At 39.0% G+C, this 72,089-nt stretch overlaps 1 protein-coding gene and 1 long non-coding RNA gene across 2 annotated transcripts; both read left to right on the forward strand.

Annotated features, from left to right (window-relative positions):
- The first annotated feature begins 1,179 nt into the window (after positions 1-1,179).
- LOC139743711 (uncharacterized) lies at positions 1,180-15,703 on the forward strand. The gene is made up of 6 exons (XM_071654169.1): positions 1,180-1,325; positions 10,761-11,090; positions 12,290-12,534; positions 13,236-13,338; positions 14,509-14,622; positions 15,620-15,703. The coding sequence occupies exons 1-4, from the start codon at positions 1,265-1,267 to the stop codon at positions 13,293-13,295; spliced, it is 696 nt and encodes a 231-aa protein (XP_071510270.1). The 5' UTR covers positions 1,180-1,264; the 3' UTR covers positions 13,296-13,338; positions 14,509-14,622; positions 15,620-15,703.
- Positions 15,704-18,486: 2,783 nt separating this feature from the next.
- LOC139743712 (uncharacterized) lies at positions 18,487-20,800 on the forward strand. Its single transcript, XR_011711775.1, has 3 exons — positions 18,487-18,599; positions 19,394-19,464; positions 20,770-20,800. It is a non-coding gene; the product is annotated as an uncharacterized lncRNA (long non-coding RNA).
- Positions 20,801-72,089: the final 51,289 nt, after the last annotated feature.

A 72,089-nucleotide genomic window follows, 5' to 3' on the forward strand; every position in this document is an offset into this window, starting at 1 on the left:
TTGGAAATGTGAAGTTGGGAATAATTTGATGTTGCTTAAAAAGATACTGCATTTTATATTCACGCAATGCTTAAAGGCATAATCAATCATCTGCAGATGAAACAAAAACACAGTTTTAGTGCTCAAAATAGTTATAAAATGTGAGTTAAAGATGGAAACAACAAATGTAATAATTTGAATAAATACAATTATTGTTAAATATACAAAATGTGAACAATAATTATAATAAAAATGTTTCTATACCAAACCGTCTACAGTTATGGTTTATTGAGATTTTTTTTAAATTTTTTTCCTTTGTTCTAGATCATCCACTGTATTACTATACCTGCACTTATCCACAACAGCATCACAATAATGTTCTTTTTCGTGCAAAAGTTTTTGACAAATTTTTGACGTAATAATAACTGTGTCTATTCTTCAGCTCAAGTGTTTCAGGAGGATAATGTCACAGCTAGCAAATGAATGAAGATGATTTTGATTTTTTTTTCTTTTTAGAGATGGAGCTTAAAGGGATAGTATAGTTTTGGTTCACATGGAGATTCAGGTTTATTTTTTTTTCTGAGACGATTAGCAACCATGTACATGTATTCTAAAAGGAATTAAAAGTTTATTTGAGGAAAATGGGTTTTGAATTACATGAGATAGCCAAATACAAGAAGGTCCTAATAAAAATTGGGACCCATCTTTTATTAGGCCCATTTTATTTAATTTCCTTTTGGATATCTCAGCCATTTTCAAAACCAATTTTTACCAAAACAACCCAATTAATTCCTCTTAAAATTGTATGCCTTTTAATATTCCATATAAATGGTTTCAAATGATCTTATAAAAACTTACAACCTGTATTCCCATCACAACAGAGACTATACCACCCTTTTAACAAGGTGCAAGAAAAAACAAGGAAGAAAAAAGACAAATAATAATATGATGAATATTTTCATGAAGGTTTTAATGGTCCGGTTATGTACAGACCAAAATGCATCAATAGAGGACTGTGTGGGTTGCAAGGACCCTTTACGGGTAAGACGTTTGCGAGGTTACGAGGTTTTGCACTCCAAAGCAACTGCGCACGCATCGGCATACGTATGCATTGTGAGCAATCGGGGAATCCCCGAAATTTATCCGCGTCTGTTTTATGCCTGCATGCTAACTGGTAAGGTAAAGAGATCACATGAATGACACTGCTGTTGACACTAGTTTATTCACAGTGTGCTTTGAAACGCTTATTACTATCTTCACCGTCTGATATTCTGCATTCAAAGAGATGGAATCTTCCAAGATTTTCCTGCTTTGCGTCCTTGTGATTGTCGCATCGTCTGCACGGGGTGAGTTGTGGACTGATATGTCTTAATCTTAACGGCAAGCAAGTATGACTGCCATGAACAGGAAGCAAATAGGAGTGGCACGTTGTAGTGTAATGCAACATGAGTGTGTGTGCACTTTGCCTTTAGACCCTCGTAGTATCAAAAGCACAGTGATCTAAGCAGGACAAATTGCAACTCCAAAGTCCATTAACAGTGTAGAGGCAGCGGTTCATAGCAGGTGTGTAGTTATTACATTAGCTGATTATGTATTTATTTGATTCCCCCTATTTATGAATAAATCTAGGGCATGATTGTTGTACAGAATTCATACAATGGTGATGTATTATATAGATTCATTTATTTTTCTATGTGGAATTGGTCCATTTTTTAAAATCCTAATGTTTTGTACTAAGTATATCTTTAGAGTATAATTTGGCAGGTTATACGTATATGTATCTTTTTGTCCTGTTAAGTAGAATGATGAAGGATGGTGTGTAATGCTTCTGTATTTTTGGTAAAATTTTGTGCAATTAATTATTCATATTCAATCGTGATTACTGATATGGATATTATGTATGAAAGTTCAATATATTCTATTTAATTTCGAAGTATTTATATGACATTGCAATGTAACTTAGCCTCCGGGCTACGAGTTTGTAAGTTTTTTGTCTTTTGTTTTTACCGAATAAACCATAATAATAATAATAATAATTATAATGATAACAAAAGTAATAATAATGATAACATACGCACTCACATACAATAACAAATCAATTCCTTGTGTGTGTGTGTGTGTGTGTGTGTGTGTGTTGGGGGAGGGGGTGATGGAAGTGTGCTGCCTCTTCGTTCCGTGGTCTTTCTTATGTTTAAACATTACCGAAAAAGCATACGTTATTGATGCTAAGTCCAAGCTATTCACTTGACTATGAAAGTAGATATCATTATGAAATTTACTAGCACACTGAAAAGACCGAAAAATTAATAAAGGAATAAAGTAAGGAAAATTTGAAATCAGATTTGTCTTATGCAGAAATAGCTGCCTCGTAACTTTGTATAGATGGTGCCTAAAGGGTGTGTATAAAAGAGGCGTTGTTAGTCATATAGACAGTTCAATATCATATAACCTGCCTCCATGTCAGTATTGCCCATAAATAACTGTCTTTTTGAATGACGGTTAAATCTTGATCAATGTTGATTAAAGAGGATCGTTAACAGACTTCTGATTTTTGAAATCTGCAGTCATATTCAAGAGCCTTGCTAACAAGGCTCACGTCGTTAGAGTATTCTTCATTACTAGCTGCACCCGTGGAAATCCACGGGTCTGAGGGGTTTTATTTTTTTTTTCTCATAATACGATTTTGCACATTTTTATTGAAGAAATAAAAAGAAAAGTCTTCTCATTCTTTCGTTAATTGTGCTGTCTTCTAAATGACCACCCTTCCCAGAAATTTTATAATACATTTTTGTAGTATATGCCAGGCGATCCGGTCCATTAATTGGTAGGGATCATTCCCGCCACTACTTGCTTTTATTATAGAACTTGAGTTTCGAGGGGTTATTTGCACCCGTTGAAGTCCAACAGTTGTCTTGTTGCCCCTCACCCCTCCCCCCCCCTCACGCACACACACATTTCCACCTCCGCAGGGCAAAAAACAAAAACATTCAGGGAAAAATTACCAAAAACGCAAATGAGATTCCCCGAAAGTTCTGCCCACAGGTTGTTCCCGTCGAAACGGGAAGATATTAACACTATGACTTTGATTACCCCCTGCTCTTGCATCCACGCGGGCACCCGCGGGAATCCACGGCTGGTCTCAAGGCCTCGGTTTGTTTTGTGTTTTTTTTTTCATGTTTCTTTTCCCCACGTTATGAGAGAAAAATAAGATATTTTCGTCTTCATAATTTTGCTCCCTCCTTGTTGTTTTTAATCACCAAAACTTGGCTTGATATATCATATTAATATAGAACTACATCTGCTTCAGATTGTACATTATCATAATTAATATTAGGCCTACAATTATTGCTCCTATTATTGTTATTATTATATCATTATTATCATTATCCCTATCATTATTATTATTATTATTATTATCATCATTGTTATCATTTGGGGAGGGGGAGATCATAGTCATCAGGTTTAATATGCACCCGTGGGTAGGTTCTCACGACCTCGTATTTTTTTTTCTTTAATATTTTTCCCATGTTATGGAAGAAAGAAGAATATATACATCACTGCATTCGTCTTCATTTGCTCCCTCTTTTTTTTTGTCACCAAAACTTGGTTTGATAGACCATAGAACCACACATTCTATTTCCACTTGCAATTTTAAAAATAGGCGGTCGGCAAAGCGAGGTTTTCCTCTACGTCCGCTCATCTTATGAATATGTATGATTACAGCAGCTCTGCAGTAAACGAATGGACACAGCTGCGCGTGTAATCTGATATGTAAGGGTACGATCGGCAATTAGCCGCGTCCTAAACAGTCTGCGTACAATGACACCGGACTTGAGAGCAAACGGCGAGCAAACTAAATGACGTACCTGAGCTGCATATAGTATTCTGCAGTTGTGCAAAATACAATTACATAACCAACGTTCGTTGTTTTCATTTGGGGACGCCAATAATGGCGAACTGTACGTAAATGCCCTTGTAGTCCATATCACGCACACACAGATTCGTGTAACCGTCGTCAATACATTCAGTACACGTAACAGGCGGAGGCAAAGGTACATCACATACCTATATACACACAGTGTAGAGTGTGTATAGAGTTCTGCGAGGTACATTGTGTGTGTGCGTGCGCGTCCGCCGGAAGATGTCAGAGATTTCGCTGCACCATCATCTTTAGTATCCCCCAGTGTCTCTGCAAGCTAAAAGATGGAAGATCGAGAAAGCAGGAGGCCAGCGCAGGTTCCGTGAATATTGAAACGCTCGGCTCTTTCGTCACGCACAAAAATGCATTATGCATGTAGCTAATTAATTTTTCTTTTTCGTCCTCGACGTCGACACGGAGGCGGAGAGGGGACGAAACCCACGCCATTCGATGTAGGATACTCTCCTGCGGCCGACGGCACCGGTCGCAGCTGCCCGGAGCCGACGGCTCGGGAGGAGATAGAGAAACCAGCAACGCCGAAATAAAACAGGAAATACATAAGGCCGCGACAACAACAACAACTTCGAGTATTATAGTATAGGATAACTGATGTTAAGCGTTTGATACTCAGTATTTCCATGTAAGTTAGCACATGTACAATATGCATAAAAAGGTAGGCCTACACCAACTATGGTACAATGTTTCTCTATTATTTACCTCAAGCCTTTTGCTCTCATTTGGTAAGAAATTTATATCTCAATCTTCATTATGTGTAATCAACACCTTTAAATGACCTGTTGGTCCTTGTATACGAATATCAATTTATAAAACAGCAAAAAGCTATACAGACTACTCCCGTTAAAACGAAGTCCTCGGGACCAGTAATTTCTTTAGATATGTCGAAAATTCGTTATATCCGGACAACGGAAGCGTATGAAGATATCTAGATAATAATTTTGGGCAATGTCTTTCACTTCGTTGTACCCTAAATTTCGTTATAGCCGCGTATGTTATAACGGGAGTGCACTGTATTCATAAAATCATCTACTTCCTCCTCTTCATTGGGCTTTAATAAAAGTGCAACTTGAATATTGATTTTTAGGGCCTACATGAAAATTAGAAACCCATTGGAGTAACAAGAAGACATAAATTATTCCAAAATCTTCTAAAACAAGATTAAGTTTTTGGACTTGATGAATATTAAGTCCAAAGGGCATGTCTCATACCCTCATCTGTTTGACAAACATCACTCTTAGAATTAGCCTATATTCTCACTAAGATAATTCCATCTTTACCGGTAATTAATTATACTGTAGCACTAAATTTCCTTCAAGCTGTTATCTCTTACTTTAACCAATTAGCTTACAAAACAACGATTTCACATTATCTTCATCCCAGATACACTTTTCAAGTAAAGATAACACCGGGCATATACTCCTTCCTGCTTGATCAATTAGCTATTAAATCAATTGGATGTTACATAATACAAATTCTCTTTACATTTTCCTATTTCTAAATATGGAGCAGTTATCGATAAAACATTCTGTTCTCTGTCAATTGCTATTCGTGTGAACCAGATTTTCATCACTTTATTCATTATCTACCATTCATGATCACTTGATTCATTATTATATCCATTGTTTCACATCATGTTTTTCACTACTCACTATCATTTGTATTTATGTAATTAACAAAAATAATAATGAATGGTGAAAAAGAATGGTCGTTCCGCGACTGGATGAATACAGTCCATGCTTACCCCACAAGCAATCATGACAAAGACAACAGTCATTTCACCTTCCACGTACTCGAACACTCCAAGGTCAGAAAACAATTTTTTTAACCTTTAAATTTAATTTTGGAATCTAGTTCCCGGAGATTTAAAAGGATTGTATAGTTTTTGCTGAGACGTAACTTCACGTTTCTTACATTTTTTTTTGTGAGATTATGAGAAACCTCTTATGAAATATTAAAGGGCGTGTAATTCCAAGAGAGATTCAACGTGTCTTTGATGAGAATTGGTTTTGAAATGGCTGAGATTTGCAAAACAGAGCAATCCTAATAAAAGGTGGGATCCACCTTTTATTTATCAGGATCGCTTTGTTATTTTTTTTGATGTCTCAGCCATTGTAAAACTGATTTTTATCTAATAATCTTAGAATTCCTCTTAAAATGGTATTATCTATATCATTTCAAGTTCAAGTTCAAGTTGATTTATTTCATTTCCAACAAAGAAATATTTAGGCATACAATGAAACGTTTAATCAAAATGATCTTCTCTGTTAATTTGCAAACAAAATTCAAAGGCAATGCCATTCAAAAATTAAAACTGATTAGAACCCTTTAAAGGGGATGGCTAGTAACTGATCAGTGGGAATCAGTGTGAATACTGGGGGATGATTGTTCCAATCCTTGTGGGATTCATTTAAGTGTACATTATATATCTATTGTTGTGTGAAAAATCATTTGCTTCAGAATGGTCTCATAGTCGAGTAATGTGCGGTTTAATGGTTCCAGGATATCATGCCTGCACAGTGACAGGGCGTTAAACTGCAGTCTTGAATACGAGACCATTCTGAAGCAAATAATTTTCACACATTAATAGGTATATAATGTACTCTTAAGTGAATCCCACAAGAATCAGAACAATCATCCCCCAGCATTCCCGCTGATCAGTAAGCCCCCTAGCCATCCCCTTTAACCTGTTATCTCAAATTTATTGTCCTGTCTCAACGCATGGCACTACATGGCAGATCAATTTAAAAGGTTCGCTTGCTTTGCCTCTTGTTTCAGCGTTTAGCTTCCAATATCATCATTACACTAATTCATTGTCATACTTTGAATTCGTTATGAACTGGATAGCAGATATAGTTGTTTGCTTTATGTCAGGTTTTTTTTTTTGTTCCACTAGTTCTTATAATTGTTTTTTCATCTTCCTAACTACCTTCTTTTTTTTTCAATTTCCTTTACTTCTTTTTCACTTTGTAAACAGCCGTGCTATTTTAGCTTTCATATAAAATGTAATCAGTACTTTTTGATTTGATTTGATTTGATTTTATTATTGGTTCCTGCATTATATCATTGCTCATGCAGATACATACACATAACATTAATGGTACCATACATACAAATGGATATACATAAACATTAAGTGCTAACAAGGTAAGTTTCTTCATTACATTTAGAATGTACAGCAATACAGTTTCTTCATTGCCTTTACAATGTACAACAGAACATATCAGTGATGCAATGAATAACGCAGAAGGGCTACAGCTTAAGCATTGCTTGATTTACATGCAGCCCTCGTACATAACACATAATATATAGGAAAATAAGGGGAGGGATGACTTGCATAGAGATAGGATAGGAGAAAGGAGAGGGGAGGGGTCTGTCTGCTTTCGCTAATACACAAAGTGAGATCACTTTGAGACACTTTGTGTCTTATCTCTCTTGCGAGACGTCTTCACATTGGCATTTGCTTCCTTGAACCCGCATTTACAAGCTATGATTTTGAGGTTCCTTCATATTGCAAATCTTATTGAGAACAAGCTCTGGATTTATGTAGTTCTCGAACCATGACACACCTTCTAGTCATGATCCACTGCACTTCATACTTAATATCTTAGTTGTTTGTTTGTCTTTCGGGGGTGTAGTACATGAATGATACATCAATGTAAAGTGAAATATGAAAATAAATGTGCTGGAACTATGTCCACTGAGTGCAGTGCAATTTCAATAGTTCAGCACTTAAATGTCTGATTTTTATGAATAAAGCCCACTAGACAATGATGCGGCATTTCAATGTCAGAAGGGAATTGTCGTTGGGGAATACCACATTAGCATTGTGGAACGGGCCGCGGCCGGGGTGCGAGCGGGTAAATGAAGGATGATATAGGTTGGGATTCAATATTTCAGCATAGTTTTACAGGACTAGACCGCATCCTGTAAATTCAACTGGCCATGGATTGAGGCGCATTTAGGAATATAAAGGGAAGCAACCAAACAAACAAATTCAGCACCATGCCTTGGCTTAAAGCTACACCTCGAATGTCGTAGAGCTTCCCGACAAGTGTCAGTGGGATGCATGATATTTGAGTCGTGTTTATTTTTCTATATTCGCCTTCTATTGCGATCTCTAAGACGTTTGAGCAAACAAAAATATAAAATCAGGCAGTGTGTAACTACACTCATAGACACAAAAAGAAGCGTAGAACCTATTCTTGCTCTCTGCTCATTGCTTGAAACTCTTGAGAGTGAGAAAAATCGAGGAACTCATTTTTGGGAGATGTCTGAAAATTAACTTTCTCTGCATAAAGCCGCTGCTGCAGGTAGATCAGGTAGATTCCAGTATCTTGAAATTTATTTTGTTTGCTATTAAAGAAGGGAAAAAATGAAATAACTCGAGCGTTGCAATATTTTTCAGTTAATCAATGTTAATTTGACAATAAATGGATAGTCAAGAATCCAAAGCAAAACCATGTGACTGTAATCTTGGTGAAATAGAGCTCTTCCTAATGATAATTGCTATGTGTTTATGATAATTATGAGACGGCAGTAAGCCGGCTCTGTATGATTGGCCTATGTGACCACGTGAGAGACGTGCAATGCGGAGTGACGTTATTGTTGGGAAATGGGAATTCCCGCTCGGAACATTTCCCAATGACTTTCACAACTACCGTGCAAAATGCAAACTACAAACAACAAAACAAAGTTCTAGAGATTACGATTACCGCATTGCCGTTCTGAGTCAAACTGCACAGGAAAAGACCTTTGGTTATCTTAAAGGTCCTGTTTACCTTTGGGAACCGTGATTTAAAAAAATTTCAAGATATCACATTTGTTGCATATGTGTAGGTCTGTTCTATCACATAACTTCCTACCATATAACAGTTTTGTAATAAAGCCTAAAATATAAAGAGACATCAGCATTTTTCTCAATAAACCGTAACTGCAGACGGCTTAGTCTGGAAACATTTTTATTATAACTATTGTTCACATTTTAAGTATTATACGTAACATTTATAATGCGGATTCAAATTTTTACAGTGATTGTTTCTATCATAGTCCACGATTCTGCGCAATCACTGCTTTGAAGACTACTTCAATGTACGTATATGATGTCACATCCGCAGAACGATATAAGGAAAATAAAAAGAGAATTTCACAAAACTTTACTTTTTTAATAAAGTGCACATTTTCTTTGACATGTTACTGACATGTGTTAAGGGGTAATATTATTCCCCTTGCCTTCTGAAAGAGATAAGTCGAGAGTTCTTCTGTTACGCGGGAAAAGTGAAAATATCTTGAATTTTCTTTTTACTTTCTTCATATCGTTGTACAAACGTGAAATATCGAGCTAAGTCTTTACATTCAGCTGTGACTGAGCAGAAACTTCAAAAAATGCATAAAGTTCTTTTGAACGAACAATCCAATTTTTCTCACTCTCATTGATGTGTTCTGTTAATATTGCTAGATTCAATTAACCCACATTTCTCTGAAAGGTTAACATGTCCTTTAAAGGGTATGTCACTGAGGGCGAATGTTTGCGAACATAGCGAATTCTAGGGAATTTTAGGTTTCGCCTGGATTTAACGATTGCTTACGAATTTGATTGCAACTGTTAACGAATTTTAAGTTGATATAAGTTATTTCATGAAATACAAGTATGACTTTACATAGATTCTTCAAGCTTCATTAATGTAGTCACTGCCAATCACCTCCCTGCCGCCAACTGACACATGCTCCACAAAAACTTTGCACAAACATATACACACAAACACATGCGCATTTATACACAGGCATGTGTTGATGTGCAAACATAATTAAAGGCAAAATAGCAGGAAGGAGTGTGGAACAAGGATATGGGATGTATGATCTCATCCTAGACGCATTGTCACTGTACACGATGACTGCATTGTAGACATCAGACACGAGTTAGTCATTGAAGAGATATTTTATGCAAAAACAAATATTCTATATGTATCAATTTGAGATATCTGAGAGTAAAGCCGCTGAAAAAACACAAAGAAAATAAATAGCTAAGATACATGTGATGTTTCAACAAATATTCTTGATGAATATTTGTTATGTAACTAATGTAATATTTGGTGATGATCTTAATCACTTTAACAAATAAATCTGTTTTCCAATTAAGAAGCTCTTCAATACTTACTGCTGTATAATTTGTGCTGCTAGCCGCGTATTAGCAGGAAGGAAAACAGGTGGAAAGAATTCCATAACGAAGGAGACATAGATTTGAAAATAACTGATTTCATCATGTAAACTAAAGAGAAATTACTCAAACTAGAAGTACAACTGAACAAGATGTTGGTAACCCACTAGAGAATCAATTCATTTCTCTCATTTGGATGCATGGGGTTGTATCTTATCACTCTTTTCCCTTCGGATCCTCTGGAAAAAAAAAAAAGACCCCCAAGAAGATAAAGCTTGCGAGAAATTGTTGGACGCTGTATGTAATGATGTGGTAAAAATGACTCCCGCTATTATATAGATATTATTGGTTATTATTATTATTATTAAATGATCATCATCATTAATATCCTTGCAGAATACTTTCGTCATAATTAAACCAACTTTGATATTAGCGTACGAGACTAAGCATACCTACCTTCCTTTTTTTTCAATTCTGATCACAAATTTAAACTTCCCAATTCAAATCCACATAGTCTTCTCATTTCTCGAGTGGTCATCGGTGAAGACTCATTCAGTAAAATCATAATGTTTTGCACTCTCAGTCGGCATGTTGTTAATTCCGAAGTATAAATGACTTTAAAGAATTCACTCTCCGTTCTCTTTCCCCTCCCCCCCCCCCCCCCCCCACCGGCATTAATTCTGTGACCAGTGACAAAAGGACAGGACTCGGTGAGCACGAAACCGTTTGTAACCGCCTACTGGGGTAGATCAGTGGAACTCCCGTGCCAGATTTCAAGACCGCCCTTCGCAGTCTTCTGGTATCAACACAATTTCACCGGAGCCCCGGATAACAATGCAAGAATTGTGGTACAGCACTTCAGTGGAGAAGACATAGCTAGGGCAGGACCAAGGTTCGAAATCACCTCCGAGTTTTCTCTGATGATACACAATGTGTCTGTCCAAGATGAGACAACGTATTCATGTCGTGTGGCATGGAATCCAGATCAGATGACGAACTACACTCACCTCAGAGTCGTGGGTAAGACTACGTCAGTTTGTTCCATGTCCGTTAGCAAGATAACCTTTATTGCAAACTGGACGACATCAACGTAAATAAACAAGATATCATGGCTAATTATCAACACACAGAATAATAAGTGCTTATTTAAGTCGATGTAAGGCAATTTGCCAGTCAGTTGTTGTAAAAAACAATACGACTTAAGAATTTATGAAGTATTGATAATAAGATTATGATAAAATAAGTATTTTCATAAGAATCTCTTGAGTGTTTCAGAATATACAAACATGCTTTTATTGGACCTCTCAATTCATTTCTTTTTTTTAATCAACTGAAGCATATTTTTTAATTTTTGCCGGTATGCATGCATATCTTTATCTGTATCATCTATCATTTGCAAAGTCTAGTGTATATACTTATGATATGATTCCGGATTTATTCTGTGTTATGCTTTGTCGGAAAAAATGAAAATAAATGAATTGAATTGAAAAATAAATAGACAACACCTGCTGTATGTTATAAGAATTTGAAATAGCGTTGTCTGTCAGGCTGAAGTTCGTGGTCCAGTGAATCTCTGGTAATCAGAGTATTGTTGATTCTAATCCAGCCCGACTATGTGTGTACATGATTCTTTTTTTATATAACGGAAACTAACAAGACAATGAATAATCGTTGCTTATTCAAGTCGATGTAGGGCAATTTGTAAGCTACTTGCATTAAATACTCAATTCGATGCAAACATTCATGAATATGAAAAGCATAACCTTAAGTTTTCTTTGACAAGATAGAATGATGTTCTTGTGTTTACAGTGAAATTGTTGATTTAGAGTATTAAGATTGCCTGCGGTCACAAATATATATTTTTTTATTCTCAAGACTTTAAGTGCAGTCATTAATGTTTGACACGTATTTCTGATTATAATGCGAATTTTTGAAAGGGTGGTAATCTATTGCTTTGACATTAGTTTCTATTGATGATGCGTGAACTAAGTTAATCATGAAGACTCTTCCAACTTCAAGCACTTTCATTTGACGCTAAAAATCATCTTTGAATAATGTTATTGAGTGCAAAGGAAGTTTAGGAAGTGAAACAGTAAAAGTACAATAAGCTTTACACTACCGCGTCTTCACAGCTGCTAAGACAAGGACTAGTCAACAGCTTGGGAGAATTGAAGATTATTATAGTAATGTCAATGCCCTTCCCATTCTTGTTACCTAAGCACTTGCCGATGAGCTCACCCCGATTGTAGTCAAAAATTGCCGGAAAAACGGTACCAACAGATGTGTGTACTACATCGACCCGTCAGAATCAACGATTCAGCTAAGATGTGAAGTGGTTGGTGTACGGCCAGCAGTGAACTTAACATGGACCGACGCCCTCACTGGCGAAGTGCTACCAGCGGGGAAACCCGAGGAGAAAGTGGATGAGAAGACGGGACTCGTGACTGTGTCTCGAGTTACACCAGTAAGAAGCAGGCTTGCCACTTGAAATACCCTTAGTCTGTGTGTGTTTAATACAACTCTGGATCCAACTTTAGGAAAATATTGTGTAGCTGATAAGTAATGTCTGCAGTAAAGCATATTGTGATTGAATGGATAATTATACACTTTAATTGACAAAAGTTGTGGAGACATAAATCATAGCATATAACATTGTGCTATATACGCACACACACAGACACACATTCCATACATAATAGCCTACATGTAACTATGGATCTAGCTCTAGCTGGGAGACCTAATATAATCACTATTAGGCCTATATTATGTCTCCCAGCTGGAGCTAGATCCATGTGCGTGCATGTGTCTGGGTCCACGTCTTTTTGTACGACAATTTATTATGATAACACTTTTCTTGCCCTTAATTACATGTAGAACTCTTCAAATCCAACATACCGGATGAAACACGGATGTACTGTTTATATGTACTCTCTAAAAAAAATCGAGAGAAAATTTTCACTCTTGAAGGAGTGAATACAAAAAAGAGTGAATTTAGAGTGAAATTGGAGTGAATTTCGAGTGAAAATGTTCATTTTCACTCATTTTGGAGTGACCTCAGGGATCACTCGAAGATTTTGGAGTGATCAAAGTGGGGATCTCTGTCGGACAATGTCATGTTGAAAATCCATGTATTCTGATCATTTTATTTTTAAACTTATTTTGTAGATTTCTGGATCAGACATCGGTCAAGACCGGATATGCCAAGCGAAAGGAGAATCAGTTTGAGGGACTTCCATTCTAAATGTCTTTTTGCGGAAGGAACCCCAAGGTATTTACCGAGTTGCCTTGCATAACTTTTCTAGCCAAACGTAATGTGGTTTCCAGTCTTTATTTTCAAAGGGGAGTTGTGAGTTGTTGACGTCGAAACTTTTAGGTTCCGTAAGTTTCCCCTTTAATATTTGATTTAAATGAATTAAATGAACTAAATGAAAATTCACCTACAAAACTACACAATGAAAGTATTTCTCTCGATGTTCTGATAATATCTGTATGGGCCAACAATAAATGAAATCTATTCTATACTTCGCAGATGGAATTTCGTGGAAGCTAAAGGGAGACCTGTACGTCAACACGCCATCTAAATAAAATAAAATAAAATAAAATAAAATCCTCTCCAATTTTTCATTCAATTCTATTTTCTATATCAAAGTCATTACAAGTATGGAATGGCATGGCATATATTTTGCAAACACTCTTCTCGAAGCCGACCCATGAATCATCATCAAGATTCGAATCTAAGACCTTCTGTTTGAAGGCTTATTTTAGGAAAAATTCATTAATTCCGTATGATGTTCTACAATCATGTTCAAAAGCATGAAGCCAGGATAACAGAAAATTGCAAGCTTCTGTTGACCCTGAGAAGATATAAAAAAAGAAATAAATATAGAATTTCAACAAGTTATCAATCGAAATCACAACTTCGAAGAAGGCCTATATTATTCCATAATGTCATGTTTTCACACTAACACCAACCGGATTATGAATATTCTAAATAAAAATGTATCTTCTTTTTAAAGAAAATATCCCTGACATCAGAGGATCCTTGACAAGTTTTGATTACTATTTATCAATAAAGGTAATAAGATTTACTTGAAGAATATTGTGTCTACTTGTTTAAAAGACCAAACAACGATTTGCATCCCTGCAAAAGCGATGCAATGTAATGTAAAGCGACGGAATATACAGTTATCCTGTTTGTACATGTGTCTACGAATAACACCAGTGTTTCGATGAAATATAAATCTCTTGGTATATGCTTGCATAACTCTGTCAAAATTTTAATCCCTTTCTGTACAAAAGCATTTTAACTTTGTCACTGTTTCATTTCAGTCTGATATTTACTAAAGTAAACGAACGTAAAAGTAAGCTTGTAATTATGTCCTTGTCAGTTTATTAGTATCGTCTTGTTTTCGTTACCATTACTGCTGCCATATCTTAGAGGATCCGAGTCCGCCACCTGGACGGAGTTCCACGCCGGCTGTCGTGGGAACTTTAGTGACACTCATCTTGGTAGGGCTGACTGTGGCAGTAATCGGCTGGTTCCTTTGGCGAAGTAAGTTTGGCGTGAGAACGGATAACACACGTGAAGTCATAGTGCCTCCCGTGTATGGAGAAATGACATAATCCTGCCGATGTTCTCAGAACAGTAATGAGTATGAAATATCTTAAAGTACAACTAACTCAAGACAAATAACACAGACGCATCAAAATACGCACACACACACACACACACACACACACACACCAACTAACAAGGCATTTCTATCTTATATGTGACCCTGGGTCACAAACCAACAAAAAGTCGCAAGACACTTACTTTTAGTTAAGGAGAGATTCTGAAAGAGCAGACTGTATGATTTAAAATGATGCATAGCTCAATTGAAATGGATTCTCCTACAAATTAACCTATCCAAATATTGGAAAGAAAGCGCACAGTCTAGACAAGTGTGAACTGAGAAAAAAGGGTCTGACTGTCTAAAGTACAAGGTCTATTCAAGCGGTTAATCTTTACCAAACTGTGCTAGCTGTGTGATGAATGTGACAAGGGAAAACAGGATGTAAACCACCGACGCAACAAAAATAAAGAGTTTATCAGATTAAGCTAAAATTGAACATGTTCCATTAACAGATTCTGTCCATGATTAATGTCAACTTGCAAAGCAGTATCCCTTCAAAAGTTACTAGACTTGAAAGTGAAGAGTGCAGTGCAAGAAATGAAAAGGGGCCTCTAAGACATACCTGATCTCACTAACTCTACAAAAAGGGTTGTAGAAAAACTGCTGAAAATGCACAATCCCATTCATTTTATGATCCCAAACTTAAGAATAATGTAGAAGAAGGGTAGTTCTTTCAGAAAATATGAAAATCTCAATAGTGACTTGGTTGACCCGTTTCGCCTTTTGTTTTGAGTCCTCGCGTAAAATCAATTGGTGCAACTTTTTGTTCGTCTTGTGATGCACGGTCACATATTCTGTCAAAGTATCTGATCATAATAAACTATTCAAATATCAAAGATATAATAAAACTTATGAAATGTATCTATATTTCAGGAAAGCAGAAAAATAGGCCGAATGGTGAAGATGACGCGGTTACTGATCAAACACCTCTAAAGCCTACCAAGAAATCAAAAATAGGTAAGTCTTTACAACTTCTATGTTAAATGAACACTTTTTATCCTGTTTTTGTTATTTAATGTAAGTATATAACTATATATATATATATATATATATATATTTTATATATGTAATATATATATATATATATATATATATATATATACTTTTTTTTTTCAATCTAGCCACACAGTCTCTATCACAAGAGAATTGTCCCCAAGATTGTTAGGATATTATCAGATCATTTTCCATTTTTTATATAATTTGATTATTGTATAATAACCTATCATTTCAAATTCCGATAGTTTGCCATCTTCACAGAAAACACAACCAACGAACAGACACATTTCTTATGTACTGTAACAGTGCATACGGCCAAAAGTCGTAGGCTTTTTTTTTTATACATCATCCTCTTTCACCGAAATGATGTATATAATTCTTTATAATCTCAATCTAGCACACGACAATTGTAGATAGAGCATTAAAGATAAAACCTTCCTTCTTTGATTTACATTCTATCTCTTGCTCAGAAAAAAAGAGAAATAAGATCAGAGACTATAGACCAGGGGGGTTTTCCCCACGCTATATAGCTGGTGATGTGCAACTTCCAAGCCAGGTTAAAATCTCTGTCATTGGTCCTACGGGAGCTGGGAAGTCTTCATTCATAAGGTCGGTGTACTACGCCTTCAAAGGTTAGTAAACTGATCTTCGGGCTCTGCTTCAACAATACTCTTGGAACCACAATTTGTCAATCCTGAAGTCCCAGTCGCCATTTTGAAAGTTAGCAACAAACACCGAGTTTCACAGTGTTTTGCCTTTTCGTGGCTCTCATTGGTTGAAATGGAGAAAAGCACAATAGCACTTCAAGAAGCACACAAAAACAAAAACCCAATGATTGGTTCGACGATTAGAATAGGGGCCTATGAATTTAATTTCTTGTATTCCGTAGGATTGTACATTTTCTCAAGAGTTTTGCAATTTGTTTGGTTACAATTTTCGTATGTTTTTCACATCTCTGCTATGGGTTCATACAAACGATAACATAAGGAAACCAAAGTCTTTCTTTAAACAATCCTAAATATATAAACGTAAAGATTAAAACCTGAAAAATGCCAAAATTCAAAGTAGGAAGAAAACTTTCTAAATCAGCAGGATGTAAAAAAAAATAAATCTTAGTTGACTACGACGTTAAACACGCAAGACATTGCTGTTGTTTTTGTTGCTGTTGATGTGATACATCTTTTTAAAGGTTTTATTCTACAACATGTGTCCCATGGGAATGGGTCTACACGTGTCTTTGGAGAATTATATATAAGTGCGAGACCAGTAGGACCTAAGCTTTTTGCTTCTTTAAGAGCTGTTTAGACAACCTTGCTTGTGGATGGTGGAGTGAAATTAATCTTACTGATGGGTAAGTCAGAAACGAGGACAAATTGATGCTATACTGAACAAAGTAGTGCAATAATATGGATCAGCGTATTACTGCTATATGGATCTACTTTGATACCTGAATAATTCATAAGTTCACCAACCTATTCCTTCTGTTGATGTCGCAGGAAATTTTACCGATACTATAGAGGTTGCTGGCGAAATGTCTTCAGGAGGAGTTACTCTGGAGACCACTCCATACAAGCTGACTGACTTTATCATCGTTGAGGACAACCGCGGATTGAAAGATCTTGATGTCAAGCGAATTGATGACCTCTTTAAAGGTCCTGTTAAACTTTGGGAACAGTGATTTTAACGTTTTCAGGATATGACATTTAATGCATTTGTGTAGGCCTGTTGTACCACAAAACATCTTTTCATATAAAATTTTCTCGATAAAGCCTAAAATAAAAGGAGATATCTGTATTTTTCTCAATAAACCGTATCTGTAGATGATTTAGTTTAGAAACAATTTTTATTTTAACTATTGTTCAAATTTTGTATATTCAACAATACTTAACATCGATTTTACCTATTCATATCTGTACAGTGGTTGTTTGTATCCCTAACTCACATTTTTAAATTACATGTACTTTAAAGTACTAATGCTTGGTTTTTTATTTTATCTGCAAATGATTGATTGTGCGTTCAAGTTCTTCCATAAGTCCATGCATAACGCAATGTCATCATTATTGGACCCAAGCAGAAAACTAATGGGGTAATTTCAACAACAATTTGAATCATTGAACCAATATCTATGCTTACTAAAGTCTTCAAAAATAAAGATTTAAGTTCTGTGTATTAAAAATGAAGAAGTTAGGGATGACACTGATTGTGAACGAGGTCAGATATGTGGTAAGAAGGATGAATTTGTTTTTGAAAAAAAAATAGTAACAATAATTGTTCTTATACAATGGTTTATGAGCATATTTCACGCTATTTTAAAATAAACCGTATCATAATTTCATTTTTTAAATTAATTCTATTTCTTTATTCAAATAAGCTATTGTGTCAATATCTCGAGATTTTCGTTTTGATCAAATAGTGCTTTAGATTCTTAGCACTCTGAGGTAAAAGCCAGCGAAAGACCGATATGTGAAATAAGTCATTTTAAAGAATAAGTGTACAAAAAAGTGAAAGTGAACGTTTCAGTTTTTTTTTTTTGGGGGGGGGGGAGGGGGAGAGGTTGGCACCTGACGCACACCCTCAGCTGAGTGTCTTTTGTTCACATCATGTCTTTAGAAATTTCATGTAGCATTACAGGCTGAAGTCTCTGGGGTCTTTTGTGACTTCGTGCTTTCTCTTTACTAAAAAACTCAAAATGTTGCATTCATCATTTTTACACTAAGAAATAATACTAAAACTAATAACTAAATCATAAGACAGCATGAGCCAAATATATTTGAAATGTTATAATCCGCTGAAATTGTCCCCATTTAACAGGCGGTGAAGATGACAGAGGAGTACATTGCCTAATATTAGTGTACAAGTGAGTATTATACTTCTCTATACTCAGTGTTTTTGTTTGTGTTTACGTAATTTTTTATCATTTGTGTCGTCATCGTGTACTCTTTGCTTTAAAAGCGTGCAATGGTGTTAAACCGTTTGTCATTTCAAACAACTTGTCAAATGGCAGATCTAACGCATTTAAAAAGAAACCAATAGGTATTTAATCAAGGAAGTTTGACCTATAGAGTTTTTTGTTTCCTTATTTTTTATTTTTTTTTTGCCGTCTAGTTTGCGATCGAAGTTGGCAAAGTGGGCTGTATTACATTTCGTTAAAAAAGAATGGGGCTTTATTTAAATGTTAACTCAAAGATCAAAACATCGAATAGATTTACGCCAACACAACTGGAGTGCAAAGAAATCAATTTCAAGCACATCAATCAGACTAATTATTGGCAATATCCTGTCTGTATAAGAGTATGCGCAAAGGGCGGTATTCTGTGACATTATATTAAAAAAATACTCCATAAAAAAAAGTTTCCATGACATCAACCTATTTTATGATCACCTTGCCAACAGTTCATTCATTCATTCTTCAAAATCTTTGTTTCTTAAGTCAGTCAAAACAAGTTTCAAGTTTCAAGTAAACTTGAAACTTGAAACTTGAAACTTGTTTTGACTGACTTAAGAAACAAAGATTTTGAAGAATGAATTATAAACCTTTAAAGACTTGTAACGATCCGCATGCCTGTATACCAGCCATACTTTTACATGATTATTATCACTGAGTTGTTAGTCTATAGCCATTTTTTTTATACTACTTGCTTTGAACACTAGCTCTCTTCAGCCAATTGGTTCACTGAACGAGTTTCTATCGGAGCTCACTTCAAGGAATCGTAAGGTGTTTGGTAAGTTTTACCCTCGCACTTTGCTCATACTACTAATCTACATGATTTCATTAATTGCAATTGATAATTCCGCATTTAATTTTAAAGGGGATGGCTAGTAACTGATCAGTGCGAATCAGTGCGAATACTGGGGGATGATTGTTCCAATTTTTGTGGGATTCATTTAAGAGTACATTATATCTTCTGTTTTGTAAATATTATTTGCTTCAAAACGGTCTCATATTCAAGTAATGTGCAGTTAAATGCCCCGTCACTGTACAGGCATGCTAACCTGGAAACATTAAATTGCACATTACTTGAATATTATGACCATTCTGAAGCAAATAATTTTCACAATAGATATATAATGTACTCTTAAATGAATCCCACCAGGATTGGAACAATCATCCCCCAGCATTCCCACTGATTCCTACTCATCAGTTACTAGCCATCCCCTTTAAGTCAAACAACAAGAGCAATAGATACGTCAGTACAGTCTATAAGCAAAACAGCACAGGAGTGCTTGAATATTGGTGCCCATCTATTTTAGCACTTCTTGACTACAAGAATATTCAAAAATACACGGAATGTTTATTTATTTCATTTGTGGTGCTGTCGAAGATTTATAGATAACCTTGGAAATATGCAATATCATATTTCCTTGATATAGATTTGTGTCGTTACATCGCACTTCATGTAACATGTTTCGAAACATTTGTGTATTCAATTTTACATAGGCCCTAGATGGTTTTCATTATGTCACGCTTTCTCCAGTTTATGGGAGAGTCTTAGCTAAAGAAACATTGAATTAAAGTAATAGATAATGCTGCACTTCTTTTCTTTCTTGTTTAATGTCATTTTTCCTTAATGGTGATGGAATTGGCGTCAAAGTCATTGTTACAATCACTCTTTCCTCTGGCTATGCTACTGTATCATGCAAATAATGATCATAATCATGAAAATTAGTTACAGGCGCAGTGATAGGACCAATAGTAGAATAAAAGCTGGAGTATGCATCATATTGACAAAGGTGGTCTTGCATCAATTGCGTATAGCATTGTTGGTAGTGTTAGTGGACATAGAAGCCAGTTGACGTTTAAATCAGTCGTTTTCAATAGGAACATCTGATTCTTCATCTTTATCTTAACAACCATCACTACCATGCAATGCCTAACTGGCCTAATGGGATTATGGTTACTCCATCATTTCCACTGTTAACTGCCTCGTGTACAAATGGTGTAGGACGTCGATGATTATTGTGTATATAGGAGATAAAGACCTGAATAGAATAAAGGGAGTAAGCTCTATATGCCTCATCCATTGTAGGAAGCCACCCCGTCCTAGTGCTAACCCACCGCCACGATGCCGAATCGCAAGGCAAGAAGGATAGCATCATGGATGAGGCCAAAGCAGTCGGTGCCTTGGATGCAAAACTCTTCTTTGTCGAAAACTTCACCGAAAGGCTGGAAGAGGACGATCCAAAACTTGAAGTGAGAACTCTAGAATTCCTCAACGCGTTTCTCCAGCTCCTGGACTTTGCCGACGACAGTCTTGTTCGGCATGCATCAGGGGCTGTATCATCCTCAGAAGCAAACACGGATGGAGGGGATGGAATGCAACAAAACCCTGGTCGATTGAGGGATTTTTTCAAAAAACTAAAATTATAATATATCGCTAGCGAGTTGTGAGCAAGTTTTTTGAATGTATACATGCATTTTGAAAAACAACACCGACAACTGTTTTATTTTTCCTGTATAATTTTGACAGAGATTCTACCATTTTGTTTTGTTTCATTCTACCCTTCCCTATTTAAGTCAACTCAAACATGTATTTGGATAACATTTTACTATTAATGCCAAGATGGTCTTTCCACACTAACTGGTCTGTCGATATTTTGTAAACTACAATAGAGAATTGACTAACCATTGGGGGTCCAATATGGGACTATCAGTGACGTGATATTGATTATTAAGACAGCTATGAAACCTAACTATCTAAGAGTGAGTTTACGTTATTTAGCTTTGCGTTCCGCTACCCGCCGCAAGTGTTTTGCCAGTCTTTTAAAACTGTGTACATGTTGAATTTTGTGCTGTATCCCCAAGCAAATGGGAGGCAAGCAGTGACGGGTGGTGGCAATATCTTATTGGTCTGAAAGGCAATCTTTCATAACTTTGCATCAACATTGTAATCTATGCAATATTTTTGTTTTAATGAGGAAGAGTACTTGGTATCGTGTATCAAAGAGAAGTGTGAACAATATTCCAGTGTGTTGTCATTGTGATGTGAATTGTAAATTGTAAATGGTCGTCATTGCATGTAGTCTGATTTGGCTAGCAATCTTGCCCAGCATAAACGTAACCACATACAATACATGTATATTAATACCATTGCATTCCGATTTTTGTATACTTCTTAGCAACCAAGAATTGTCCGACTAAGAAAACATTCCTATAGGTTTTTGTCAGCATCCAACACCCCGAAAAAAGCAAACAAAAAGCCCTCCCTCTGACATGTAATTCATCGCCATGGTAAACTTAAGGGCCAATATTCTACTGTAAACCAAGGTTTTAACCCACTTTAGACCCACTTTAGACCCGACATTGGTTTAAACTCGGTTTATGTATTTAGCAGAACACGGGACAAGGAATCGAATCAGGTGAACAGAGTCATTTTAGAAGAAGTCAGATGTAGAGTAAGAAAGTAATTAGATTCTACACTTGTTCATTTTATTCCTTAAGCTTTGCCTAGTCCACCTCCCACAAATCAAGAAACTGGCTAAGTAAAAAGGAAATTCAACTCCTGATTGATATAAACAATGATTCTACTAGTTTCACAGTCACAACCCGTGTAGATTGGATGAGACTCGGGTAAGGTTAACTGCACAACACGGATGTACAAACTGTCTCCACATTCTTTTTAGTCTCTGCTAGGTCATCGCCACAAAACAGTAACTTGATCTAATGGATTCTTGTTCTTTTTCTCAGGTCAAAAAAGAAACAATTTTTATGAAATATTGTGTGTTAGTCATTGCGTAGTTTAAGGGGTTGTGATTCCATCACACCATCTTAAAAAAAAATGTAATGGCTCAAGATTAATGTAATTTTCCAGTAGCTGTTACGCTGCACATTACCAATCATGCAACAGGTGATTCCATTTAACCCTCTGAAAACCCATTCTACGAGAGCAGTGAGAGGAATATTGTTGTTTACTGTTCACCGGTGTATACATGGTGTAAGTTGTAAGCTATCGTTGTATTGTAGTTTTCAATCGTGAGTGTTTGAAGTGCGAATTACGCCTTTAAAGCTCAATGGTATGTTTTTTTAATGTGATGTTTAAGAGATTATGTATAACCTTGCAAATGTTATTATCTGTATGTATTGATGAAGTTTGAGCAGCATTGTAAAATGGAAATTGGTATCTTAGATGTGAGGAGTGGAAATGTTTTGCTATTGATTGTATAAATTGAGTAATAACGTAAAGTTCGTATTTACTATTAGTGTATATCATTCGTGAGAGTAGAAATCATTTGTAATTTTGATAAGATAGTGGATATCATTTGTGATTTTGAATGCAGTTAATTCTACTTAATTCAGTTGACCACAAAATGTATGTCGTGGTAATATAGATTCGAAATTCATTTCAAAGTTACACTTTTGTACGCTGGTTGTAGGTTCCACAATATAAATGAACTGTACACTGGATGATGAGTATTCCATTGGTTTCCATATGATATTGTATTCGATTACATGATATGTCAGAAGATAGAGGGGGAGAGAGAGTTAGGGATAAAAGAGATGAAGAGAGAGAGAGAGAGAGAGAGAGACAGACAGACAGACAGAAAAGAGCAAAAAGTCACGTCTTACATCGCTTGTTTATATACACGCTTTCGATGACAACGAATCATTGTTTATTTGTCTGCATTCCATGTACATCAATATACGGAGAAGATAACATTTCTAAAGACCAAAGCATAAATGCTTTGCGTGATCATGTTCGATAAATGATAAATTGATAAATTGCAAATGGTATCTGATATAATCACACTATTTAGTGAGATATATACTCTCAGAATTCTGATTCAACAACTGGTTGGGTATATATATATGTGACACACATCACGCACACATACATACACACACACATACACACACAATACTGATACATTTAAAGGGAGGCAGTCCTGAGATTTTCACTGTAATGATAATTAAGAAGGGTAAAAAACATAACCTTTCACCAGTTTATACGCGTGCAAATGAAAAACTGTCTCCGTACGCGATTTTTGAAAAATAATTCCTGCAAACGATCGTGTAAGAGCCGGCAAAAAGATGCTACGTCATGCATGCCCAACTCACCAAGTTGACAGCCGTGCCTGTAAAAAGCAATTTAAGTGTTCAAATGATTACTTGCAATTTTATCAAAAGATGTGAAAGTATGTGGTTTTATCATTTCAAACAAAATATTTCAAGCTTAGATATATATAATCCATGAAAAATTAATATTGTTAACATAAATTTATGGTGTATTTTTAAACCAAATATACCATGAACTTGACATCAAATAGGCACGGTCATTTTCTAGCTTCCGTCCGTGTTGCATACTTCTTAGCGTAGAAACCACTCTCGGGCGCGAATTCTTACCATACTAATGTACACAGTACTCCGTCTAGTTGATATTGGCGTTCAAACCGAAGATAACCTGTGCATGAGAGAGTCGAATTCTTGAAAGAAAATAATTGTTTGTGTCAGAGGACAGAATTTTGTGATGAGAAAGTGTATTATATTGCACAGGCTCGGTTTGCCTATAGGGTTTATTACAGAGTGCCACACAGGGAAACAAACACTCTGTTGTTTTTGGAGAGAGATAAGGACTAGCCAGTGGCAGCATACAGTTGCCATGGGAATGCCATCCCATGCTACTAATTCCCCAGCTAGTTTCACTTCACCACTTTGGGGCATGTGTACTTGCACGTGTTACAAAATATAGTTCTGTTTGTTGATTAATGTTGAGGGTTAGATATGCTATGGGAGAGAAAAGAATGAGCATGTGCTTTGTAAATTATAGTTAAGGTTATTCAGAATATGAAAATAATAACCAGGAATATGATTTTTACTGGAAGGAGGAGTGATATTTTGGTGAGTGATCAGTCACAGAAAGTGTTGAGCCAAACAGTTCCGGTGGTCTGGGGGATTGCACCTTGCTCTGCAGAGAAGGGGAGAGGCAATCACAGGTCACGTGGAGGAAATCTGCTGATAATTTCCGCTGTGTATCAGCAGTGAGGAGACAGCTTATCGCACGAGGCTGATAGCTGTTGTGACCTGTTCAGAAGACAAGTGACGTTTGACTTTGGGGTTTCTTGTTTGTTTTATTACTTCGGTAATAAACGTGCATATTACTGCAGGTCAACTGGTACGCTCATTTATTTGAGTACTCTCGGGTATCTAAACCAACCCACCCCCCTAGGGCACATAACAGCCCCCATCCCCCGACAAGTGGCGTCACGGACAGGATTTTTGACGTGGAGCAGTGATAGAAACCCCATCGTCGTAGCGGAGGACGAGACCTCAGCCTGATTGGATCCAGGTGTCACGTGCATGACTGACGGCGAGACAGCATCAAGTCTGGGTGAGACGTTCGACTGATCAGGGTGAGGACGTGATCATCGAACACCAGACAGAGCTAGGCTGGTTGGCGGTGCTGATGGAGTGCTGACTGCGTGGCATCGTAGATTGTCACCGTGAGACGTTGACTGATCAGGGCGAGGACGTGATTATCGAACACCAGACAGAGCTAGGCTGGTTGGTGGTGCGGATTGAATGCTGACTGCGTGGCATCATAGACAGAGACTGATCAGAACTGGATGTGGTTCAACCGAGTAGACATCCAAGCTGGATGTCAGAGTGGTTTAGAGTTACTTACGTAGTTAAGTAATTGTCAGTAATTGTGTACTGAGATTTTATGGTGTTTGTATTTGTTTTCTTTCCCACTGTGAGCCTTTTGTTACAGCAATGGCAGAATCCGTAACTCAGATGATTGCAGCGCTCACCGATGTGTTACAGGGATTGAATGTGCAACGCGCTCCACCCCCAGTGAAGATCAGCAAGTTTCGAGGCCCTTCACGAGGAGAGTTATCACTCCAAGAGTGGCTGGATGAGTTTTCTAGTTATGCTAGACACTATAATCTTACAGGAGAAGCCAAGGCCCAAGCGCTGTTGGATAATTTAGCTGGAGTGGCTAAAGAAGAGGTCTTGTGCAGGAGTGATGATGTGCGGAAAGACAGCGACAAAATAATTGACGTCTTAAAGTCTCTCTTCGCGCCGGTTGAGTCTGTCCCTTCTCTCAGCCAAACTTTTCACAACCGAGATCAGCTGGAAGGTGAAACACTCGCTGACTACAGCCGTGTGCTTATGCGGATGTACGACCGGATGGTGAAGGCGGCACCAGCAGAGGATGACCGGAAAGCATTGGAACGCTTGAAAGATGGTTCACTTAAAGAGAGGTTCGTCAGAGGAGCGAAAGAAAAGTGGGTCCAGCGTGAACTCAGAAGGATTGAGATGGCTGCGAAAGAGAAGACATTTCTTGAAATGCGTGAAGAGGTGCTGAGCTTCTTTCGGGATCAGGAGCCAGTGAGGAAGCCCCGAGTTAATGAGATTTTCACGGAGCGAGTGGATATTAGTCCCACCACACAACACCATGGAAAAAGTGGATCCGACTTGCAGGGCGAGCTGTCCGAGCTGAAGAAGGATGTGGCTCAACTCGCAAAAAGTGTGCAAGCACTCGTGCAAGCACAGACCAATCCTCCCAGAGTGCAGCCCAAGAGAGGGAGAGACAAGTTGAAATGTTATAACTGTTTGCAGAAAGGCCACACAAAGCAGGAATGTACGAAGGATATTGTGTGTTTCAACTGTATGAAGGAGGGGCATGCAAGTAAGGACTGCCCAACGAAGAAGCAGGAAGCAAGCTCCGCGCCAGAAGCATCTACCAGTGCACCTGAAACACCAGTGCACCCAGGAGCTAACCGAGGGAGTGTAGTGGCTGGTGAAACTTCATTTCAACCTGATTTGGTGGATCGATTAGTTGCCAGAAGCCCATGCTGTATGATAGCAATTGGAGGTGTGCAAGTGGGATGTGTCGTCGATACAGGTGCCGAGGCATCCATTATTCCTGCTTCGCTCTATCATGAGGAGTTGAAGAGTAAGCTCGGAGAGCTGCAGGATACGGCAGGGCTCTTTTTGAATGTCGTAGGAGTCGGAGGTATCGAGATACCAGTCCAGGGATACGTGGAGGTACCTGTGGAGATCAAAGGACGAGAGCTAACTGGAAGCTTTCTGGTAGTTGCAGACCAGGCGTGTGCAGTGAAGCATACCAAGTACCCAATCCTGCTGGGCTGCAACATCCTGAGACACATCACCGACCCATCCATCTTCGGTGAGATGAAGACGGCAGTTGGTGGTCCTGTAAGAGAGGCAAAGGGTCCTGACGTTCATGTGAGCTCCATTAAGATTCATCCGGTGAGTGACGAAGTTCTTCCTCCCTTCACAGTAAGGCGCGTTATCTGCAACTGGAGTGCAGAGGATCGGAGCATGCTTCCAAGTGATGTTGTGGTGCATCCTACATCAAGTATGGTCAAAGCAGAGGTGAAAGCTTTCGAGGGACTACATCGCCTAGAGTCTGGCTCCCCTCTTGATGTACTGCTGGCGAATGAAACTGGTGAAGAAGTTCAACTCACGCGAAACACTACAGTAGCTGAGGCATCAGTAGGAACGATGAAGCCGGAAGTCGTGCTAGGAGTGCAAGACGAAAAAATTGTGGTGTCACTATGCGAAGTGGTGCAGGAGGATGCCAACTGTGGTGCTGCAAAACGTGAGGATGCTACCAAAATAGCAGTTGAGGTTGCAGAGCTACCCCCAGGCGTGAAGTTAGAAGGGCTGTCAAAGGAGACAGAGGCGAAAGTTGCCAAGCTGCTTGACAAACATGCTGCAGTGTTTTCAGCTGGAACATTTGATCTGGGAGAGTGTAATGTCGTCCCACATGAGATTCAGATGAGGGATGGGCCTGCAATCAGACTCCCATACAGACGCATACCTCCCGCTCTGATGTCTGAAGTCAAGAAGATGCTCCAGGAGATGCTCGAGCAAGGAATTATTCGTCCATCCAAGAGTCCCTATGCAAGTCCTGTTGTACTCGTTAAGAAGAAAGATGGGTCAGTTAGACTGTGCATAGATTACAGGAAAGTCAATGAGCGTACAGTGAAAGATTCGTTTCCCTTGCCCCGTATTGAGGAGACTTTGGAGGCACTGAGAGAGGCGAGATACTTCTCAACAATGGATCTTGCGCACGGATATTTTCAGGTGGTGATGGACCCAGCATCCGTGGATAAGACGGCGTTTCGAGTTCCCTGGGGGCTATACGAGTTCACTCGTATGCCACAAGGACTGACAAACAGTCCCAGCACATTTCAGCGGACGATGGAATATATCCTGGGTGATTTGAATTTGAGTCAGCTCATTCTGTACTTGGATGACATTCTTGTATTTTCCCCCACGGTTGAGGAGCATATTCAGAGGTTGGATGTAGTCTTATCTAGGCTGGCGGCAAATGGACTGAAAGTGAAGGGGAAGAAATGTCAATTCTTCCGTCAACAAGTGGAGTACTTGGGACATGTGGTTTCCAGTAACGGAGTACAGGTGGACCCTGGGAAAGTAGAAAAAGTCAAGACCTGGCCACGACCACAGAATGGGAGAGAAGTCAGCTCGTTCCTCGGATTGGCTTCATACTATCGGCGCTTTATTCGAGGTTTCTCACAGATCGCCGGTCCCTTGCATCAAGTTGCCCTGAAGGGGAAAGGAAACAAAGCAGCATTTCATTGGGGCAAGGAACAAGAGGATGCTTTTGTTGAGTTGAAGTCATTGCTGACCGAGTCACCCGTACTGGCCTATCCCAAGTTTGACCAGGACTTTGTACTTGAAGTGGACGCTTCCATGCGAGGGTTAGGAGCCTGTCTGCTTCAGAGGGGGGATGATGGACAACTTCACCCTATAGCTTACGCTAGCAGATGTCTTCGTGGCTCAGAGAAGAACTACACTGACATAAGCAGCTTCAAGATTGAGCTGTTAGCCCTGAAATGGGCTGTAACGGAGAAGTTTGGACCGTATCTCATGGGTGCCCATTGTGAAGTCCTGACAGATAACAACCCCTTAGCTCACTTATCCACAGCCAAGTTGGGAGCTACAGAGCTCAGGTGGGCTGCTCAGCTAGCACCTTTTGACATTGACATTAAGTACAGGACAGGCAAGAGTAACAGGTGCGCGGATGCCCTCAGCAGGCGACCAGATGACATGACAAGCGAAATGGTAGCTACGATGGTGGATGAGGCAACCAGCTCCTCAGCACTACCCAGAGATGAGTTGCAGTCGCAGTGCCCGACGGCCGTGCAAGTATGTCGAGGGGAGATAGATGATCAGCCAAGATTAGGTGTACTGCCTTCATACAATCATGACCAGCTGGCAGCGATGCAAAAGGATGATGAGGCGCTCGGAGTAGTGTGGCGGTTGTGGGAGAGAAAGTGGAGGCCAGGAGAGGAGTTGGATATTCAGGAGAGCCAACAGAGTCAGGGATGGCTGAGGGAGTGGGCCAACTACAAGGAGTACAGAGGTGTACTATACAGGGAAGTAAATGACCCCATTTCTGGACCCATTCAGCAGCTACTCATTCCAGAAGCACTACGAGAGACTATGCTGGAAATGACACACGATAAATGGGGCCATCAAGGGGTTGACCGCACCCTCCGTTTGCTGAGAGAGAGATGCTACTGGCCTGGCATAAGTCAGTACACTGGGGAGTACATCAGGAGATGTTTCAGATGTGTTTCATCCAAGACTCCTACACCTACAGTGCGACCTCCTCTACGTCACCTGCTAGCTTTCCGCCCTCAAGAGATACTGGCCATAGACTTTTTGAAGTTAGATCGAGGGAAAGGAGGGTTCGAAGATGTGCTTGTATTCACGGATGTATTCAGTAAATATGCGCAAGCTGTGCCATGTCGTGATCAGTCAGCTTTGACGGTGGCCCGGGTGTTGAGGGACCAGTGGATCGCACATTATGGGGTACCAGCCAGGATTCACTCCGATCAGGGCAGGTCATTTGAGGGTGACGTCATTAGAGAACTGTGCAAGCTCTATGGAATCGCAAAGTCCCACACTACAGCTTATCATCCGGCTGGAAATGGCCAGTGTGAGAGATTGAACAAGACTTTGTGTGCACTGATCAGGTCGCTAGATCCCAAAGAACGCAGGAAATGGCCCGAACTTATGCAGCACATACTCTTCGTGTACAATTCAACACCACACAAGGTGACTAGAGAGACGCCATATTTCCTGATGTTTGGCAGGAAGCCATCGTTGCCTGTCGATCACATGTTGAATCGCTCGATGAGTAACTGGAATGAGGATCATGTTGCGACGCAAGAAAAGCTCATACAGAAAGCTCACCGCAATATGTCAGATCGACTCAGAGAGGCAGCTGAGAAGGAAGAAAGAAGGCACAACCAACATACTTCTGCTGCTCCATTGGAGGTTGGAGATCGAGTGCTCAGAAAGAGAAATGCTTTCACTGGGAGGCACAAGTTACAAGACAAGTTCTTTGAAATGTCTCATGTAGTCGTTGATAAGAATGAGGAGAATGACGTGTACAAAGTACGGCCCGCCATGGGAGGAGAAGCTAAGTGGGTTAATCGTCGACAACTTGTGCAGGATCCCCGTGCAGAAGAGAACCCATTGTGTAATGTGTTACCAGAAGCCTTGCCGAGTAACGATAGTGCAAATGGAAATGGCGAGGAACACGGCCATGACAATCATTGCAGCACTCACAAGCACAATGACTCCAGTGACACTGAAGATGACTGCAGTGGGGATGACGATGATCATTGGAATTTGGAATGGAGATACAATGGTCTGCCTGATAATGAAGAACCGTCGAGAATGGTTGAAGAGAGGCCGGTACCAAGACGATCAAGTAGATCGACGAAGGGAGTGCACCATAACCCAGAGCATTGGCCGAGGTCATCGATCAGTAGGCCGTCTCACTGAGCATTGAAGCTTGTTCCATGTAACAAGCGGGGAAGAAATACTTGTAGCAAACCCTGAGAAGTAAGTGTATTTTGCACTTCAAATGGTAAAAGTGATAGATTTCAGGGAGGAATATGTTCTGTTGCTTCCATGTCGTGAAGTGGGATGCACTTCCCTCATTTTGTACATAGAGTCAGGATACATGGTATCAGTGGAGTTGATAGTGATTTATCTCCGAGGTATGAGTTTTAGGAGTTGAGATACATCATCTCATTTTCAGCTCATTCTCAGGTCATATAGACGATGAATGGCTCATTGTTATGTTTGCATGAAGTATTTGTACGTTTGTGCATCATACAGGACTTAGAACCCTTTTTACATACAAGTGGTTGTATGCAAATTGTCCTAGATTGAATGTATACAGGATAAGGTATACATGAGGCTTTTTTTTATAACAGTAGTGGTGTACTGATTATCACAGGTTGAATGTGTACAGGTTGTATACATGAAGAATTTCAGGTATACCAGTTGTGTATACATGTTATTACAGGTATTCTATGGAAGTTATTCCTTGTATACATGAAGATTTGAAGTGCTTCACATTGTGTATCTTAATTCAAGGTATATATAATTACCACATGCATAGATGTCGATACACTGATATCTATGTGGTTTGATAGTTTGGATATAAGGAGCAGATGGATGTACCATGATAGGCTTGTTTGTGGTTGCAGGTCTCAATAATCTGACTTTTGGATTATGAATGCACACAGTATTTGCATGTGTACAGTTTGTTTATCCTGCACATTAGTGTACTTTTATAAGCTGTGCACTAACTGTCATGGAGGTGGTTTTGTGTAGGCAGTGGTGGAATTTCATTTGGATTCCAAAGGTGCCGTTCCAATGTTGGTATGGATAATTCAGTGACTTACCAGTATATGGGAGAATAGTTTAAAGGTGTTTGTATGCTTTCTATTCTTACCAGAATGAATGTTATGGAACAATCGAGACGAATGTTCCCCAAGCGGGGAAGATGTCAGAGGACAGAATTTTGTGATGAGAAAGTGTATTATATTGCACAGGCTCGGTTTGCCTATAGGGTTTATTACAGAGTGCCACACAGGGAAACAAACACTCTGTTGTTTTTGGAGAGAGATAAGGACTAGCCAGTGGCAGCATACAGTTGCCATGGGAATGCCATCCCATGCTACTAATTCCCCAGCTAGTTTCACTTCACCACTTTGGGGCATGTGTACTTGCACGTGTTACAAAATATAGTTCTGTTTGTTGATTAATGTTGAGGGTTAGATATGCTATGGGAGAGAAAAGAATGAGCATGTGCTTTGTAAATTATAGTTAAGGTTATTCAGAATATGAAAATAATAACCAGGAATATGATTTTTACTGGAAGGAGGAGTGATATTTTGGTGAGTGATCAGTCACAGAAAGTGTTGAGCCAAACAGTTCCGGTGGTCTGGGGGATTGCACCTTGCTCTGCAGAGAAGGGGAGAGGCAATCACAGGTCACGTGGAGGAAATCTGCTGATAATTTCCGCTGTGTATCAGCAGTGAGGAGACAGCTTATCGCACGAGGCTGATAGCTGTTGTGACCTGTTCAGAAGACAAGTGACGTTTGACTTTGGGGTTTCTTGTTTGTTTTATTACTTCGGTAATAAACGTGCATATTACTGCAGGTCAACTGGTACGCTCATTTATTTGAGTACTCTCGGGTATCTAAACCAACCCACCCCCCTAGGGCACATAACAGCCCCCATCCCCCGACATTTGTATCTCAATATTTCTGTAAAGTAGTCAGATATCGCCTTTCCTCGAAAAAAAAAATGGCGTGGGCGGGGAAGGGTAAACACAGGGGGTCGTAGGGATATGATTTCGCTCCACTTTGCCGTGCATGTCCAGTCGGCACTGGCAGCAGCTAGCTCAGTGGCACTGTACTGCAGTCCAACCCCGGCTGCAGCCCCACGGTAAAAAAAAATGTAACATAGCTAGCCACTTTCCTTACCTCTCTACGCTTTTTTCCCTCGGTTCTCTTCGAAGTCGATGCTCGAGGTGTTTCTGTTTTGTAACTCATGTGAGCAAATGGTCGGGATTGCATCTGGCTTCAGGAGTTTTCTCGGTTTATAACCGAGGGCCACAGCCTGCCGGTCCACGTAAAAACATCGCTTCTCAAATGGTCCACGCACAGGTAGGTCACAACACGATATCCAGATTTTGTAGGCCCTAAGTTTCTTATGTTCGGCATCGTTGTACCGAGACTTCCCAGCCATACAGCTCACCTTTCACAATACTTTTGTGGGTCTGGGACGGAAAAAATGATTTCCCTGGGAAATTTTCTGCACGATTCGAGCAAAACTACTACAGTAAGATAGCCTGACCAGACGACGCTGAATGCGGTCGCCCCTATAGTGTACTAGCAGGCCTGTGTAACTAGAACCGTTTCTACCTACAATCTGTACGTACTAGAACATGCATTAGCGGCGACAGGGCTGCAGCTGCGCTTTTGATAGACTGGAAAAGTGCGAAGGGCAAACCGCGTACGGGGTATCTACCGTAGATCTAGTTGTACCGTCCACACGTGTACTGTGCGAATATAATACACAATACATACACACACACACACACACACACACACACAACGTAGAAACAATGTCAGATATTATATCCCTCATGTAAAGCTTCTTGCCATAGGATTGTACAGAGCACGAACATGGTGTAGTTTTACTAGCTAGCTACGAGCAGCTGGATGCGGTGCAATTGGTTACTAGCCAGCGGGATATAGTACTTTTGGGAATCCACGATCTGCACCCATCGTGATCGTGTGATCGATATCTACATTTCTCATTTAAGAATGTACGCAGTGCGCGTAGTAGCGATACTTTTGAGCGACAGTCCTGTGGCTTGTAGCTAGCTAGCTAGCGCTAAGAGAGCGCGCGGTGTGATGTGCGACAGCATTACAGAAATCTGTGTGGTGCGATGGCGTGGCCGGTCGGTGTGTAACGTGTGTGGACGTGTGATACGTGATCAATGCATCAGCTCAATTGACAAAGTGACTGCTTCCAGTAACGGAAGAATGATCGCAGGAGGACACCATATCAGGTACGAATTAGGAATAAACTAAAAGCGATTTTGAAGATGATGTGGGTAACCAGGCCGCTTTAGACCTACTTCTAACGTAGTCCTGGACCTCCTCGATCTTTCGGAGTTTTGCACGCTGTAGTGTAGCTCGTGTGTAGGAATCAACAACAGCGCAGCGGTGTTGTTCGCTACGCGCTGCACGCACTGCTGCTGCACTGCTACAGCCTAACGTTAGATTGATCGTTCACGAAACCTGCACACTTTTCCAAAAGGGAACCGTCATTACTCTAGTAAAATGCTCGAGAGGGATATAAAACAAATATCGACTGCTTTCTTTCGGGCCATGGTAAAACTATTTGACCTCGGTGATGTCTCAACAGTGCCATGTCCCTCGACTTCGTCTCGGGACATAGCACTGTTGAGACATCACCTCGGTGCAAATAGTTTTACCATCTCCCTCTCCAGCAGTCGATATTTGTATACTAGTAGCCACCGACTTTTTCATGCATCCGGGTAACTAGGGAGCGTACGGATAACGAGCAGAACACGGCTGGGAAGAGTTGTGCCTCGGTGACGTCTGACTCTCCGCCAGGACTTGCTCATTAGCATATTCATCATGCAGATTCACACTTTTTCAACCAAAATTTACGAGCTTATTTGGTGAATTGAAAGTTTGTTTTTGGTGAAAGTAGTTCATTGGAGGTACCAACAACATATATATATTTTTTTAAATTCGTGAGGACTGCCTCACTTTAATGTCTACCTCAACTCCACACAAACATTACATCAACTTTTTCTATAAGTTTCCTCTCTTCATAGAAGACAGAAATTCTGAAATGATGTTGACATTAATTAGAATACCAATACTACTGCGTTAGTAGTTGCATAAATAATAAAAGTAATGACAGTAATGAAAATAATCGAGGGATCGGTAGGCTTTATACTCCCTTCACACACACATACACACACACACAATCACGTAAGCATTTACTGATCAGTTGGAAAACAGTATGAAATATTTGTAATTTACATCATGTATTATTGGTAAAATCAAGTGTGTTTTTCAGTCTTTACCCGTCAATGTCCGTTCTTATTACTCTCCCCTCCTACTCCTCGTCTTCATTGTCACCACGATGGACCATGCATGTCGAAGAAATGATTTTAAAAGACTTTTTAAAGATTATTTTCTGACTCCAACTCACCCCCCCCCCACGAAAAAAAATGAAAAAAAGGTAAATATAATAATCATGCACTAGTGTGCCGACAGTTAAAAGAATATAAACATTTATAATCGAAGGACATTAAACGGCAAATATTAACTATAATTTCTCTTAATCCGTAATATGCTAGTACGTGCCTACATAATAGAAGAAGTACAGAGTATAATCCCGTGCTACTGAAATGCAGAAAATTTCAGCCTTGTACAAACGATATGAGAGTCTGAAGTGCACTTCCCCGTAATGCATCATGCAGGAAGGGCTGTAGGCCCATATGACTCATGTTTTACAAAGCGTATCCACGTCTATAGCTTCAATCCGACAGATCAAGAAGACGATGATATCTTTGAAGATTCTGTTGCTTTGCCTTCTTGTGATCATCACGTCATCTGCTGAAGGTAAGATGAGGATCGGATAATGAAACTAGGGAAAGCTTCGCTACCGCCCTTCAGTGCACAGTTCTACAGTACTCTAGCATACGAACATAACTTGACCATAAAACAAACATGACATCACAAAGGATAGGGCGATAATTAGGCGTATGTGTGTTTATGTGCGCGTTTTCAGTGCTCATTGTAGTTTTTTACCCCAAATAACGGCTGTGTTATTCTCGTAAATCACTTATCAATTCCTCATTTTTAAAGGGGATGGCTAGTAACTGATCAGTGGGAATCAGTGGGAATGCTAGAGAATGATTGTTCCAATCCTTGTGGGATTCATTTAAGAGTACATTATATATCTATTGTGTGAAAATTATTTGATTCAGAATGGTCTCATATTCAAGTAATATGCAGTTATTAACAAAATATTTCCAGGTTAACATGCCTATACGGTGACGGGGCATAAAACTGCACATTACTTGAATATTAGACCGTTCTGAAGCAAATAATTTTCACACAACAATAGATACATAATGTACTCTTAAATGAATCCCACAAGGATTGGAACAATCATCCCCCAGCATTCCCACTAATTCCCACTGATCAGTTACTAGCCACCCCCTTTAAGTCTTTAGGCTAACTGCTAACGAGAGAGTCCCTTCTTTTTTTTGGGGGGGGGGGGGGGGAGGGAAGGGTGAAACTAGTGGCGACACTGTTTAGGTTAAAGGTGATTTCAGACTTATTCAAAACCTATATAGTGAAACAATTGAGTATATGAATATAAGAACAACCCAAGTCCAATTTTTGGCCAAATTCAGTTTGACATTGGAAATTGTAGCTTATGTGTTATCTTGTGTGTAAATGATAAATCCTAATTACCCCCGGAAGTGCCTGAAATGAATTAGTTAAATCCTATATTAATGTAAGAATGAAGGACTTGGGGCATTCTTACATTCATATAATAGCGCCCTCTCTCATCCTTCTCCCATCTCTATAGCAGAATATCATGTATATGAATCAAAGAACGACCCAAGTCCATATGAATCAAAGAACGACCCAAGTCCACCACACAAAATGGCCTCTCCACAATTAATGTAAATGTTAATTGTCATACTAATATATGTTCTAATTTGTATATGCAATGTTGCCTTCCCATCACAGTTAAATAGAATATTATTGGACACAAAAAAAAGATATGAAGTTTTTTTTTTTAGTTTACTCGAAATGATCCTCCATGGACTTGGGTCGTTCTTATATTCATTTACTCAATTGGGAAGAAATACGGAGAGATTAACATTTGGGCTCCTTACAGAGTGTACGAAGCCTTCGCGGATTTTGATTTCTGTTTCTTGGAATTTTCCACCCAAAATATCACTTTTTAAAACTTTATTACTTTTCATTTAAATATGAATTTATATGTCCTTCATGTATTTCAGGCAAGCTCTGAGGTGGAGGTGGTGGGAGGTGTTACCATATTTGCAGCAGTGGATATAGTATATACAATAACAAGACAAAACATATTAAAGTTAAGAATTTGCGACCTTAACATCTCAAAAGAGAAGAAATTGCGATGGATGAAGGATGTTTCTGACTTATCATAGATAAGAGCTCATCCCATAACAGATTAATCACGGGGTATTCACAGAACTGCGCCATTGAGTGTTTCTCAAACAGATATGATGTACTATGCAAATGCTGTGGATATGTATATATATACACGTACATGTATATGATGTAAACACTATAGGCCCTATATGTCAAAGCACTATGTAACAAGCTTGAAAAATTACTTAACTAATGCCATTTTGGGTTTTATCATATATATATATATATATATATATATGATAAAACCTTAAATGGCATTAGTTATATAATTTTTCGAGCTATCTTAATCTTGAAGAATTATTTAACTAATGCCATTTTGGGTTTTATCATATGTATATTATATATATATATATGTATATATTTGAAGAATTATTTAACTAATGCCATTTTGGGTTTTATCATATGTATATTATATATATATATATATATATGATAAAAATTAAAATGGCATTAGTTTAATAATTTTCATTTTAGGTTTATATACATAACTTGAAAAATTATTTAACAAATGCCATTTTAGGATTTACCATATTATATATTTTCACAGAACTGCGCCATTGAGTGTTTCTAAAACAGATATAATGCACTATGCAAATACTGTGGATATATATGAATAGTTTGTTTGCAAAAACCGATAAGTCCATATTTGCCAAATGGAGATATTTGCGATTAAAGGTCAAGGAAAATAAAGAGAATAATAAGGACATTTTTGCTTCTTTTGACCATAACTTCAAAAATATGCCTTTATATGTAGTGACCAATATATCATTTGAAAGGTATTATTTTGTACTTTATGACCGAGACCATACTTCAAAATCTTCAAAAATGGACTTATCGGTTTTTGCGAACAAACTCTTCATATATATATATATATATGATGCAAACACTAAAGGCCCTGTATGTCAAAGTACTATATAACAATCCTCAAAAATTATTTAACTAATGCCATTTTGGGTTTTATCATATATATATATATATATATATATATATACTGTATATATATTTGATAAAACCTTAAACGGCATTAGTTAAATAATTTTTTCAAGCTATGTTATAATCTTGAAAAATTATGTAACTAATGCCATTTTGGGTTATATATATATATATATATATATATATACGTGTATACATTTGTTGATGTATACTTACGTCAAAGTACTACGTTCTTTTTCTTTTTTTTTTCTCATTTTAATTCAATATTCAATTCAATATTTTTTTTTTTATTTCCATCATCAACAAAGAAAAAGAGAACTTGATTCAAAGTGGTACAAATCGTCGATTTGTCTTTCATTTTTTTTGATAAGGGCAGTTTTTTTTTTCAAGTACAATTTAACGTATATGCACGAGTGATGTCTTAAAAAAGAAACTATGCACTTTGTTATGACATCAAGAAAAAAGTAAATAATCATAACAATAGGAAGTTTGTAAGACGTGGAACACTGGAAACATAACAACAACGGAACCAATATGTTAAACCAATACAAATGTTCATATCAAATTCTTTTATCAATACTATTGTATCAACGTACATTTATTCATTGATATAATTATGATGCTTATAATTTATGCAATACTTACTATGATTTTAGAATGCAAACATATATATAAACTATATAAATACCAACCTGGAGTGGTTATTACTAAATTTAAATTGATCGGTGGTTCTCTGTTTATGACCTATAAAAAATTGTATGATACTATGATTTTGCCCATATTGCAATATGCAAGCGGTATTTGGGGCTTCAGAAGTATATTCAGCCATTAATAGTGTTTTTTTTTATAGAGCATGTCGTTTCTACCTTGGAGTGGGGAAATATACCCCTAATGATGCAGTTATGGGTGATATGGGTTGGGATCCCCCTTTTTATTATCAGTGTCAATCAATTGCTAGGCTTTGGTGTAACCTGAGTAAGTATACTAGTGACCGTTACCCTGGAAAAATTTTCTTGTGGTCAAAGTCCCTGGCAAATAATGGTATTAAGAATTGGTGTTATAACGTTAAACAATTATTTGCAAAATTGCAATGTATGCATGTTGAACCATCGGCTGAGCTTGTTAGTACACATAATTTTGTGAGCACCGTATCCAAAGCATGTAAATTATTTGTTGAAAATAAGTGGAAATGTTCACTGTTTGATGATAAAAGGAGAGTTCCCCAATCCAGAAACAAACTCAGAACATATCGTAATTTTAAACATTCTATGAATACTTCTAATTATGTTATGCAGTGTCAGAATAGATCTAACAGGCGAGCATTAGCTCTGTTTAGAAGTGGTTGTGCCCCTATTGCCCTTGAAACCGGACGTTATAGAAATGTCCCACACGATGAAAGATTTTGTATAATCTATAATTCTGGTGATGTAGAAGATGAGTTTCATTGTTTTATGATTTGTTCGGCATATGATGATTTCAGATCACAATTATTCAGTATTATATCAGAAAGAGATCCCACCTTCCCTCAGTTACCTATTTACCAACAATTCCTTTTTTTTAATGTCATCAGAGTCACTGTGCTGTCAAGTAGCCAGTTTTGCCAACCTTATTTTAACGTGCCGTAACAATTTATTATATTTTCACAGCTGAATATTTCTTTTATGTATTATTTAGCCCACCATATTCTCTCTTTTGTTATGTTAAATTATTTTTTATTGTCTGTATGTCTTACATGATTCATTTATATATTTTGTATTACTTATAATGTTTGATGTACACATTTATCACTCATAGGCCTTTTTAGGCCGGCCGTCCGTGTGACGGGTGTGATTTTTAAAGAATAAACTACTACTTCTACTACTACTACCACATTTATGGCACAGTCACTATTTGGCAGTGTTTGCCAGGAAAATTGACCAAAAAGGAAGATATACACGCGGCCACACAAAACAACGATAACAACAACAATAACAACACAAAGTACAGAAATAACCGAAGTGAAGAAAAATGCACCCACACAGTTACTGGACACCGAACAACGAGGATAGAGTAGTAGGGAAGAATAGAAAAAGAAAAGGAAAAGGAAAGGAATGGAAAATGTCTGTGTACATACGAAAAAATCTCAAGGACATGTGAAACATGGCGGATTTTAACTGTTCTATATGGAGTTTAGATTAGAATATAATGAACTTAACGGATTCTTTTAAATCATTATCAAAGCTATTTCAAAATTTGGGTCCAGTATTTTGGGTGTGTACAGTTCTCACCAAGGGAAGATGATATTCTTTGTATTGTCTCGTCGGATAATCATGTACGTGGCTGTTACGGTGAAATAAAGGGTGAAATATTTTGGGTAGGTTGTTGCAGTTGCAATTAAACATAAATTGACCAAGTTGAAATAAATACAACTCTTGTATTTTCAGGATTTTTTTAATTCAAGGAACAACTTATTAGTATGTGCTCGGATATAAAGGATTGAAAAAACAATTCTTAGCGCCATCTTTTGCAAAAGAAAAAGTTTGTCTAGCAAATATTTTATGTCCAATATGTATTACCCCAAGCAAGAATTCCATAATTCAAATACGGTAATATACCAAATTTGAATAAAGCGTCATCAAAGCAGAAGAAGGGAGGTAACATTTCAATCTGTTCATTATACCTATATTACTTGCGACTACATTACAAATATTATTAATAAAACACTTCCACGAAAGGTTGTTATCAACACAAACTCCTAAAAATTCAATAGACGAAACCTCTTCTAAGGGAGGAGTGTAAAATACAACATAAACTGTGTTAAGACGAGGGCAGTTTTGGTCAGAGTAACTTCGGAGGAAGGGTCGGAGGAAGCTTGGTCGGAGTAACTTCGGAGGATAGGTCGGAGTAGTGCCCGTCTGAACAAGGTCGTGGTAACTTCCTCCGGTCGGAGGAACTTACCACGACCTCTTCCTCCGACCAAGATACTCCTGAGTTTTCTCAGAAGTATCTCGCTACCACGACTGGTCGGTCGGAGTAAATTGCCCGTGCGGACAAGCCCTAGGAGTCGTATCCGGGCAATTGCCTTCAGAGGGGACCAGGGCCAGTGCTATCTCAGCACCTCTCACGGCTGGTATTTGAAGCAATAGGGCATCAAAGTGAATTTCGTCTGGTGTGACCTCCATGACGGCTTCCAATGAGAAAAATCAAAATAAAGTGGGCTCACAAATTTGGAATGTCCGCAGTCAGTCCGCGGACAGTCCGCGGACATTCCTAGGAATGTCCCAGGACAAGCCGATTCGCACACTTATTCCGCGTCTGACGCGGACAGGATGCCGAAATGACAGAATTTGCTTCCGTAACCCTCTTTAGGCTTGTCCGCACCAAAGTGGACGTCCGCCCTTATAAGGGGGTATGTCACTGATGAGCTCGCCCCGATGGTAATCGAACATTGCTGTAAAAACGGTACTGACAGATGTGTGTAGTACATCGCCCCATCCGAATCAACGATTCAGCTGAAATACGAAGTGGTTGGTGTACGACCAGCAGTGAACCTGACATGGACAGACGCCCTTACCGGCGAAGTGCTACCAGCGGCGAAAACCGAGGAGAGAGTGGATCAGAAAACATTGTGTAGCTGATAAGCAGTGTCAGCAGTAAAGTATGCGATTGAAAGGAATATAATAAAATTGAAAACGTAATGGAGACACAAATTATAGCATATCAATCTCCCAGCTAGAGCTAGATCCATAATTAATGATTATATTAATGTAGTCCATACAGCGTGTCCCAGAAAAAAAACGAAACCGAGTTTCATTGCGCAATTCTTTGCGATCGTAATCATACATTTGCTCTATGAGATGCGCATGAAGGGAAAGATATACATCTTCTCTCATTTGCAGCACAACTCATTGTTCATAATTCATGCATGACTGATTTATAAGAACAGACAGTAATGCTACTAAATTTTCATTTGCACGAGCGAATGACAACTCTGAATGAGATTTACAAGCTTTTTCGGCAATTTTTTGCCAAAAAGAAATTATAGCCTTAATATTCATTCTTTTTCCTTCATATGACATCTCATGCGTAAGAAAAAAAAATGATCTACGCCTGCTGGAGAAAACTTAAATGAAAATATGCTTCCATTTTACCCAGTACGATGAATATTAAATAAGGAGCCAGTTAGCTTTCCCGACGCCTGCCCGACTTGGCAGATAAGGGTGGGATTTCACGGAGCACGCGAACGATTTGCGAAGGACGCGAATGACAAAATCCAACGTTCGGAAAAGTTTTTCCCCGAATGTTTTCCGACAATGAAGCCGAAAACTATTCTTGCGCAATTTGTGCGAAGTTTCCACGACGTATGTGCGAATGTCGTGTGTATCATTGCTAAAGTACAGCATGTTACGTACACGAAGAACACGCGACGGAAATGCGAACAACGAAAAATTTTCAATAATTATGGGAGAAAATGTACCCAAGGAGAGGTGAAAGCTGTCTTGAGTTGATTTTTTGTCTTTCCTCTATTTCTCCTTTCTTTTTCTCTCATTTCTCTATCTTGTGCTTGCCTACATTTTTTTTTCCTAGGACGTATCTCCACTAGTAAAGCATTTGATCTTTTCTTTTTTGCAGCTCCTCCAACACATAATCTCTATACTTCAAATAAATTTTACATACTTTAGATTAATTTTAATTGTATTCTGCGATATTTTTTTTGTATATCAAACATTTCTTTCTCTTTGCTAGTCTTTAATTTCTTTTGTTACTATAGTTGTTAATAATTGTTTGATGTTTAGGTGTATGCTACGATTTTTATTTGTAGAAAACGTATAGGTCATACATCCCCCAAACGTGCGCTAAACGTTCGCGAGAATGTCTCAAAAGGTACGCGAACAGTTTGCGATTACGTCGTAAATGATCGGGAAAACTTCGCAGATTTCGCGTAACGTACGCGAGACATTCTCCAAAGTTTCGGAGTCTGTTTTGGGGTTTCACGAACATTTTGTGAACATCGCGCGTGTCTTGCGAAAGTCTTGCGCATATGACGAGGCTTTAAAGACACTTTCGAGAACAATTCACGAGCAAATCACGACCAAGTGTGCGGAAAAAGGTTCGCAGAAAATTTCAAACTTTTTTGAAATTCTCGCCGAAGTAAAAACGACATTCGCGAACAATTGACGACGCTTCCGAACCCTCACATTCGTTTGGCGATCTTTTGCAGACTAAAATACGAATGCTGGATTTTGCCATTCGCGTCCTTCGCAAATCGTTCGCGTGCTCCGTGAAATCCCATCCTAACAATGGTCTTCATGCTTCAATGAATTTACATAAACATGATTGGAGGGGTAAAAGGGAATGCTACAGACGGTTCGGAATAGGGTTGTAAGTTAGCACATGGTGGTGAGCTTGCCTGACCATGCAGCAAACCACAGAGCAAGGGTGTTCATCAGCGGAATGTTGAAGAGGGAGGAAAGTAACCGACCGAAAAAGCCTTCCGAGCCCCCCCCCCCCCCCACACACACATAATAAAACACCAAAAAAAAAAAACAAAAAAAAAGCAGAAGAAGACTCTCTGCCCTGCACTTGTACCTTTGAAATATTAGAAGCGCAAGTTCTGTGATAAATATCGTGATGTACCCTCTCTTTCTGCTTCACCTCCCCCTTTAAAAACATCAAAACTCTGTCAGTGATGAAAAAATGTTAAGACAACGAGGAATACAAAATCATCAAAATGTGTACAGTACCACTGTAGTAACATTGATTTTCACACTAGCCATTGGACTGCATGCAGCCCGAGAATACACACGATATTAATCTTCAATTATTGGTTAAGGCTCATTGCTTATTCTATATTTATGACAACATAGGGCTTTGCGTCTCATACGACATTCTCTGTAAATACCCACCCGAACAACATTCACTGTAGCACTGCCATTGTTTTGTGTGAATTCAATGGTGCAGATGAGCCCATTATCTAATGCTAAGTCGGGACAGCTTAATGCTTGTTTTTCGACTATCCGTAGAATCGGTAGAAATGAAGCATGTTTTCAAGCACATTTTTTCAAGCATGCGTATTGTTCTCAAGCATGCGTTATTCATCCTGAGTAGTGAGCGCCTTTGTGGTAGCCCTCCTCATCTTTCGACTTTTTTACGAATTTATGGCATCTGCAACATACAAATCAACTACTATTGAGTTTATTTGTGACTCTTGAATCAGCAGGACCAACTTTCAGCTGAGTGAAGCTAGAACTGCACTGATGTGGGTGATTGCAGCTTTTGGACTTGACTTCCATCTTGTGTGAGCCCTACACACATGTTCTTCTTGTCCCTCACCTGTTCACTCAAGCCTACTAAAAGTCTCCCATTGTTTTGGTTAAAAGGTTAAAAAGTGAACAGTTCACAATGGAGATGACCAAGCTGATAGCTATTGTGTGCTTTGGATTTCTTGCAAAATGAATTTGCCTCAGTGAACAACAAGATTGATGATGCAATGTCAAAACCTGTAGCCACCGAGTTTGGAGTTCCACAAGGATCGGTTGGCGGCCCCGGGCACTCCTCTTCTCACTCTATCTTCAGCCCATTAGTCAGATCATTCGGAAGCAAAATGTTCATTATCACTGCTATGCTGATGACATTCAATTGTTTGTTTCCTTCCCGCCATGCGAAAACATAGCAGCAACAGTATTCAAACAACTTGAAACCTGTGTTAAAGAAATCAAAGGTTGGATGAGCAAAAATCAACTTAAGTTGGACGACAATAAAACAGAGCTATTTGGTACTTGGGTTAAAGGCTAACATAAAGAAGTGTCACTTGAGAATTGGTAACAGTGTTATCAACTCTTCTGAAAAGGCACGCGATCTTGGTGTTGTTGTTTTTTATAGTACCATGTCCTTAAAATGTCATGTTGCTTACTTACGTATCACAATCTGTAAGATTCCAGTTGCGTAATCTTGGTTTCATTCGGAAATATCTCACTAAAACAGCAGCCGAACAGCTTATACATGCCCTTATTTCCTCTCGTATTAGTGGGGCAGATATGTAGCAAAAATTGGTGGAGATGCTTACATCCGGCGGAAAGTATGGAATTTTGCATATAGGGGTATTTTGGGGCGCTGATTTCAAATATTGCCGGACCCAAGAGATCTGACGACTGAATAGGCCGCCATTTTGAATTCCAAAATGGCCGCCATCACAAAAACGGCCATATTGGAATTTTTGATTGCATCACTGTTTCTAGCATCAATTGGAAAATTTGATTGCATCACAGTGACTTTTCGTTGTTTTAAGTCAGTCATGCATGAACGATGAACATAAAGTTGTACACCAAAAGAGAGAAAGAAAGTTTATCTTTCAATTGATGTATATTATGTCTAAAACATTTATGATTTCGATAGTAAAAAGCTACAAGGAAACTCGGTTTCGTTTTTTTTTTTCTGGTACACGCTGTATGATATGTATGGAATGTGTTCCTGTGTGAGTGCGTGTGTGTGTGTGTGTGTGCGCGCGCGTGCGCATGTATCTTGGTCCATGTCTTTTTACACAATAATGATAATAATGTGCATATAAACTCTTAAAATCCAACATATCGTTCAGATGAAAAACGGATGTATTGTTTTATGTATTTTGATTGATAATCACGGACGTATACGTCACGATATTGTAGTAACCATCTTAAACAAGGAATATAAACCCACCGCCTCTTTGCTTTGAAGCAATTTTTGCAGTAAGGCAGCTGGCTTTTATCTTTATCAGTGGAGAAATGATCAAAGTGGGGATCTCTATCCAACAATGTCGCGTTGCAAGTTTCCGCATTCTAAGAGAAATTAAAAATTTCTTTTCAATATGTTTTGAATTACATGAGACAACCAAATACAAAATTGTCCAAATATAAGTTGAGACCCACCTTTTATTAGGGCCATTTTATTCAAATTGTTTTTGGATATCTAACCCATTTTCAAAACAAAACTTTTTTTTAACCGAAAATCCTTTGAATTCCTTTTTAAATTGTATGCCTTTTTATATTCCATATGGGTCTAAATGGTTTATCTCACAAAAAGTTAAAACCTGAATTCGCAAGAAACTATACCACCCCTTTGATAAGGTAAAAAAAAGAGAAAATTGACAAGTAATGAATTGATAAATATTTTCATTAAGATTTCAATGGTGCGGTTATGTACAGCCCAAAATGCATCAGTGGAGGACTGTGTGGGTTGCAAGGACCTTCTGTGGGTGAGAAGTTTGCACAGTTACGGGGTTTTGTACATTCATGGCTCCACAAAGATCACATGAAATGACGCTGCTGCAGACAGTTGCTTTATTCACTGTGTGCTTCGACACGTACATATAGTGCTATTCTCACCGTCTACATAATAGTGCTATCGTCACCGTCTGATATTCTGCATTCAAAGAGATGAAATCTTCAAAGATTTTCCTGCTTTTCTTCCTTGTCATTGTTGCATCGTCTGCAGGGGGTAAGTTGTCAATAAAGTATGTCTTTAATACCTTAATAATAACGGCACACAAGCAGGACTTTGCGATGAAGCGAATATACAATAAGGGAGTGGCGCGTCGTAGTATTGTATAATGCAACATGATTGTAATGACACAAAATGTGTGTGCATCTTTTTTTCGTCAGGTCCTCGTTGTAAGCACAGTGAGCCAGGGACAGATTTTAAATCAACTTACGTACACTGCATTTCGACTTTCAAAGTCCATTATAAAGTCCATTAACAATGTACAGGCAGTAACAGGTCTTTCATAGCACGTGGATAGTATAATTACATTAGCAAATTACATGCACTTACATGTGTATTTGACTTTCCCCCTGTAAACCAAATGAAATGTGTTTGTGTGTATGTGTGTGTGTGTGTGTTTAAAGGGGGGGGGGGGGGGGTAATGGAGGTGTGCAGTCTCCCTGCATGGTTCGCGGCCTTTCGTATGTTTAGACATAACCGAAAAAGCATATTACATTATTGATGCTAAGTCCAAACTATCGACTCGACTATGAAAGTATAGATATGAAGTAAACTACTGTACGGAAAGACTGCAAGTATCAAGGAATAAGTTAAAGGACAAGTTCACCTTCATAAACATAAGGATTGAGAGAATGTAGCAATATTAGTAGAACACATCATTGAAAGTTTGAGGAAAATCAGACGATCCGTTCAAAAGTTATGAATTTTTGAAGTTTTTGTGCAGTACCCGCTGGATGAGAAGACTACTGCAGTGTATGAATAACTTAGATGTCACATGCGTACAACAATATAAGGAAAATATAAAGAGAATTTCACAAAATTCCATCTTTTGAAAAAAGTACACATTCCCCTGACTCGTTACCGACAAATGTTATGGGTAATATTATTCCCCCTGCCTTTAGAAAGAGGCAAGTCAAGTGCTCTTTTATTATGCGAAAAAAAAGTGAAAATATGTCGAATTTTCTTTTACGTTTCCTTTATACTGTTGTACGCATATGACTCACAAGCTGTAGTAGTCTCCTAATCCAGCGGTTCCAACACAAAAATTTAAAAAATTCATAACTTTTGCATCGATTGTCCAATTTTCCTCAAACTTTCACTGATGTGTTCTACTAATATTGTTGCATTTTCTCAATCCCTATGTTTATGAAGGTGAACTTGTCCTTTAAGGGAAATTTGAAATACAAAAATTATTAAAAATCCCTCGCATCTTCCTATACAAGGTGCGTAAAAGGTGTGTACAAAAATATTCGAGTGTTGTTATTAATCATATACCGTTTTATATCATATTATATACCTGCCTCCATATCAGAACATTACCCATAGTTAACTGTCTTTAGTTTTGAATGACTGTTGTTTGTTTAATCTTGATCAATATCGATTAAAGAGTATCGTTGATAACAGTCCTGGGATTTTTGAAATCTTATTCAGCCATATTATATAATCAAAAGTACTGTTAAAAATACAAAATGTGAACTTTAAGTATAATAAAAACGTTTCTAGACTAAACCGTCTAGAGTTATTGTTTATTGAGAAAAGAGTGATATCTCCTTATTTTAGGCTTTATTGCGAAATTGTCACATGTTAGGATGTTTCGTAATACAAGTGACCTACACATATTATGCATTATCTAGAAAAGAAAAATTAAATCACTGCTCCCAAGGTAAACAGTACCTTTAATGTCTAATTTTGATGAACAGTTTGCAAGTCTGCATGATCTGGAAGTCTATTCCTGACAAAGCCGACTAAAACAATTATGCGGCATTTCAATGTCATAAGGGTAGGCCCTATTGTCGTTTGAAAATACCATATTAGCATTGTGGAACGGGCGAGTCGCGGGTCACTGAAGAATGATAAAGATTGGCACGTTGGAATTCCCCAACTGAGCATCGTGTACATTTAACTGTAATCGCTGTTAACCATGGATTCAGGCGCATTTAGGAAAAAAAGGAAAGCAAACAAACAGACGAATTCAGCATCAAGTCTTAACTAAAGTCTACACCTCGAATGACGTAGAGTTTCCCGACTGGTGTCAGTGGAATGCATGGTGTATTAAGTCGTGTTTATTTTTCTATATTCGCCTTCTATTCTGATCTCTAAGACGTTTGAGCAAACAAACATTAAAACCAGGCAGTGTGTAGCTACACTTATTAGACACAAAAAGGAGCGTAGAACCACCTATTCACAGACGCGCCGCTTCTTGCTCTCTGCTCATTGCTTGGAGGGTGAGATAATCAAGGAACTCATTTTTGCGAGATCTCTGGAATATTAACTTGTTTAAGATTTGTCTGCTTAAAGTCGTTGCTGCAGCTTGAATCCAGTATCTGGAAATTTATTTTGTTTGCTAAGAAGGGGAAAATGAAAAAACTCGAGCGTTACTATACTTTTTAAACAATTAATATTGATTCTACAATAAATAGACAGCCAAAATTCCAAAGCAAAATCATGTGAGTGTAATCTTGGTGAAATAGATCTCTTCCCAATGATAATTGCTATGTGTTTATAATAATCATGATACGGCAGTAGGCCAGCTCTGTATGATTGGCTTATGTGACCACGTGAGAGACGTGCAATGCGAGTGACGTTATTGTTGGGAAATGGGAATTCCCTCCCAGAACATTTCCCAGTGACATTCCCAACTACTGTGCAAAATACAAACTACAAACAACAAAACAAACAAAGTTTGAGAGATGACGATTACCGCACTTCCGTTCTGAGTCAAACTGATAGGAAGAGACTTTTGGTTGTTATCTTCAAAGAATTTCTGTCACAACTTGCTCTCATGGATCGAAGTGTCCCTTACAAAAAAGTTCTGTGGTACTCCTGTAGTAATTACCACAGGTCATTACCACACAGCACTACCACAGGGCAGTACCACACAGCAGTACCATGGTACCACAGGAGAGTATCACACAGGATGGATAAAAAAAAGATTTGGGAGAATCAATAGCCACATATCCAGGAATATTCTTGATAGGCGAGTGATGGATTTCAGGACAAACATGGCCCTACTTAATAACCTTTCCTACTCCTAACATAGCCTCAAACAATAGTCCTATAATAGATCTGTCATCCGATTCCTAGTTAGTCATCGGTCGTATCAGTACATATCAGTACATTTATGATCATCTATCCGTAATGCATTAACGCATGGTTACTAACTAGATAGTACTTTAATATCAAGATATGAAATTACACTTTCATAGCAATTATTGGGAATAACATAACATTATTAGACAATCTTTAATAAAGTTCAAAGTAAGTCCCATCATTAATACTTTCACTTTTTAAGTCTTTTGTATTTTCTAAAATCTAGATTGCTTATATGAATATTCAAGAACTATGTAAAAATTTGTACCACAGTGAACATACTTGTGTCGTACATTGTGTGATACCGACAAGTACCACAGGAAGTACCACACGAGACTGCAATACAGTACCACACAGTTATGTGGTAACATACACATGTGTGGTACATTGTGTGATACCGACAATTAGGGAGTACCCTACAAGCCTATGGTACAGTACCACACAGTTTCTGTGGTAACATTGATTTTGTGTAGTACATTGTGTGGTACCGACAAGTACCACATGGAGTACCACATTACATTTTTGTTAGGGGTTCTTCATAACAGTGACTATCTTGCATCAAACCGAGATCGTGTCATTTTACTCACAGTAAAGAGGCGAGAAAGTGAATATCGACAATTTGTCCTTTCTTTGTTTTTGTGCGTATGGAACGTAAAAAAGTTTATTCGAGGTCGATCATTGAGGGGCATCATGTCTCTGTGGGTCATACATGGAGCGGACGTTGTGGTGTTGAAAAGAAATACCACTCTTAAAGGACAAATCCGCCTTGATTATTATACATGTGGATCGAGTGAATGCAACGATATTAGTAGAATACATAAGTGAAAGTTTGAAGAAAATCCAACAATCTTTTCAAAAGTTCTGAATTTTTTTGCGCAATCACTGCTTTGAAGACTACTACACTGTACATGATGTCACATCGATTCCGTAGAACGATATAAGGAAAATAAAAAGAGAATTTCACAAAACTTTACGTTTTGAATAAAGTGCACATTTTCTTTGACTTTTTACTGACATATACTATGTTAAAGGTATTATATCCCTTGCCTCCTGAAAGAGAGAAGTCGAGTGTCCATTTCTTATGCAAGAAAAGTAAAAATATGTTGAATTTTCTTTTTACTTTCATATCGTTGTGAAAACGTGACATCACAAGCCATAGTAGTTTTCTAATCCAGCCGTGACTGAGCAGAAACTTCAAAAATTCATAACTTTGAACGGACTATCCAATTTTCTACAAACTCTCACTGATGTGCTCTATTGATATTGCTGCATTCACTTAAACCACATGTCTATGAAGGTGAACTTGCCCTTTAAGGGGTGTCACTGACGGGCGAATGTTTGCGAACGTATTGGATTCTAGGTTGAATTTGATTGTTAACGAACTTTAAAGGACAAGTTCACCTTCATAGACGTGTGGCTTGAGTGAATGCAACAAATTATCAGTAGAACGCATCATTGAGAGTTTGACGAAAATCGGACAATCCGTTCAAAAGTTATGATTTTTTTTTTCTGCTCAGTCACAGCTGGATGATGAGAATACTATAGCTCGTGCTGTCATATGTACAACGATATAAAGAAAGTATAGAGAAAACTCAACATAATTTTTTTACTTACCTATCGATATAACAGCTGCCATTCTAATGCCGATTAGAATTGCCCCCGGTAGCTAAAAAATTCTTTGAACCTCCCGTTGCCCCGGCAACGACAGGAAAACCCCTCACACACTCCCCCTATATAAGCCCGTGCGCGGGCGATCTCGTCCTCTTTCGATGCCGATGAGCCGGCTGAAACCGCAGAGCGGGGAGGAGGGAGGGATCTATAGGAAAGTAAAGTTCTCTCGTAGATAAAAATGTTCGATACCGAACATACATATCTACATGTACTTCATTTCGCTTTACTTACCTGTCGATATAACAATTGAGAGATTCAAACAGATCCGAGGATGGAGGGACTGCGGAAGAAGCCTCATAGGTAAGGAACCTTCACCTCTTACTGATCACGGCTTACAAGCTGTTTGCTAGTCGAGGCAGGAGCTTCAGTCAAGATGGAAAACTATTTCCTGCTAGGGCAAGATAGAACTACGGAGGCAAAGGAAGCCTCATTGAAAATCACATCTGATAAGTAGCAGGATGTAAATTTGTTGGGATTATGCCAGTAGGCGGCCTTTAGAATATCTTCCAAAGGGACTCCCTGAAATAGGGCCCAGGAGGATGGCATACCCATAGTATCATGGGCCCGCACCTTCTGAGTGAGGATCGAAGTTGTACCCCCAGCCTTAATAGCCTGTACTATCCAGCGAGAAATAGTATCGGGGAAGACCGGTCCTTGGGGAGAACTGACAAATTGATTGTCTGAAGTACGCAATTCCTCGCTTTTGTGAAGATACCATTTTAGAGCCCGCTCTGGGCACCACAGTTTGTCTTGGGAGATGGAGGACAGAATCTTAAGGAGGGGATGAAAACCTCACCTGGCTTAGAATTCATGCTTTGGTTCTTAGCCACGAATTTGGCATGAGGGATAAGTCTAATCCCGTTAGTCTCCCAACGAATATGACCAGGTTAAGTAGAGAGAGCATGCAGAAAACTGCGTCTTCTCCCGCAAGCGACTGCTAAGAGGAGAATGGTTTTGGTAGTTAGATTAGCAAGAGAACTGCTGTGCATAGGCTCAAAAGGGGCCTTCGACAGAGCACGTAAAACTCTCGATAAACTCCAAGAGGGACTCAGTTTCTTCTGAGGCCTAGACAAAAAGAGACATTTCATTAGTCTAGTCAAATGGGGAAAGGATCTTACCGTTTCTCCCCCTCCGAAGCCTTTATGTAAGGCTGAAATAGCAGATCTGTAGCCTCTGATGGTTGAGAAGGCTAAGGTCTTATCAAATAGATGCAGGAAGAATTCATCAATCTCACCTACAGGTGCTGTGGAAGGATCCACTTTCTTATCGTAGCACCATTTGAAGTAGTACTGTAGTCTAGAGTCATATGTGGCCCGTGTAGACGATCTAAGGAAGGAGGAAGATAGCTCTGCAGCCCTTCCCGAAAGGCCTGCCTGGGACGCAATTTTCCTGAAATGGTCCAAAATGTCAGCTTTAGGTTGGGCACCTTGGGATGATGTATCGTTGTCCCTGGTTGACAGAGAAGATCCTCCCTGAGGGGAAGGATTACTGGAGGAGAGGTCAGAAGGTCCATCAGTGTGGGAAACCAAGGGCTTTTCGGCCTCCAATTGGCTATCAGGAGGGTTGCCTTGTCCGCTAGCACTTTCTGTAATATCCTTGGTATCAATGCAAAGGGGGGGGGGGGATGCATACCCTCGAAACCCGTTCCACTGCATTGTGAATGCGTCCGTCATCAGAGCTGCTGGATCGTTGTGTTTCGTGCAATAAACTGGCATCTGCTTGTTCAAAGTCGATGCGAACAGGTCGACTTGGGGAGGTCCGAACCTGCTGAAAATCTGTTTGGCAATGCTTGGATTGAGTTGCCACTCTCTGGGGGAGAAAAGACAAGAAATCTGCCACATAGTTGTCATTTCCTAGTATGTGAGAGGCTATTAAAGCTCGTCTCCACAGAATCGCACCAATCTAGAATGTCTAGAGTGAGATTGCAAAAAGGTTTTGATCTTGTACCCCCTTGTCTGTTTACATACAATACTACCGTGAAGTTGTCTGACTTTATCAGAACCGTTTTCCTCCGAACTCTGTCTTTGAAGGCATACAGAGCATTCTGTATCGCCTGCATTTCCAGCACATTTATGTGCTAGCCTCTTTCTTTTTCTCCCCAAGTTCCTTGAAGTTGGTCTGAGTTTAGCACTGCACCCTACCCCGTGTTTGACGCGTCTGTGAGAATAGTCAGGGAGGGGACCGGGGTTGTGAAGGATTTCTCCACCTGTAAGGCATTTGGGGACATCCACCAGCGAACCGCCTGGGACATAGTCCTCGTAAGACGGATAATTTTTTGTCATCGGGTCTGTTTGGGGGCGATATTTACTGAGAAACGCCATTTGGATTTGCCTCATTCTCCTTCTGCAATCTGGGACTGTGTCCAAGAGACTTGCAAGGAGGCCCAAAAATCGCAGCCAGTGCTTGACCTGCGCGTTAGACTTGCGGAGCAGGAACCCCCTACTAGGTGTATCTTGTCTATTCTGTGAGGGAGGAGATGGGCAAGCCTTAGTTTTAGGTCTAGCTTTGCGCCCAAGAATTCCGGACTCTGATTGGGTTCGAGCTAGGACTTTTCGTAGTTTACAAGAAAACCCAGCTCGGAGACTAGGTCTAACGTAATGTCTAAGTGACGGCAAAGTGTGTCTGCAGAGTCTGCTATTACAAGCCAGTCGTCTAGATAGACAAAAATTCGAATGCCCCTTTCTCGTAAGTGGGCTGCGATTGCCTGTACAATTCGAGTAAAGATGCGTGGAGCAGTCTTGAGACCAAATGGCAGAGCCCGATATTGGTACACAGTGTTTCCCACTGCGAAACCGAAAAGATGCTGTGCAGCGTGAGCAATGGGAACGTGAAGATAGACGTCTGCTAAATCTATGGAGACTGCCAAGTCGTTTGCCTTCATGAGAGGCAGTATGTTGCGGAGATTTTCCATTTTGGAAGTTTAGTTCGCAATTAATTGATTTAGCTTTTTTTACATTCAACACCATGCGGAATCCGCCTTTCCGCTTGAGGTGAGAAAGACTGGGGATATCACAAGATGCCTTCTTGTGTGGACCCGTACGATAGCTCGCTTGGTTAATAGGGAATCTATCTCTTGTAACAAAGCCCTTCTTTTTTCTGGGTTTGTTGGCAGGTTGGTTTTTTGTGCTTATGTTCGGAAGCAAATTTGGGTGAATCAGTTTAGGTACATATCCCTTCAGGATTGTTGAGAGCACCAATTTGTCTGTTGTTATTTGTGACCATCAATGGGCAAAAACTTTTATGTCTACCCCCTACTGGGGCGTGCCCTAAGCGCTGTTTGGGATAGTCATAACTGCGATGAATGGTCCCGCTGGGGGCAGTTGACTGCGTTCGGGGGGGGGGGGGGGTGGTTGGGTGCTGTCCCCGAGATCGTCTAAACGATCTTCCACCACGCTCTCTGCCTTCAGGCCTGCGAGAGTCGGATGATGGCCTGTAAGACTGATTGTACGGCTGTCTTCGATATGAGAAACCTTGAGGGGAGCCCCCCTCACGGAAGGACCCTGACCGTGGGGGCATTTGGTCCCTTGAGGGTCGAAAGGAGCGGTTGGGTTTGCTCAGTTTGTAGGCGGTCTAGTCTGCAGTGCCAGACGCCGCGATTGTGTCCTCCAGTACCTGTTGAAACCTTCCCGCAAAAAGATCTGAGCCCGTGTAGGGCAGTTTTGCGAGCATGGTGTCAGCCTCTTTCTCTAGTTTGAGATGTTCCATTACCTAATTTCTGCGGAACTTGGAACGTAGTAACGCTGTTCCGGCGGTCTGTTCAAACTGGAAGTCTGAAATGCGCAGGAACGGATCAGAGGTCTTCTTCTGATCCTCCCCATCTTTGGCCAAACGGACTGTCTCTCGTTGAGCTGTAATGAAATAGCTTTGGTAAGCCGCGAGCCTCATCGAGCTACGGGCTATCTTATCAATGTGGGCAATCTGCGAATCTGTCCCTTCGGAAAGATCGAGAACTCATACCGTCGAAATTGGTCTTGCGTGTCCAAGCATCACCAACACGGAAGCTACCTCCGGGACTACAGGTGTATTGAACACCGGGTTGAAATCTTTAATGCCAAACCGAAACCCGGACGGAGTGTCATAACGGCTAAGCGGGATTTCAGGGATGAGTGGGCTAGTTTGGTGTAACAAGCAGCGAAGGGGGTATCCAGTTTCACTGCGCTGGGTCCCTGGCTATCATGAGCAGACAATTCAGATTCCAAGCAAAAAATGGGCTTGGCCTCTTCTTTTCCCTCAGTATCAGTAGAATCGGCCTTTAACTGAGGACAGTGTTTGATAAGTATTTCAGTGGCTGTCGGGCCGTCCCTTCTGCCTGTCTGTTTTGTTGTTTCTTTTTCAGAGGGAAGTAGCTCGTCAGTAAAAAGGCTTTCCCGACCATCTGATCTGATAGAGTGTACTGAGTGGGACGATGGGAAACTAGTACCAGTATCATCGTCTGCCCAGTTTCTCGCACTGAGAGGCTATTTTTTTTGGGCGGTATCCAAACTCATCATCGGAATAACCACCTAAACAGATCGTTGGTTCGCGAGAATGGAAGCGAGACCCGATATCTTCCCCCTTCGCGCCGGCGGGGGGGGGGGGGGGGGGAGGCCCTACCACGGGTTCGGCATCGTGATTGTCGAAGTACAGGGGCCGAATCGGTACCGGCCGCATTATCGATTGTAGGCAGGCCGACGGACCCGGGGGGAGACGGAGCTCGCGATACGGTAGCCGAGGCGAGATTCCGGGGGCCTGTCGCATTGCCCGCCCGTGCGGGAAGGGACCCCGGAGGATAACTGACAGATTGCGATGAGGTCGGGAAGACCGGGGAACCTGTAAAATCGCCCGCCCGTGCGGGAAGGGTTCCCTGGTTTTGCGTAAGAAAAACCGTTTGTAAAGCCCGTCTGCATAAAGAAATTGCAGGCCGCTGTGGGATCGATCGAGCTGGCTGGTAAGAAACTCGCACTGCTGTAGTATCTACGTTAGCAGGCTGGTTTGCGATCGTGGGTTCACTGGTGCCTACCGACTTTAGTCGGTAGGGCCAGAGTAGAATCGGTGGGTTTCACGACAGGAAAAACCGCTGTTTGAGAGCCTGGTTTTTCGGCCGAACCGGGAAGAGAGCGAGGGACAGTCTTATAATATTATAGATACACCGTGGGGAACTCGTTATGAGCAACGGCGGCATCGAAAGAGGACGAGATCGCCCGCGCACGGGCTTATATAGGGGGAGTGTGTGTGGGGTTTCCCTGTCGTTGCCGGGGCAACGGGACGTTCAAAGACATTTTTAACTACCGGGGGCAATTCTAATCGGCATTAGAATGGCTATTGTTATATCGATAGGTAAGTAAAGCGAAATGAAATAGATATTCATAACTTTTGAACGGATTGTTGGAATTTACTCAAACTTTCACTGATGTATTCTGCTTAGATTGTTGCATTCACTCAAGCCACATGTATATGAAGGTGGACTTGCCCTTTAAGTTGATATATGTTATTTCATGAAATACAAATATGTCTTTACATAGATTCTTCAAGCTTATGTAGTCACTGCCAACCACCTCCCTGCTGCACAAAAACTTTGCACACACACATACACACAAACACATGCGCATTAGACGCAGGCATAATTCATGTGTTGATGTCCAAACATAATTATACAAGGCAAAATAGGAGGAAGGAGTATGGAACAAGGCTATGGCAGGGCCCGACACTAACTTTATTTTTCGATGGCCCGATGGGGCCACCAAAATCATCAATTTCAAATTTTTGGTGGCCCGAGAGAAAAATTTGGTGGCCCGAAAAAAAAATTGATAAAAGTCCATTTTTTTTGATAAGTCGCACACTCACTGCATGCATTTATGCATTTCCGGCGCAAAAAGTTACGAATTTATTGACACACTTTTCAAAAAATTTTGGTGGCCCGAGGTGGGCCACCAAATTTGCCCTTTTCTGAAATTTGGTGGCCCGACTTTCATTTTTGGTGGCCCCGGGCAACCGGGCCACCGTTAGTGTCGAGCCCTGGCTATGGGATGTATACATGTTCATGCTGCTATCCCACAGACATTGTCACTGCACACGACGACTGCTATTGTAGACATCAAATGTCTATGTGCAAACACAGGTATAATCCATTTGTATCAATTTTAGATATCCAAGGTTAAATCTGATGATAAACAAAGAAAATAGCTAGCATGTGATTATTCAAGAAAAAAAAAATCAAGAATATCAAAACTTGTTATGTAACGAGTGCAATACCTGGTGATGACATTGATTGCTTCAACTCACACACACACAAACACACACACACACACACAAATGAAAAAGTCTGATTTTTCAATTCAAACTCTCCAAATCTTAATGCTGTATAATTTGTGCTGCTGGGCGCGTGTTAAAAGGAAGGAAAACAGGCGAGAGTGGAAAGAATTTAATAAAGAGGATGAATGACTTTAAAGAATTTAGTCATCTTTCTCCTCCCTTCGTTAATTCCACGACTAGTGACCAAAGGACAGGACTTGGTGAGCACCAAACCATTCGTAACCGCCTACTGGGGAAGATCAGTGGAACTCCCGTGCCATATTTCAAGACAACCCTATGCAGTCTTCTGGTATCAACACACTTTCACCGGAGCCCCTGATAACAATGCAAGAATTGTGGTACAGAACTTCGACGGAGAAGTCACAGATAGGGCAGGACCAAGGTTCGAAATCACCTCCGATTTTTCTCTGATGATACACAATGTGTCTGTCCAAGATGAGACAACGTATTCATGTCGTGTGGCATGGAATCCGGATCAGATGACGAACTACACACAGCTAAGGGTAGTGGGTAAGACTATGTCAGTTTGTTCCATTGTCCATATAGGCAGGGTAACCTTTATTGCAAACTCGCTGACATCAACGTATAAACGAGAATACTGATACCATGGCTACTATTAAATAAAACACAGAGGAATCCTTGCTTATTTAAGTCGATATAGGGTAATGTGTCAATCAATTGTTGTCAGTCAACAATTCGACACAAGAATCCATGAAGTATTAATAATATGATAAAATAAGTATTTTCATATAATGTTTTGAGTATTTCAGAATACTATACAAAGCATGTTTTTCTTTTTGTGGAACTCTCAATTCATTTTTATTAATCCCCAACTGAAACATAACTTTTTATTTTTGCCGGTATGCATGTATATCTTTTTCTCTATCATCTATCCTTTGCACAGTCGAATATATATACTTATCATATAATTCCGGATTCATTCTGTGTTATGCTTTGTTCGAAAAAATGAAAATAAATGAATTGAATTGAAAAATAACTACGCAACACCTGTACGCTATGAGGATTTGAAACAGCGTTGACTGTCAGGCTGAAGCTCGGTGGTCCAGTGAATCTCCTGTAATCAGGGTATTGTTGGCTCTAATCCAGCCCGACTATGTATGTACATGATCTTTTTCTTTGTTTTATAACGGAAACTACCAAAACACTGAATAATCGGTGCTTTTTTATAAAGTTGATGTAGGGCAATTTGTCAGCTAGTCAGCATTATATTCCACATACTACGAATCTTGCTATAGGATTGGTCAAGCGCTGATCACGTGATAAAGCGTAGTTTTGCCAATCACATCACCTGAGAAGAACTAGGTCACTTGATAGTACACAGTGCAACGCACTTTCCCTTCAGTGTCGCGCGGTGCGCGCAGCAAATTCATTGTTTTATCATCTATAAAGACAGCTGTTTGTTTTGCTGATCTCTAACAGTCCAGACAGTCTTAACGCGAGATGAGTACGCGCGAAATAAAAGTGCGTTGCACTGTGGACTATCATTTAAACCCCAAACAAAGTTCTGGTACGCCTGCAAAAGTTGTCAAATTTTGCTCCAAAATGTGCGGAATAACGCTGTAATAACAAGATATTCGATGGGTAACGACGAAAATGGGAAATATTAACCAAAAACGTTCAGTCTCAGAACTTACCCGAACGGGGTCAGGCTAGACTCGGACTCGGGGATAACTCGGCCTCGCTTTGCTTGACGGCGGGATGAGTTGTATTGGTTGTCCCTCTGGATTGTACAGTGTTGTAGTATGCATATGGGAGCGGCCTGTATAAACTACATTGTAGCATTCTGGCTACTCGCAGTAATGGTCCGAGTTGTTACAACGCGCGCATCAAAAACCTCTTTGGCGCGCATGCAAAATTAGTGTGCGCCTCTCAAGCACCTCTAAAAACAAGTCTCAAGTCTCAAAACTTGAGACTTGAGACTTGAGACGGTTGGACGTGTATTTGCTGAGCTCCGGCAGATTGGACTTTATTTTCACTATTGGTGTCTGGTCACAGCTATTTGTACTTCATTTTGAAAAGCTCAGCGAGGTAAATTCGATCAGTTCATAATTTTGTAGATTGCCTTATTCTTTGGGAACGTTCACAGCGGATTTGGTCAATTTTTTAGCGATTCTACGTACTTTAACATTTTGATTTTGATTGCCTATTTGCGCAACTCTGCATCATTGGCGCTCACAACGCATTGACTCGACCTTGGCAACTACGCCGTCTCCTTAGCGACAGGAGACTGGACAAGACTGTGCGCACCCCTTACAAGTGCGTATATCACACATCTCCAGAAGGAGCGCTCCACATAGCAACACCGAGCAACGCATCTCACGCGCTCTATTGTTACTCCTTTGTGACGTCATGGCCAACTTCAACGTTCTAGATGATGAGGTGTCTATCAAGGAGGAGGATCCCAGCCGAGCTATTAATGATGCTGTGTCCTATGCAGTGGTAGCTTCCATGGGTGTAGATGCGGCGTCCATGAAAGGTGTGGGCAAGGGCTCCGGAAGTCAAGGACATGGTGCAGCAGGTGGAGGATCTAGGTCTACCAACACCAAGGGAGGAGACACCACTAGCCCTACAGTGGCTGGAATTGATGATGCGCTGATAGCCAACATAGTCGCCAAGGTTATAGTTGCTATCCAGCCTATCATTGTCCAAGCCGTATCTTCCGCTGTTACCGCTGCAATGAAGACCTTGCTTGAGGAACAGAAGACTTGGAAGGAACAGAATGAGGAAAGAAGGGCTAGTGGGAGAATGAAAAGGTCTGTTCAAATTGGTCATTTCGAAGTAGAACGACTCGAACAATACACAAGGAAGGAGAACGTGAAAATCTACGGTCTGAAGGAGGAGCAGGGTGAAAATACGACAGGAGTGGTGCTAGACCTAGCGAAGCAAATGGGAGTAGACATCAAGGCCACGGATTTGAGCATCTGCCATCGATTGGGCTCAACATCGGCGGATGACCATCAAAGGAAGAAAGCGCGCACCGTCATTGCTCGTTTCACCAGGCATGAGGCAAAGGCAACCTTCATGCGAGCCAAGAAAGGTCTAAGAAAGAGAGAGGATCTGAAACATGTTTACATCAACGACGACCTCACCCGTCTCAGGAGCAAAGTCGTCCAAGAGATGAGGAAGGACACAGGCATACTACGCGTCTGGACAATCGATGGAAAGATCCATTACATTAGTAAGTCCGATGGGAGGCAGAGCATCAGAGTTCTAGATTCGCTGGACAACCTCCATGACATCGGATGGGACGAGGACCGCATCAAGAAGTTGGGGGTTTACCTTGACATCTAGGAACTCGCGGCACATGCCTGCTCCGATGACCATAAATATCATTGCTCATCGATTTCAAGGTTGAAGATTGCAGGGCTAAATGTTTGCGGTATTTCTAAGAAATGTGATTATGGCTTCCTACAAGATTTTGTCAAAAAGCATGATATCATTTGTCTCAGTGAAACTAAAACCGATTTGAATTATTCTGAGTATTTTCCTGGGTATCAATATGTGACGGCCCAGAAAAGAAACGTCTCTATCCCCCTCAGTGGGACTCATGGGTTAGCAATAATTGTTTCTGAGAGATTCAAGGGCTGTTATGAAATTTTGAATCAGACTCAGTCTGATTCTATTTTGTGGATTAAACTCGACTTTTCTGGATTCTCTATTTTGATTGGCTCAGTGTATATTCCGCATGAAGGGTCAAAGTACTATACTGACGATATTTTTGACATACTCTTAAATGATTGTACGACTCTGCGGGCTAAATACGATCTCCCGTTTTTGTTGGTAGGAGACTTCAATGCCAGAACAGGGATACTTGGTGATTTTCTTACAGTGGAAGATGATATTCAAAATGAAATTGGTGTGTCATTCATATCCGAGAATATAACTCATTCTCAATCTGAACTTGAATTGCTTGGTATTTGTACTTAAAGGTTCAACAATGATCATCATGTTAATAATAACGGTCATAGATTATTAGATCTTTGCAAAAGTATGGATATACATATAGTGAATGGCAGATTCGGTGATGATTTCGGTATTGATCGTTTAACATGTGACAGTGCCAATACTGTTGATTATGCTTTGGCATCTCCCGAAGTGTTCACAAAAATTGAAAATTTCTCCATCGGTACTTTTGATAAATTTCTATCAGACAAACACTGTCCGATTTCACTCGAAATTGTCAATAAATTTGCTCATGCTGTAGAAAGATCTACTGAAAATTATAATGTTTTTAGAACAGACGTAGGTAATTGTAATGATGAAAAGTCAATCAAGATCAAATGGGAGGATAAGAAAAGAAATATATTCGTTCAAAATTTTGATGATGCAGAAATACTTGCATCAATAGATTACATAGAGGCACTTGCTAAAGGAAACATCTCTCAAAGTGAAATTGATAAGATCACTGGTAATCTACGTAATATCTATTTAGATGCTGCAGATGCGTGTAATATGGTTATTGAGTCTAAAGCAAAGAATTTCAAGGCACGCCGAAACAAATTTCACGCAAATTCTTGGTTTGATAAGGAATGTTCTGATGCAAGAAAAGATTTTATACGAGCAAGAAATGTCTTCCGTCGAACTAAAACTGATCACAGTGAGAGTGAAATGAAACGTAAAAGTAAGCTGTACAAAAATGTTATCCGTTTAAAGAAGCAAAATCATACCTGGCAATTAAATTCAGCGTTAAGGAATTTAAAAAGTTCAAATCCGAAAGATTATTGGAAACTGATTAATAGGAAGAATAGATACTGTGAAACATCTCAAGAACTATCATCGCATGATTTTTATGATCATTTTAAAAGTTTGGGTAGTGGTAACGTACGATCTTATGATGCTGGTATTGAAGCACTGCTTCATGATATGTCAAATGAAGAATTAGACAGAGAGATTGAAATATCGGAAGTTGTCAAACAAATGAAACGACTTAAGAATAACAAGGCACCAGGCCTTGATTAGATTTTGAATGAACTTCTGAAGAATAGTTCAAAAAATCTGGTCAAGTTGATAACCAAATTGTTTAATCTTATATTCGACAGTGGCATTGTCCCAACAGATTGGGTAAACGGTTTGATAAAACCATTGTATAAAGGGAAGGGCTCACGAGATTGTGTTGACAACTACAGAGGTATTACATTATTGAGCTGTGTTGGGAAGCTATTCACGGCAGTATTAAATGATAGAGTAACTTTGTTTGTAGAATCACAATGCCTGTTAGGAGAGGAACAAGCTGGTTTTAGATGCGGATATTCAACTATGGACCATGTATTTTCATTACATGCTATTCTTGATTTTTATTTACAGAGAAGGAAAAGGGTGTATACAGCTTTTGTTGATTACAAAAAAGCATTCGATTTGGTTGATAGATCTTCACTGTGGTTGAAATTGTTTGACCATGGAATTAATGGTAAATTACTCCGGGTCGTTAAGGATATCTATAGAAAGTCGAAATCCTGCGTTTTTTATAACAATTCTAAATCAGATTTTTTTAAAGAGTAACATAGGTGTAAAACAAGGTGAGAATTTATCACCAATATTATTTTCGTTGTATTTAAACGATTTTTCGTCATTTCTGTCTCAGAGATACCCTGGCCTGGATTTTCTTTCGTCAGGTATCAATGAAACGTGTTCTACGGAAGAAGTGAATATGTTTGTTGATTTATTCACATTACTATATGCAGATGATACGATTGTGTTGGCTGAAAATGCTGAGGAACTCCAGTTAGCTTTTGATGCTTTATTTGATTATTGCCAATTGTGGCATCTGACCGTTAATACTGCTAAGACTAAGATAGTTATTTTTTCCCGTGGAAAAGTTAGAACAGCTCCTACCTATCTTTTCGGAGATGACAAAATTTGTGTCTGCGATGATTATGTTTACTTAGGAACGACGTTCAAATTGAAACTTTCTTTTGTAGATTTTGTAAGGAACTTCTTGGATTACATAAGCGAACTCCGAATTGTATGGTTTACGGAGAAATAGGTAAAGATAGATTACAAAAAACAGTGACCCTTTGGATGTTAATGTTTTGGTTTAAACTTGTTAACAGTAATATGTCAAAGATAGCGCATATTTTGTATAATTTTCAATATGTTTTATCGGCGAGGCAAGAAAATTCGATGACATGGGTAATTAGGATAAAAGAAATATTTAACAACTTGGGTCTAACTGCAATTTGGAACAGCCAAGCAGCACATCTCACTTTAGCTGGCTTCAAAAGTTTAGTTAGTACCAGATTAAATGATATTTATAAACAAGAGTGGCATAGTAATGTAGACAAAAATTCTCAATGTTTAAATTATCGAATTTTTAAGCAGGATCTTCATTTTGAGAAGTATTTTCGACACCTTAATGATTCACAGGCGAAAATTTTATGTAAATTCCGTTGCGCTAATCATAAACTGCCAATTGTTTCTGGAAGATACAATCAGATTCCAAGAAACGAAAGATTTTGTACCCATTGTAATGAAGAGAAAATTGGTGATGAATTTCACTACCTTTTTCAGTGTAGACTCTTTAATGAACAACGAAAGAAATACTTAAAAAGATATTACTGGAAATACCCCAACACTATGAAGATGGATCAACTATTTAATTGTCAAAAGAAAACAGTCCTTTCCAATTTATCCAAGTTTTGTAATTATATAATGACACATGTTTAGATTATTAGTATTTTTTATCCTTTTTGCAAATACTACATGCCTTTTTTTTTACAGGCTGTGCCTTCTTTACAATTGATTTGTAACTTATTTGTCTTTTCATTCTCTCCTCCTTTTTTCTTCCCCTCTCTACTTCTTCTTCTCGTCCATATTTCCTTCCTTCTTGTTCACTTAGCGTATGAATTCATTTCCATATGTCTTTGTGTGTTTTCTTTTTTTTTTCTGTTTCTTTTTTTTTCTTTTTTTCCTGAACCAAGTCACTCGTATATCTTTTGTTAATTCACCAGCCTTCTCACTCTCCCTCTTCACCTCCATATATCCCTTCTTTCTCTCTCTCCTCTCTCTCTCGTCATATTTCCCTTTCTTTGTTTTTTTTTCACTATATATCGTGTATATATTGTATATTTCTGTACATTTTTTTTCTTTTCATCAATCGCATTTCAGTACATTTTTTTCTTTTCATCAATCGCATTTCATTCTTATTTTGTTTGTTATAGTTGTTTTGTACACTTTTCAGAGTTATTTGGAATTATTATTTATTGATATTATAATGTGCTATATGTTTTTCATTGGACTCCGATACCCAGAGTTTGGGTTGTGAGTAAATAAACTTTCAACTTTCAACTTTCAAATCAAAGACGCTTGATAAACAACAACAAAAACTTCAAAGACCGCGCGTCTCAGCAACTGAGGTGATGTGCGTATACTAGCAGGCTCGAGGACCGCGCGCTGTCCATTTGTTTTGTACAGGATTAGCACACACTTTCCTGTCTGCTCAGCCTCGTTTGGTACTCGTAGTATTATAGAGTACTGATGAACATGCTGATGGCGATCACGAACTGTGTGTAAATTGTCTGAAGTAGGGTCGAGTATTCCCTGAGACCGTGTTAGTCTGGAGCCTTCTGGAAGAAAAGTCGGTCTACCGACTTTTATTATTTTTCTCAAAATACTCCAAAACGACTCATCATTCCGGCAAACCGCGTCAGCCAGGTAAGTTTCTTTGTAGACTCTTTCGATATATTGCAAGCAAATATGAAATGGTGCCAGGCGGGTTCTCAAGCCCTTACCAGAACTTTGTTTTCACTTTAACTAGGTCACTTGATAGTACACAGTGCAACGCACTTTCACTTCAGTGCCGCGCGGTGCGCGCAGCAAATTCATTGTTTTGTCATCTACGCGCACACGTAGCCTAAGCCCTAAGGATACCTGAAGACAGCTAAAACGGTTTCAGATGTGGAATAAAATGGGAATTTCTAGGACCCTAGATGTGAAATATAAAGCAAATAATCAACTTTGGGTTTCAGGCTATGAGACAAACTATCACTTCCTCGGCGATCTGAATGTGTACGCTATCTTTCCTCAGCTGCGCTTCGGAAAGATAGCTACATCCAGATCGCCTCGGAAGTGATAGTTTATCCCATCACCTTCACCAACGTTGATTATTTGCTCACTAAAAACACAATTCGATGCAAAAATTCATTAATTTGAAAAGCATAACCCTAAGTTGTCTTTGACAAGATAAAATGACGTTCTTGTGATCACAGTGAAATTGTTGATTTAAAGTGTAAAGATTACCTGCGATCACAAATTATTTCTAATCTCAAGACATTAAGTGCAGTCATTAATGTTTGACACGTATTTGTGATTATAATGCGAATTTTTGAAAGGGTACTAATTTATTGCTTTGACATTAGTTTGTATTGATGATACGTGAATTAAGTTAATCGTGAAGACTCTTCCACCTTCAAGCTCTTTCATTTGACGCTAAAAATCGTTTAATGTTATGGAGTGCAAAGGAAGTTTAGGAAGTGAAACAGTAACAGCTTAATAAAGCTGCGTGTCTTCACAGCTGCTAGGACAAGGACTAGTCAATAGCTTGGGAGAATTGAATATTATTATAATAATGTCAATGCCCTTCCCCTTCTTGTTATCTGAGCGCTTGCCGATGAGCTCACCCCGATTGTAGTTGAAAATTGCCGGAAAAACGGTACCAAAGGATGTGTGTACTACATCGACCCGTCCGAATCAACGATTCAGCTGAAATGTGAAGTGACTGGCGTACGGCCAGCAGTGAACTTGACATGGATCGACGCCCTCACCGGCGAAGTGCTACCAGCGGGAAAAACCGAGAAGAGAGAGGACACTGAGACGGGACTCGTGACTGTGTACCGAGTTACCCAAGTAAGAAGTTACACAGTACTTTTTGGGGGGATTTAGGTCCTACACATCTGCTTGGTTGTTGCTATTTTTTTGTGGAGTGTGTGTGTGTGTGTGCACTGTGTGCATGCATGTGTCTGATTTTCACCTCTTTTTGTATGACAACATGACATTGTTCTTTCCTATGATCCCCTGCCCCGTATGATTCTTAAAAGTTTTGATTGTTTTTTTTTTGTTTTTTTTTTTTTGGGGGGGGGCATTGTGGCATAGTGGATACGACTCCCGACTCCCGATCGGAGGACCCGAGTCCGAATCCCGCCCATGGCTGACGTCCTTGGACAAGATAGTTTTACCCGCCATGTCTCTTTGACTCACCTATATAAATGGGTACCTGGCAACGCTAGGGTAATGAGAATGACAGGGGCCTCTGGTACAGTGGTAACACTGAAGAGGCTACCCTTGGTAAATAAGACCGTTTTTCAACTTTCAACTTTCAACGTTATTTTTCATTTCCATTAAATAAGCAGGATAAATTATATATAATGCATAAACAAAACAAATTTGTAGTAATTTCAAAAAAAGGTACATTAACAAAATACATGTGATGATGAGTAACAATGTAATTGCATTCATAAGGTAAATACATAAGCATTTTACACGGATGGGAATGGAAATGGAGGGTACCACTAAAAAGCCAAACTTGTACGATATGGGACCCTCGGAAATACATAAAAAAACGAATAATGACTTCATGAAACTACAGACAAATATATGAAACAAAAATCAAAGAAACCTGAATGTCAACTGACATGAAATTAAATAACAGGAAAGAACGAAAAAAAAAGGTAAACAAGAAAAAGGAAATGAAACTGCAACACACGCCATAGTGGACACAAGCAAACTTAACTGCATGATGTAGGAGTAATAAGACGCATCCTTAAATGATATTGGGAATATAAGAATTGGGTATATATACCAGAAAAAAATACAAAAGAGCGGACACATCAAAAGTAAAGAATAGACACAATGATACCTTGTTCAATAACTGTAACATTTGAGGAGAACCTATATTCAACAGATTATTCTACTCGAATAGAAAATTATTGATATGTAATGATTAATGTATCAAGAAAGAAAAATGATAACTTAATTGAGTTAATGAAACAAACCTAATCCGGTTGTATGTCATAAGAGTTCAGTAAAAATAATTTCAATTTATTCTTGGAAGAATTCAAAATTCGTGCTGTTACAACATCATCAGGAAGTGAGTTCCAATGCTTTGGCCCATCGTAAATAAAGGTGTTCTGAGTTCTGAAAAAGGGCAAATGAAACTCATTCGAACGCCTTGTTGGGTAATTGCGAACGGACTGATTTCTTGGAAACATTGTTTCAAATATATTTGGAAGATTTTTTGTTGTATCATAACTAAACAAAAATTGTCCTAGATTATACAAATACAAATCCTTAATTTTCTATATTTTGTTTAAAAAAGAGAACGGGTCAGTATGAGACAGAAATGCAGTATGACATATAATACGGAGTGACTTCTTTTGTAATAAAAGTAATTTATCTAAGAATGTTTGATATGTATTTCCCCACGCAAGAATACCATAAATTAAGTATGGCAATATGAGAGATGAATATAATGTAATCAGGGACGACAAAGGAAGACAAAATTTAATTTTATTATCCCTCTCCGACAGATTCGTGTCGCAAATTTATGTAATGTCAATATTTTGCTTGATATTTGTTTCAAAGATTACTGGATCAGACATCGGTCAGGAGAGGACGTGCCAAGCGAAAGGAGAAGCAGTTAAAGGGACTGCTAGTTATACTGTCATTCTGAGAAAGGAACCCCAAGGTATTAATCGTGTTGAATACAGTATTATAACGAACACCATTATAACGACATTCTGGTTACAACCATGGAGCAATAAAGCTCCATGTTACAACGAAGTTATCAGACCCCTACATTATCCGCTCTATGTGTTCTCATTGTTGATTAAATACTTAATGTGTTTGGTTATAACTAAATTTCGATAAAACGAAAACAAACTGCCGGTCCCGAGGACTTCATTAGAACGGAAGTCCACAGTATTGCGTATCAAAATGAAGAGTTTGTTTGCTAAAACCGATAAGTCCAATTTTGCCAAATGGAGATATGTGCGATTAAAGATCAAGAAAAATAAAGAGAATAATAAGAAAATTGCTGCTTCTTTTGACCATAACTTCAAAAATGTAAATTACATATGGAGTGACCAATATATCATTTAAAAGGGATTATTTTGTACTTTATGACAGAGACCGTACTTCAAAATCTTCTAAAATGGACTTATCGTTTTTTTGCAAACAAACTCTTCAAATTTTAACAAAACCAAACTCAGTATGTATTTCGTTCATTCGTTTTTCATAAGTCAATTATGCCAGAGGAAAGTTGTAATGTAATGAATACGGGTGCTGTTCGTTATTTTGAAGGTTTGTTATTCCGAAGGTTCGTTGATCCTTGAGTTCGTCAACACACAAATCCCTTTAGCAAGAGGTTTGTTAATCCGAAAATGAAAAAGGGTTCGTCAATCCGAACATTTGTAGCGTTATTCCGAAGATTCGTTAATCCGAAAATGAAATAGGGTTCGTTATTCTGAAGGTTTGTTGATCCGACAATGATCCGTTACAAAACTCCGGAATAACGATATTTGTTTTATTTTCAGATAAACGAACCTTCGGAATACCAAACCTTATTTTTTAATTTTCGGATTAATGAACCTGTGGAATAACGAATCTTATTTCATTTTTGGAATAATGAACCATCGAAATAACAAACCTTATCACATTTTCGGATTAACAAACCTTCGGAATAACAAGCTGTAACCATGAATGCGTTCCAAATCAAAATTTCATGACACACATAGGGCTAGGCAATTCCATTAATTGTTCTCTTTATATACCCGAGTGAGATGAAATGGATGAAATATCAACTGCAAAACTAACGCATTCCTTCTTCGAAATGACCACTGTGATCCTATTATTATTTACTAATCCAATGTTTGTTACATTTCAGGGTAAAATTCTACAGACTGTGAAGTGAGACCTGTAAAATATATTTTCAGCAAGTCAATCTTCATTTGATGAAGTACCACTATATTCTTCAGAATTTTTTTCTATACGAAAATCAATTAAAAGGGATGGCATGGTATTTCATAAGATAATTAGATTATAAGAAAATCTATGAAGAATTTTGAAATTTAATCTACTTCTGCATCAACTGAATTCTACTCTGAGGCAAATTGGATCATGATGTCATCATAGTTTCACAACACTCCACTAGATAATGTGCATTTATATATATATATATATATATATATATATATATATATGTATATAAACATTTATATATATTTATAAATATACATATATATATATATAATTATATACATATATATAAACATTTCTTCTTGTGTTAGCTAATACAGAAATGAATCTCCCGCTACGCTCTCTAAACAAGCCATGATTACTAATCAAAATAATTTCACACTTGGTATGGCTTGAGTCAGAACATGTAATATATTCTTGTATTTGTATTTATGACATAAAGAAATTCCAAGTAATGACTTGCTTTTGATGGGATGGAGCCATGATCTCATCTGATTTGTATATGAGGCTATAGTTACGTTCAGACGGTGATTCTTAACATCGTAGATAGAGCGCTATCCCTGATAATGTCTCGTGGATAGCTACAATCTTCGGGTGCGTCTACACGGTGCTTTATTATCATCTAATTAGTTAATCCTCGAGGATAGTTATCCTAGAGTTTCGATACTATTGGAGTCATCACGTCGTCTGATTTGTATGTGAGCCTGCGAATAACATCAATGAATATATATATATATATATATATATATATATATATATGTGGTGTGAGTGAATGGTTGATGTTTCTTTTTTCGTGTGTAAAAGTGCCAGTTTTCCTTTGCACAAAAATCCTAAAATTTTCACATCTTTATTTTGTCTCTTTTAGTGAAAGATAATGTGAGAGAAGTTTCAAGTTTATAAGACGCTGGTGTATAGTCACTCTCATTGGGGTATCATTATAGTCAAGTGATCGTTACCATTATTAATTTATTTGACTGCTGAAAGACAAGACAGAAAATCCAGGTCCGTCTGGTCGGAGTTCCACGCCGGCTGTGGTTGCAACTTTACTGGTACTCTTCACTGCGGTGGGGCTGATTCTTGCGGGAGTTTGGTGGTACCGTCGGAAAAGTAAGTTTTATTGGACAATGACAGACAAAACAAATGCTATCACAATGCCCTGTATTTTGCAGAGGGAGGAACTATCCTACATTTTTTTTTCAAAACAAGTGGCGATAATCGTGACTCTGGCTAAGATCACACCAGGACAGTACACGTATCATGTATCCGCGGGGTTATCCCACGAGATCGATACCCGTAAGTCATAAGGCCCACGAGCAAGACGTTGAAAAAAAATTGCCTACGAGTATAAAAAGCCCATGAGCTAATCTCAACAGTAGGTACACCAAGCCCCTTGAAGTAATATTGAGGTGTCTTATTATACCTGAAGTGCTTAGCTCGTAGACTTTGTTCACATGTCTTACTCACGAAATGATCAATTTGCGTTATGTTACTAAACAAAGCATCAGTGATATATAGCAACAAATTCATGCATTATTTCAAACTTTTAAGAGAATAGTGCCGACTTGGAATTTATAATTTCAGCTTAAGCCTTGATGACATGATGTATATTTATTACAATTAGGCCTAAGTATCCATGAAATATGCATACGTACCTTTATTTGAATGAAGCAGTAGATGACAGGTTCGAGTCCCACTGGTTCTTTTTTCCGACATGTTTGTTAATTTACAGTTCAGCAGTTGCGATCTTAACAAAGTTAATTTGTAGAGGAAGACAAAGGGATGAAACTCACACCTGTACATTTATTTGATTATAGAATTTGTAAGAAACCTAACATCTCGAACCCTACGCGTTTTCAAATGTCCAGTTGTCAGAAAACGACAAAAACTGTAGGTCTACCGGGATGCTGAATTGGAAACCGAAGTTTCTTCTTTTTTTTAACCTGTTTAGTGGAATGCGCAATCACTTGATATCTTAGTACTTGCTGTTACTTTTCCAGGGAATTTAGAATTACCGAAATGACTAAAAGTGAGAAGAATGGAGATGAGGCCGATCTCACTCTTTTTATGCCTCCGCCACGAAGTGGCGCCGGAGGCATTATGTTTTCGGGTTGTCCGTCCGTCCGTCCGTCCGTCCGTCCTTCCTTCCGTCCGTCCTTCCGTTCGTAATGAATTTTGTGGACAAGGTAACTATCAAAACCTTTTGAGGTATCCTAATGAAATTTGGCATGTATGTGTATTAGGGGATGAAGTTGTGCCTGTCAACTTTTGGGTGCACATGCTTAAGGTCAAAGATCAAAAGGTCAAGGTCAATTACATAAAATGTCACTATTTCCATCATATCTATGCAATGCCTGAAGATATTTTCTTGAAACTTAGTGTATACATGTATTACCCAATTAAGATTCTCTTGTGAAAGTTTGGGTCATGAGGTCAAAGGTCAAAGGTCAAGTAAAAACATTAAAACTGCTCCTTTTTCCTCTACCTTGGAAATTGTTCAAGGTCTCTTCATGGAACATAGTATATATACATGCAAGGGCGTACCGAGGGGGGTGTTTTGGGTGTTCAAACACCCCCCTTTGCCAAAAGGGGGGTGTTTGAGGTGTTCAAACACCTCCCTTGGGCAAAAGGGAGGTGTTTGAGCTATTCAACACCCCTCTTCAGCAATGTTTAGATGTTGACAAATGAAACAAAAGCTGTCTTTATCGCTTTTATTTCCGTTTTGAATTCCTCCTTTCCTTTCTTTTGCGTTCATTTTCTCTCTCTCTCTCTCTTCCTTGTTTTATCTGAAATGTTTGTGTGGATGATGATACATTATGGAGTTACATAATATTATACGCACTAAAAGAACTCGTGTACAGTACG

The sequence above is a fragment of the Diadema antillarum genome, unplaced genomic scaffold, assembly GCF_040938485.1.
Source record: "Diadema antillarum isolate AM-2024a unplaced genomic scaffold, OU_Dant_1.0 seq00001103_RagTag, whole genome shotgun sequence".
Lineage (NCBI taxonomy): Eukaryota > Metazoa > Echinodermata > Echinoidea > Diadematoida > Diadematidae > Diadema > Diadema antillarum.

Excerpts from the sequence above, each read along its gene's own strand:
- LOC139743711 (XM_071654169.1), top strand. The coding sequence starts at position 1,265 with ATGGAATCTTCCAAGATTTTCCTGCTTTGCGTCCTTGTGATTGTCGCA. Across the intron at positions 11,091-12,289 it reads CACTCACCTCAGAGTCGTGG|CACTTGCCGATGAGCTCACC; the intron begins GTAAGACTACGT and ends TTGTTACCTAAG. Across the intron at positions 12,535-13,235 it reads CTGTGTCTCGAGTTACACCA|ATTTCTGGATCAGACATCGG; the intron begins GTAAGAAGCAGG and ends CTTATTTTGTAG.